The sequence below is a fragment of the Equus asinus genome, chromosome X (assembly GCF_041296235.1).
Source record: "Equus asinus isolate D_3611 breed Donkey chromosome X, EquAss-T2T_v2, whole genome shotgun sequence".
NCBI lineage: Eukaryota > Metazoa > Chordata > Mammalia > Perissodactyla > Equidae > Equus > Equus asinus.
Genome location: NC_091820.1, coordinates 58,602,777 through 58,674,865, shown reverse-complemented (window position 1 = coordinate 58,674,865; position 72,089 = coordinate 58,602,777).

Here is a 72,089-nt window from a genome sequence, read left to right as displayed (position 1 = left end):
TTATTTCTTTTTCAGATGGTTTGTTTTTAGTGTATAGAAGCACACCTGTGTTTTGTATGTTGATTTTGTATCCTGCAACTTTACTGAATTCAGTTACTTGTTCTAACAGTTTTTAGTGGCTTCTTTATGATTTTCTATAAATCAAATGTATTTTACATGTATCTGCATCTTTACAAAGATCATGTCATTTGCAAATAGACAATTTTACTTCCTCCTTTGTGATTTAGATGGCTTTTAATTCTTTTTCTTGCTTTATTATTCTGGCTCTGACTTCTCATACTCTCCAGAATAGGAGTGGTGAGAGCAGGCACCCTTATCTTGTTTATGACCTTAAAGGAAAAGCTTTCAACATTTCACCTTTGAGTATAATGTTAGTGGGCTTTTCATTTATGGCCTTTATTATGTTGAGGTAAGTTTCTTCTATATCCCATTTGTTGAGAGTTTTTATCATGACAGATGTTGTATTTTGTCAAATGCTTATCCTGTATCTGTGGAGATGCTAATATGATTTTTATCCTTCTTCTGTTTATGTGGTATATCATGCTTATTGATTTGTGTATGTCGAACCATCCTTTCATCCCAGGGATAAATCCCACTTGATCATGTTTATGATTTTTAAAATATACTGTTGAATTTTCTTTGTTACTATTTTGTTGAGAATTTTGCATCTACATTCATCAGGGATGATAGCCTGTAGCTTTCTTTTAGCGCTCTTATTTGGCTTTGGTATCAAGGTGATGCTGGCCTTATAAAATGAGTTAGGAAGTGTTCCCTCCTCTTGAATTTTTTGGAACAATTTGAGAAGGATGGGGTTAATTCTTCTTTAAATATTTGAAAGAATTCAGCAGTGAAACCATCTAGTTCTGGGCTTTTCTTTGTTGGGAGGTTTTTTTTTTTTTCCCACTGATTTGATCTTCTTACTCATTATTGGTCTAAGTTTTCTATTTCTTGGTAGCTGTATGTTTCTAGGAATTTATCCATTTCTTTTAGGTTGTCCAATCTTCTGGTGTATAATTGCTCATAGTATTCTCTTTTTTATCCTTTGTATTTCTGTCATTTCACTTGTGATGCCTCCTCTTTAATTTATTATTTTATTTGAGTCCTCTCCCTTTTTTCGTGATTAGTCCAGCTAATGGATTATCAATTTTGTTTTCTTTGAAGAACCAAATCTTAGTTTTGTTAATCTTTTTACTGTTTTCCTATTATTTATTTTAATTATTTCTGCTCCAATCTATTATTTCCTTCTTTCCACTAAGTTTGGGATTAATTCGTTCTTCTTTTTCTAGTTCCTTGAGATGTAAAGATGGGGAGTATATTTGTGATCTTTCTTCTTTCTTAATGTGGGTATTTGTTACTATAAACTTCCCTATTAGAGCTGCTTTTGATACATCTCATAAGTTTTAGTATGTTGTGATTCCATTTTTGTTTGTTTCAACATGTATTTTTGATTTCCCTTTTGATTTCTTCTTTAAACCATTGGTTGTACCATTGTATGTTGTTTAGTTTCCATGTATTTAAGAATTTTCCAATGTTATTTCTGTTATTTATTCCAGTTTTATATCATTGTTGTGGGAAAAGATACTGGTACAATTTTTATCTTTTTGAATTTGTTAAGACTTGTTTTGTCATCTAACATATGATCTATCCTGGAGAACATTCTGTGTGCATTTGAGAAGATTGTGTATTCTGCTGCTGTTGGATGGAATGATCTGTATATTCATCATTTTAATATATGCAAAAAGAGCACTTGATAAAATCCAACACTCTTTCATGATAAAAACATTCAAAAAATGGGAATAAAAGGACGCTATCTCAACATAAAAAATATATTAAAAAACCCACTGTGAACATTACGTTCAGTCGTGGAAGACTGAAAGCATTCCTCAAAGATTAGGAACAAGGCACAGATACTCGCTTTCACCATGTTTATTCAACTTAGTACTGGAGCCTGAGCAATTAGATAAGAAAAAGAAATAAAAGACATCCAAACTGGAGAAGAGGGAGTAAAATTATCTATCTTTGCAGATAACATGATATTATACATAGAAAACCCTACAGATTTTACAAAAATCTGTTAGAACTATAAATGAATTCAGAAAAATAGCAGGATACAAAGTCAATGCACATAAAATCAGTTGCATTTCTATACACAAAAAAATGAATGCTCTGAAAAGGAAATTACAAAAACAATTCCATTCTCAATAGCATCAAACAGAATAAAATATTTAGGAATTAACTTAACCAAGGAAGTGGAAGTCTTGCACAATTAAAACCACAAAACATTGCTGAAAGAAATTATAGAAGATTTAAATAAATGGAAAGACACCCCATGTTTATGGATTGGAAGACTTAATATTATTAAAATGTCTATACCACCTAAAGTGATCTGCAGATTTAATGCAGTCTCTATCAAAATCCTAATAAATTTTTTGCAGAAATAGAAAAACTCATCCTACAATTCATATAGACTCTCAAAGGACCCAGATAGCCAGAAGAATCTTGAAAAAAAGAGGAAAACTGGACTACTCACCTTTCTTTATTTCAAAACTTACTGTAAAGCTGCAGTAATAAAAAAAGTATGGTATTGGCAAAAGACAGACATATAGATGAATGGAATAGAATAGAGAACTCAGAAATAAAACCTCACATATCTGGTCAAATGATTTTTGACACGGCTGCCAAGACTGTTCAATGGGAAAAAGATGGTGTTTTAAACAAATGGTGCTAGGAAAACTAGATATCCACCAACAAAATAATTCAACTGGACCCTTTCCTAATACCATATACAAAAATTAACTCAAGATGGATCAAGGATCTAAGTGTAAGACTTAAGACAATAACACTCTTAGAACAAAATATGAGACAAAAGCTCCATGACATTGACTTTGGCAATGATTTCTTGCATAGGACACCAAAGGCACAGGTTACAAAAGAAAAAATAGACAAATTGAGCTTCATGAAAACTTAACAAAATAATGCATCGGAGTGACATCAGCATCATGGTGGAGTGAGCTCTCCCCTTGGACTCCCCCTTCTAAAGTACAACCAAAAGGACATTCATGCACCAACAGAGGACATTCACACAACACAAAAGATGTCTGAGAGACCCATGCAGCCATATGTCTGAAGGTTGTGGGTCTGGATACTATGGAGGAAGTGAAAGTTGGTAAGGGAGACTTTTCTCTTCCCAAAGGCAGTGGGTGACCTCGGGACAGCACCTGGCTCTGAAAGGAAAGTGGAGAGAAGCAGCCCTCCAGAGGAACACCATTGCTCTCCAAGTTCCCTCTAGCCTGAGGGAAAGCCCCACAAATAGAGGACACTCAGCTGTTGTGAGGGTGTCTCCGTCAAACTAGCACCCTGGGAGAGCAGTTGGTGAGGGCCCAGGGAAAATGCTGGGATCACGCAGAAGAAGGAGAGTGTCCTTCCCCCTGCCTGGCACTCTAGCCCTCCAATCACCCAGAGCACCAAGTGGAGAGAGAAGCAGCATATGGGAAAGGCACACAGGTCTCTGATCACCCAGAGTGCTGAGTGGAGAGAGAGGCAGGGGTTGGGAAAGGTGCGAAGGTCTCTGTGATCTCCCAGAGTGCTGATGGGAGAGAGAGGTGGGGGCTGGGATTGGCATACAGGGGAAAGAAGGTGCCCCTTACCCTGCATGGCCCTCCAGCTCCATGATTGCTCAGAACACAGAGGAGAGAGAGAGCCAGTGGCTGGGAAAGGTGTGCAGGTCTTTGGGATCACCCAGAGCACAGTGAGGAGACAGAGGCAGCAACTGGGAAAGGTGTGCAGGTCTCGGGGATCACCCTGAGTGCAGTGGGGAGAGAGAGGCAGGGACCTGGAAAGATGCACAGGTCTCTGGGATCATCCAGAGTGCCACAGAGAGAGAGAGGTGGGGGCTGGGAAAGGTGCACAGGTGTAAGAAGGTGCCCCTTCCCCTGCCTAGCACTTCAGCCCTGTGGTTGCCCAGAGCTCCACACAGAGAGAAAAACAGAGGGTGGGGAAAGTCCAAGTGAAAGAAAGCACCCCTCCCCCTGCCTGGCATCCCAGATAGGCCATCAGTCAGAGCGTCACACAGAGAGAAAAGAAGTCAGTGGCTGGAGCTGGGGAACCCCAGGTCATACTGGGCCCAGAGTACACAGTGCCTGATTCCCACCCAGTGGCTGCAGGTGGAAGCTGTGACCAGATAATAACTATGCAGAGGCAAAAATCCACACCATCATGCAGCATGAAAAAGTATATTAAATCTTCAGACCAGAAGGAAAATGACAAGTACCCAGAAACAAACACTGAAGACATAGAAATTCATAAAATAAATAACAAAGAATTCAAAATAGCTATCATAAAATAATGAGTTACAAGAAAACACAGAAAGACAAATCAACGAATTCAGGAGGTTATTCAGAAAGGAGATTGAAATTATAAAGAAGAACCAATCAGAATTGTTGGAGGGGAAAAGCACAATGGATGAGATTAAGAAAAATCTGGATTCCCTAAACAACAGAGCTGACAATATAGAAGATTAAATTAGCAATTTAGAAGATAGTAATATAGAAATGCTTCAGGTGGAGGGGAAAAGAGAATTAAGACTAAAAAGAAATGAAGAAACTCTCAGAGAATATCTGACTCAATTAGGAAATGCAACATAAGGATTCCAGGTATTCCAGAGGGGGAAGAGGAGGAGAATGGAGCAGAAAGCTTGTTCAAAGAAATAATAGCTGAGAACTTCCAAAACCTGGGGAAAGAGCTGGAAATACAAGTCAATGAAGCCAGCAGATCTCCTAATTTCAACAATGTAAAAAGACCTATTGCAAGGCATATAGTAGTAAAGCTGACAAAAGTCAATGAAAGAGAAAAAATACTAAGGGAAGCAAGGCAGAAGAAAATAGCTTACAAAGGAACCCCTATCAGGCTTTCAGCAGATTTCTCAGCAGAAACCTTACAAGCTAGGAGAGAGTGGAATGATATATTCAAAATTGTGAAAGACAAATTACTCTATCCAGCAAAAATATCCTTCATATATGACAGAAAAATAAAAACTTTCCAAGATAAACAACAGCTAAGGGAGTTCATCAACACAAGACACCCCCGTACAAGAAATCCTCAAGAAAGCCCTCGTACCTGAAAAAAAATTAGGAAAATGGCTACAAAGCCCTGAGCACAGAGATGAATAAGAAGGCAATAATCAGAAAATGACAGTTCTCTATCAGATCAGGTGAGTCAACACTCAACTTAACATTAAGGATAAAGAGAAGGAAAACAACAAAATACAAATAATCTCATCATTTTAACCACAAAATCACAACACAAGATGGAATAAGATATGACATAAATAACTTAGAAGGGGAATAGAAAAGTTATGGAATCAGCATAGTCTACAGAAATAAGAGTCTATCAGAAAGAGGACTATCTCATCTACAAGATTTTTTATACAAACCTAATGATAACCACAGAGACATATATGATGAACAAGGAGAAAATGAAGACAACCACCATAAAAAACTACCTAATCAAATTGGTAGTTTGAAACACATGGGATGAAAAACAAAGGGAAGGCAGAAGAACCAGAAAATGAGGAATAAGATGAAGGTATTAAGCCCTCATATATCAATAATCACTCTAAATGTAAATGGACTGAATTCTCCAATCAAAAGACACAGAGTGGCAGGATGGATTAAAGAATGAGATGCAAGAATATGTTCCCTCTAGGAAACACATCCCAGCTCCAAAGACAAACACATGCTTAGTGAAGGAATGGAAGATGATACTCCAAGCTAATGGCAAACAAAAGAAGGCAGGTGTTGCCATACTTAATCAGATAAAGTAGACTTCAAGACCAAACAAGTCAAGAGAGACAAAGAGGTGCAGTATACAATGATAAAAGGGACACTAAACCAAGAAGACATAACACTTTTAAACATGTCCACACCCAACACAGGAGCACCAAAGTACATAAAGCAAATATTAACAAACCCAAAAGGAGATATCAATGACAATACAATAATAGTAGGGGACCTCAATACCCCACTTACATCAATGGATAGATCATCCAAACAAAAAGTCAACAAGGAAATAATGGAATTAAATGAAAAACTAGACCATATGGACTTAATAGATACATACAGAACTTTCCATCCAAAAAGGGTAGAATACATATCCTTCTCAAGTGCACATGGAACATTCTCAAGGACAGGCTGTATATTAGGAAACAAGACAAATCTCAATAAATTTAAAAAGATTGAAATCATATCTAGTATCTTTTCTGACCATAATGCTATGAAACTAGAAATAAATAACAAGAAAAAAGGTAGGAAAGGGGCAAAGATGTGGAGATTAAACAACATGCTACTGAACAACCAATGGATCATCAAAGAAATAAAAGGAGAAATCAAAAAATGTCTGGAGACAAATGAGAATGAGAACACACCATACCAACTCATATGGGATGCAGCAAAAGTGGTCCTAAGAGGGAAATTTATAGCAATGCAGGTCCACATTAACAAACAAGTAAAAGCTCAAATAAGCAATCTTAAATTACACCTAACAGAGTTAGAAAAAAATAACAAACAAAACTCAAACTCAACAGAAGGAGGAAAATAATAAAAATTAGAGCAGAAATAAATGAAATTGAAACAAAAAAGACTATAGAAAGGATCAATGAAACAAGAAGCTGGTTCTTTGAGAAGGTAAGCAAAATTAATGAACCCTTAGCCAGACTCACTAAAAAAACGAAAGAGAAGGCTCAAATAAATAAAAGTACAAATGAAAGAGGAGAAATTGCAACAGATACCACAGAAATACAAAAGATTATAACAGAATATTATGAAAAACTATATGCCAAGAAACTGGACAATCTTGAAGCAATGGATAAATTCTTAGAAACATACAACTTTCCAAAACTGAATGAAGAAAAACTAGAGAATCTGAATAGACCAATCACAAGTAAAGAGATTAAAACAGTAATCAAAAACTTCCCCAAAAGTAAAAGTCCAGGACCACATGGCTTCTCTGGAGTATTTTACCCATCATTCAAAGAAGATTCAATATCTCTCCTTCTCAAACTATTCCAAAAAATTGACCAATATGGAGCACTTCCTAATACATTCTATGAGGCCAATGCCACCCTGATTCCAAAGCCAGACAAGGATAATACAAAGAAGGAAAATTATAGGCCAATATTGCCGATGAACATAGCTGCAAAAATCCTCAGCAAAATATTGGCAAATCGAATATAGTAATACATTCAAAAGAACATACACCGTGATCAAGTGGGATTCATACTAGGGACACAGAGATGGTTCAACACCTGCAAATCAATCAATGTGATACACCACATTAACCAAATGAGGAACAAAGACCACATGATCATCTCAATAGATGCAGAGAAAGCATTTGACAAGATCCAACATCCATTCAGGATAAAAACTCTCAATAAAATGGGTATAGAAGGAAAGTACCTCGACATAATAAAGGCCATATATGATAAACCCACAGCAAGCATCATACTCAATTGGGAAAAACTGAAAGCCATCCCTCTGAGAACAGGAACAAGACAAGTGTGGCCACTCCCACCACTCTTACGCAACATAGTACTAGAGGTTTTGGCTAGAGCAATTAGGCAAGAAACAGAAATGAATCCAAATAGGCAATGAAGAAGTGAAACGCTCCCTGTTTGCAGATGACATGATTTTATATATAGATAACTCTAAAGATTCCATCATAAAATTATTAGAAATAATCAACAACTATAGCAAAGTTTCAGGATACAAAGTCAACTTACAAAAATCAGTGGCATTTATATACTCCAATAATGAACTAACAGAACGAGAACTCAAGAATACAATCCCATTTACAATCACAACAAAAAGAATAAAATATCTAGGAATAAATCTAACCAAGGAAGTGAAAGACCTATACAAGGAAAACTATAAGACATTACTGAAAGTAATCGATAATGACATAAAGAAATGGAAAGATATTCCATGTACGTGGATTGGAAGAATAATCATAGTTAAAATGTCCATATAACCCAAAGCAATCTACAGATTTAATGCAATCCCAATCAGAATCCCAACAGCATTCTTCACAGAAATGGAACAAAGAATCCTAAAATTCATATGGGGCAACAAAAGGCCCCGAATAACCAAAGCAATCCTGAGAAAAAAGAACAAAGCTGGTGGCATTGTAATCCCAGACTTCAAAATATACTACAAAGCTACAGTAATCAAAACAGCATGGTACTGGTACAAAAACAGGTACACAGATCAATGGAACAGAATTGAAAGCCCAGAAATAAAACCACACATCTACAGACAGCTAATCTTCAACAAAGGATTTAAGAACATACAATGTGATAAAGGAAAGTCTCTTCAATAAATGGTGTTGGAAAACTGGACAGCCACAGGCAAAAGAATGATAGTAGACCATTATCTTTCTCCATACACAAAAATAGACTCAAAATGGACCTAAGACTTGAAGGTAAGTCCTGAAACCATAAACCTTCTGGAAAAAAATATAGGCAGTACACTCGTTGACATCAGCCTTGAAAGGATCTTTTCGAATGCCATGTCTACTTGGACAAGGGAAACAAAAGAAAAAATAAAGAAGTAGGACTTTGTCAGACTAAAGAGCTTCTGGAAGGCAAAGGAAACCAGGATCAAAATGAAAAAACAACCCACTAACTGGGAGAAAATATTTGAAAATCATATATCAGACAAGGGTTAATCTCCATAATATATAAAGAACTCATACAATTGAACTGCAAAAAAACAAACAACCCAATCAAAAAATGGACAGAGGATATGAACGGACATTTTTCCAAAGATGATATACGGATGGGCAATAGGCCCATGAAAAGATGCTCAACATCACTAATCATCAAAACTACACTTAGATCTCACTTTACATCTGTTAGAAGGGCTATAATCACCCGGATGAAAAATAACAAGTGTTGGAGAGGTTGTGGAGAAAAGGGGACCCTCATACACTGCCTGTGGGAATGCAAACTGGTGCAGTCACTATGGAAAACAGTATGGAGATTTCTCAAAAAATTAAAAATAGAAATACCATATGATCCAGCCATCCCACTACTGGGTATTTATCCAAAGAACTTGAAATCGACAATACAAAGAGGCTTTTGCACCCCTATTTTAATTGCAGTATTTTTCACAATAGCCAAGATGTGGAAGCAACCCAAGTGCCCATCAACCGATGATTGGATGAAGAAGATGTAGTATACATATACAATGGAATACTACTCAGCCATGAAAAAAGACAAAGTCAAGCCATTTGTAACCACATGGGTGGACCTTGGCGGTATTATGTTAAGTGAAATAAGCCAGACTGAGAAAGGCGAACACCGTATGATTTCACTTATTTGTGGAACATAAACAAATTTATGAGCAAAGAGAGCAGCTTAGTGGTTACCAGGGGGAAGAAGTGTTGGGGATAGGCACAAGAGGTGAAGGGGCACACTTATATGGTGTCTGACAAATAATAATGTACAACTGAAGTTTCACAATGTTACAAACTATTATGACCACAATAAGTAAATAAATTTTAAAAATAATGCATCAAAAGTTACCATCAACAGAGTAAAAAGATAACACATAGAATGGGAGAAAATATTTGCAAATCATATATCTGGTAAGGGACTAATATCCAGAATATATAGAGAACTCCTAAAACTCAACAAGGAAAAGCAAACAATCCAATTCAAAAATGGGGAAAAACCTTGAATTGACATTTCTTTATAGAAGATAGGTGAATGACCAATAAGCACAGAAAAGATGTTCAACATTGCTAATTGTTAGGTAAACGAAAATCAAAACTACAATGAGATGTCACCTCACACTCATTTGGATGGCTACTCTCAAAAAACCCAGAAAACTACAAGTGTTAGTATGGATGTGGAGAAATTGGAACCCTTGTGCACTGTTGGTCAGAATGTAAATGGTACAACTATTGTGAAAAACAGTATGACAGTTCCTTAAAAAAATTAAAAATAGAATTACCCTAAGATCCAGAAATATCAGGAATACCATGTATGTTATTCCAAAAGAATTGAAAGGTCTTGGAGAGATATTTTTACATTAATATTCATAGCAGCATTGTTCAAAGTAGCTAAAACATGGAAGCAACCCACATGTCCATTGAAGAATAAATGGATAAGCAAAATGTGCTATATACACACAGAGGAATATTGTTCAACCTTAAAATGAAGGAAATTCTGGAATATGCTACAACATGGGTGAACCTTGAGGACTTTAATTATGTTAAGTAAAATAGGTCAGTTACAAAAAGACAAGTACTGTATGATTTCATGTATATGAGGTACTTACAGTAGTCAAAATCATAAAGACAGAATGTATTATGGTGGTTGCCAGGGGCTTGGGGAAGGGGAAATTGGGAGTTATTGTTTAATGGCTATAGAGTTCCAGTTTTACAAGACAAAAAGAGTTATGGGGATGGATGTTGGTGATGGTTGCACATCAGTGTAAATGATATATTTAATACTACTGAATTGTGCACTTAAAATGGTTAAGATGGTAAATTTTATAAGTATATTTTACCAAAATAATTTTTTAATCAGTTGCATATCTATACACTAGCAACAAACTGTCTGAAAAGGAAATTAAGAAAACAATTCCATTTACAATAGCATCAGGATAAACAAAATAATTAGGAATAAACTTAACCTAAGAGGTAAAAGACTTGTACACGTAAAACTACAAAATATTGGTTAAGAATTTTGAAGACACAAGTAAATGTAAAGACAAGACATCCCATGTTTATGTATTGGAAGAATTAATATTGTTAAAATGTACATACTACTCAAAGTGATCTACAGATTCAAACCTATCCCTGTCAAAATTCCAAGGGCAATTTTTACAGAAATAGCAAAAAGAATGCTAAAATTCATATAGAACCACAAAAGATCCTGAATAGCCAAAGCAACTATGAGAAAGAAGAACAAATCTGGAGGCGTCACACATCTTGATATCAAACTATGTTACAAAGCTGTAGTAATTAAAAATTATGATACTGACATAAAAACAAACATATAGACAGATATTAAATAGAATAAAGAGCCCAGAAACAAATTCAAACATATATGGTCAAATGATTTTCAACAAGGGTGCCAAGAATGCACAATGAGGAAATGATGGTCTCTTTGACAAAAGGTATTGGAAAAACTGGATATCCACATGCAAAAAATGAAATTGAATGTTTATCTTATACCATGCCCAAAAATTACCTCAGCATGGTTTAAAGACAAATGTAAGATCTGAAACTGTAAAATTTAGAAGTAAACATAGTTGAAAAACTTCTTGACGTTGGTCTTGGCAATGAGTTCTTGGATATGACACCAAACACATCACATCAAAAGTAAAAATGGACAAGTGGGAGTACATCATACTAAAAACCTTCTGAAAAGCAAAGGAATCAGTCAACAGAATGAAAAGACAATCTATGAAATGGGAAAAAATATTTGCAAACCATATATCTGATAAGGAGTTAATATCCAAAATATATAAGAAAGCCTACAACTGAATAGCCAAAAAACAAGTAGCCTGATTTAAAAATGGGCAAAGAATTGAATAGACATTTCTCCAATAAGGACAGGCAAATGGCTAAAAGTTATAAAAAGCTGCTAAATATTGGTAAACATCAGAGAAATGCAAATCAAAATCACAATGAGGTATTAGTTCACACCTGTTAGAATAGCTATTATCAAAAAATCAAAATAAAACAAGTATTCATGAAGATATGAAGAAATTAGAACACTTGTACACTATTGGTAAGAATGTAAAATGTTGTAACCACTATGGCAAACATTATGGAAGTTTCTCAAAGAATTAAAAATAGAATTATTGTATGATCAAGCAATCTCACTTTTGGGTATTTGTCTAAAAAAATTGAAGTTAGGACCTCAAAGAGTTATCTGCACTACCATGTTCATTGAAACATTATTCACAATAGACAACATGTAGAAACAACTTAAATGTCCATCAACAGCACAGGTAAAGAAAATATGGCACATATATCCAACGGAATATTATTCATCCCTAAAAAAGGAATATATGTGAAAATATGGGTGAACCTGGAGGACATTATGCTAAGTGATTTAAATAAGTCACAGAAGGACAAATACCACATGATTCCACTTATCTGACATATCTAAAATAGTCAGAGTCAGAGAAGCAGAGTAGAATGGTGGTTTCTGAGGCCTGAGGGAAAGGGACATGGGGAGGTGCTATTCAATGGGTATAAACTTTCAGTTATGCAAGATGAATAAGTTCTAGACGTAGGTTGTACAACATCGTGTCTATAGTTAACAATTTCCTATTGTACACTTAAAAATTTGTTAAGAGGGTAGATCTTGTGTTATGTATTCTTACCACAAAAAAATAAAACAAAAACCAGGAGAATGAGGAAACTCTTAGAAGTGAAGGATGTATTTATTACATTGTTTTTAGTGATGGCTTCACGGGTGAGTGCGTATGTCCAAACTCATCAAATTGTGTACATTAAATATGTGCAGTGTTTTGTATAGCAATTATACCTCAGTAAAGCTGTTAAAAAAGAATAGGAAAAATAAAAATTTATCTTACCTTCTCTATTCCTTCTCTGATGCTCTTCCTTTTTTTGTGTGTGGATCCGAGTGTCTTATTTACATCATTTTCCTTCTCACTGAAGAACTTTAAACATTTCTTGCAAGGTAGATCTACTGCAACAATTTCCTTTGATTTTTGTTTGACCCAGTCTTTATTTCTTCTTTGCTTTTGAAAGATAATTGCACAGGGTACAGAATTCTAGGTTGGTAGTTTTTTCTCTCAATACTTTAAATATTTCACTCCACTTTTTTCTTGCTTGCATGGTTTCTAAAGATAGCTCGGATATGATTCTTATCCTTACTCCTCTATTGGTAAGGTGTTTTTCTTTTTTCTTGATTAAATTTGACATATAACATTGTGTAAACTTAAGGTGTACAACATGTTACTTTGATACATTTATATACTGTAATACAATTGTCAGTGATATTGCATTGCATAATTATAGTACAATATTGTCTATATTCATTATACTGTACATTACATCTCTATGCTTATTTATTACTCATCACAAGTTTGTACTCTTAAACAGCATTAATCTTATCCCCCCACTCCCTGTCCCTTGGTAACCACCATTTTACTCTGTTATGAGTTTGACTTTTTCAGATTCCACATATAAGTTACATCTTACAGTACTTCTTTTTCTCTGTCTGATTTATCTCACCTAGCATAACGTGCTAAAGTTTCATCCATGTTATCACAAATGGCAAGATATCCTCTTTTATCATGGCTGAATAATATTCCACTGTGTTCATATACCACATCTCTTTGTTTTTTTGGTGAGGAAGACTGACCCTGAGCTAACAACATCTGTTACCAATTTTCCTCTTTTTGCTCGAGGAACAGTGGCCCTGAGCTAACATCTGTGCCAATCTTCCTCTATTTCGTACGTGGAATTCTACCACAGCATGGCTTGATGAACAGTGTTCAGGTCCACACCTGGGATCTGAACCCATAAACTCTGGGCCACCAAAGTGGAGCATGCGAACTTAACCACTACGGCACTGGGCTGGCCCCTATATACTACATCTTTTTCATCTATTTATCTGCTGATGAGCATTTAGGTTGTTTTCATATCTTGCTATCTTGAATAATGCTGCAAGAAACATGGGAGTGCATATTTCTCTTTGAAATCCAGTTTCCGTTTCCTTTGAATATATAACCAGAAGTGGGATTGCTGGATCATATGGCAAATTTATTTTCAACTTTTTGAGAAATCTCCATATTATTTTCAATAGTGATTGGACCAATCTACATTCCCACCAACAGTATAAGGCTTCCCTTTTCACCACATCCTTGCCAGCACCTATTGTCTCTTATCTTATTGATGATAGCCATTCTAACAGATGTGAGATGATTTCTCATTGTGGTTTTGATTTGGATTTCTCTGATGATTAATGATTTTGAGCATCTTTTCATGTGCCTGTTGGCCATTTTGATGTCCTGTTTGGAAAAATGTCTATTTAGTTCTAAAATTTGTGTGGAACCACAAAAGACCTCGAATAACCAAAGTCATCCTGACAAAAAAGAACAAAGCTAGAAGTATCATACTTCCTGATTTCAAACTATACTGCAAGGCCATAGTAATAAAAACAGTATGTACTGGTAAGGTGTTTTTTCCTCTGGCTTTTTGCAAGATTTTTTCTTCATCTTTGATTTTTTTGCAGTTTGAATATGATATGCTTAGGTATAAGGTGTTTATTTATTTATTTATTTATCCTGCTTGGTGTTCTCTGAGCTTTCTGGATCTCTGGTTTTGTGTCTGACATTAATTTTGGGAAATTCTCGGTCATTATTACCTCAAATATTTCTTCTATTACTTCCTTTCTTCTCCTTCTGATATTTTTATTATGCATATGTTGCACCTTTTTTAATTGTCCACAGTTCTTGGATATTCTGTTCTGCTTTTTTTATATCTTTTTTCTCTTTGTTTTTCAGTTTTGGAAGTTTCTATTCTCATGTCCTTAAGCTCAGAGATTCTTTCCTCAGATGTGTCTAGTCTACTAATTAGCTACTTAAAGGCATTCTTATTTCTGTTGGTGTTTTTGATCTCTAGCATTTCTTTTTGACTGTCTCTTAGAATTTTCATCCCTTTGCTTACATTATCCATCTGTTCTCGCATGTTGTCTACTTTTCTGTTAAACACCTTAGTTTATTAATCATAGTTTTTTAAAAAAAATTCCTAGTGTGTTAATTCCAACATCTCTACCATATCTGAATCTAGTTCTGATGCTTGTTCAGTCTCTTCAAACCATGTTTTTTTGCCTTTTAGTATGTCTTGCATTTTTTGTTGACAAGTGAACACAATGTACTGAGTAAAAGAAAGTGTGGTAAATAGGCCTTTAGTGATGTGGTGGTAAGGTGTGGGGGGAGGGTGAGCATTCTATGGTCCTATGATTAGGTCTCAGTCTTAAAGATGCTGTGCCACTGGACTGTGAACTTCTTCAGTCTTTATCAACTCCCCTTAATAGGTGGAACAGGAGAGCTAGAGTGGGCTATAGTTGGGTATTTCTTTCCCCCAGGCCAGTTAGGCTCTGATAAAATGACAGCAGGTTAGGCTCTGATAAAATCATTTTTCCTGGGGGCAGGTGTTAAGAATAACAGAATGCTCTTGCATATTTCAAAATGGTTTCTTTTCTCCTCCCCCTGCTAGAAGAACAAGGAGATTTTTCTCTGACACTCACTTTGAGGACCTGGTAGAACTCCTGGTGGTAAAACTCACAAAAGTGTGGAACCACCTTGATGGGAGATGGAGGTACTGTGGACAATCAGACCAGAGAAGCTTCTGGGCAGATGTGACTCAGCATGTCCACTGCAGGCAATGCATGTGCCAACCATGTATGTAAACATCTTATGTAACCTGCATAATGTAAACATAGTTTGTTGGCTGACTTCCACTCTTGTCTAGTAGTCATATAAAGGAGCCACAAGGGGAGCTGTGTGGGAGCCCCCTCCCCCAGTGTCTCGGCCAGAGTTAATAAAGAGTATGACTGCTTTGCCATCGGTTGCTCATGCCTTCTTCCAGTTCCCAGAGCCCCGTGGTCTTGCCTTCGGCTGTTTCTCTCCTGCTTACACTTTGCATAGTTGGCCAGATTCCGAGGTGAGTGGACCTACGGCACCTGAGGCTGAGGGGATGGACATGTTGCCATCCACTAATATGTGGTTGCGGGTGGCGGAGGTCCTGCTGAATTGGTCCTCTGCGGAAGGGTGGGAGTCCGTGGATGGTACCCTGGTCAACATTGAGATGCCTTTGCATAGCCTAGGGGAACAGGTGTCTGAGAAGGCACGGTCCACTGTGGGGCGGGCAGGCTGGCTGTTTTTCTTTTTTTTTTTTTTTTGAGGAAGATTAGCCCTGAGCTAACTGCTGCCAACTCTCCTCTTTTTTTTGCTGAGGAAGACTAGCCCTGAGCTAACATCCATGCCCATCTTCCTCTACTTCATATGTGGGATACCTACCGCAGCACGGAGTGCCAAGCGGTGCCATGTCCGCACTGGGATCTGAACCGGCAGACCCGGGCCACCAGAGTGGAACGTGAGAACTTAACCGATGGCCACCATAGGGCCCCAGGCTGGCTACTTTTGATACCGGTAAGCCGCAACATGGATTCTGCCCTGCGGGATGCAACCCGCATCTGGGAACTTCAAGACAAGGAGGATGCCCTGGAAGTGTGGGGTGCGGCAGTTGGAACAGGAGCTGAAAATGACACCTGGCAGCGAGCTGGCGGACACCGATGATGAGGACGTGGAGGAGACACACCCTCTCCATGCTTGGCCAGTAATCCAGCAAAAGGTAAAGCATGAGCAGCCCTTGGGCCCAGGAGGTGTCGCCCAAGGAGCCCTGATCTTGACAGCACTGACGGCTTACACGCCAGTGGAACTGCGGGACTTGTGTAAACAATGCAGGCAGCGGCCAGGTGAGTCTCTACTGGCCTGGCTGCTGCAGCTGTGGGATGAGGGGGCGGACGGTATAATTTGTGCCCTTGACAACATGGAGAAGCTGGCCTCCATCACACTGCACCCCTCCCTTCGGCAGCGGCTGCAGAATAGCCACCGGCTGGGTCGAGGGCAGTGGAATCACTCCATGATGGAGTGGGTGACAGCTGTCCCCCGGATTGTGTGGAATAATGCTGGGGAGCTCCCAGAGACTGTAAGCCCATGGCAGACTTATGCAGAACTGGTGCAAGTTATCTGCGAGTTAGGAATGCGGCAGGCCATTTTTAACCTTCATACTCGGGGGTCCCGATGACGAGCGCTTTACGTCCGGGATGAAAGACTTGGTTCCTAACTCGGCCCTGTCTAATGCTTTTGGGTCCTTTGTGGCCACTTTGGCACCCTATGTGGGGTGCCGGATACATGAAGTGACCACTGCAATGGCCACTTTGGGGGACATAGAAAGCCCACGGAAGGAGAAAACCATGCGTGTTGCACAGTGGGTGGTGCCCAAGCTGAGAGCAGGCTCGGCAGAGAAGGGGCCCAAGTGAGTGACTCCCACGCAGGCAGATGTGGATTGACCTGCTGGAATTATTGAGGTGCAATACTGCATATTTATACCAGATAATGCAAGGAATATATCACAAGCCTTGTGCCAAGCCAAGCAGGAGATGTCGCAGATCCAGACAATGACAGGAGATCCCCTGCAGGAGTGGTGGTCTAAATTGTCCTCCTCGTGGTGGTGTACTCTCACCACATTGGGAGGTATAGCCCTGTCTCTTGGTGGTTGTGTGCTGTTCTCTGTATTGCTGTTGTGCCCATACCTCCCACAGGCTGCCCTGACTGCTGGGGTCTGATGGGGGAGGAGTGAAGGGAGATGGAGATAACTGTGGACAATCAGACCGGAGCAACTTCTGGGAAGATGTGACTCAGCATGTCCACTTCAGGCAGTGCATGTGCCAACCATGTATGTAAACATCTTATGTAACCTGTCTATGTAAACATCTTATGTAACCTGCATAATGTATACATAGTTTGTTGGCTGACTGCCACTTTTGTCTAGTAGTCATATAAAAGCGGCCACAAGGGGAGCTGTGTGGGTGCGCCCCACCCCCGCCCCCCTGCCACACACACTGTCTGTTGGCCAGAGTTAATAAAAAGTATGACTGCTTTGCCATTGGTTGCTCGTGCCTTCTTCCAGTTCCCGGAGCCATGTGGTCCTGCCCTCGGCTGTTTCTCTCCTGCTTACGATCCTTTATGACTGGTTCACCCTGAAGTTTTTAGCTCTTAGGTTTGTCCCTGCTGAGCTTCCAGCAATTTATTAGTTACAGTTCAAGTTTCCTTACCCTGGCACTGGCTTCTGCTCATGGGTTTCTACTCTGGAAAGTTGTGATTCTCTTTACATGCTGTATATATATATTCTCTCCAATTTTGGGGGCAGTAGTTTGCCCAGTGACCTTTCGTCTCTTATTGATCTAGGAAGAGTTGTTGATTTTTAAGTTTTTTCAGCTTTTTACTTATTGTTAGGATGAAGTGGCCACTTCTAAGCTCCTTACTTGCTGGACTGAAAACAAGTGGTATGATTTTTTATATATTTAATAATTGAAAAAATCAAAAGAAGAGTAACATCTTGTGATATGTGAATACTATGTAAAATTCAAATTTCAGTGTCCATAAATAACATTTTATTGGAATACCATGAAGCTTATTTGTTTATCTATTGTCCACGACTATGTTTGTGCTAGAATAGCAGAATTGAATAGTTGCAGCAGAGACTGTATGGCTCACAAATTCTAAAGTATTTGCTCTCTGGCCCTTTACAGAAAACGTTTGCTTATCTCTGTTCTAATTTATTATATACTGAAGTTGGCAGAGGGAAGAGGGGTTGAAATGAGCATGGCTTTTTAATTTGTGCGTAGGCTGAAAAAGTAGTTGAGTTAGTAAAGCTGTATGTGGGGAAGTGGAGGCAGAGACACGTTGATCTTTGGAAGAGAAGTGAGGGAAAGAATGCTGCCCAGAAATACCTCCCTGCCTTGTATGTTGATTCCTAAGATTGGCTGTTCACTTGGAGAAATGTCCATCCATAAATAGTAGGAGAGAAAGATCCATTACAAGCTTGCTGGAGCCAGGGGTTCCCCTTATGAGGGCCAAGATGGGAGTGGGAAATGGATAAAGAAGCAGGAAGGTTGAGAATGCTGAGTGGTTTAGGTGTGCTTAAAAGTAGGCATCGATACTTTTACAAACAAGGAAATGACCCTCTCTGAGTCTGTATGGGTCATCTTGGCTTCTTTCTCATTAGAGTTCCAGAATAGAAAAGCTTTCAGGAATGAACCTTAGAGCTGAGCTTCTTAAAATCCCTTATTTTATAAATGGGGAATCTGAGGCCCAAGAAGTTAAGAAACTTGCTTCAGATGATCTGACAGGGTAGCCAGAAAGTGGCTGAATTTGGACTACTGATCTGAAATGTGTCAGTGGCCTCCCTTTCCATTCTCTTTCCCAGGATTCATTTCTCCTAGCCAGGCTAGGAGTGTTGACTTAATTCCACCTATTTGTACTTCTACCTTTCTCCAGAACCCCAAAGGATTCTGGCCAGCTACAGCTTTTTATAACTGAGAATATATATCCAGTAATAAGCTAAATAAAAACTGCTAATATTTATTGGGCATTTACTATGGGCAAGGCACTATTCTAAGCATTTTATATATATAGTAATCCAGTTAATCTTCATGACAACTCTAGGATTGTTACTAGCAGAGTTTTATAGGCACAGAGAGGGAAATAACTTCTCAATGTGATTAAGTTAGTAAGTGGTAGATTCAAATCCAGGTAGTCTAGCTGCAGAATCTCTGTGCTTAAATGCTGCTAAAGCTGCCTTACTAAAGTGAAGGCCAAAGCACACTCACTTCTATCCTCACTCTCACTTCTCACACCATGCAAGTGTTTATTTCTGAGTTATGAGTGGGATATTCTTATTAAGATGTTAAGGCTTAAAATTTTGTCCTCCTAGGAAATTTGCCCTTAAAAAGAAAAGCCTAGAAATAGTGATGCTTTAAGGGTGGGATTTCAAGCACAGTTAAGGGAAATATTTTTTCATAAGAGGCTTTCTTTCATGTCATCCAAATTATGCTTTTGATGGGTAGCTTTCTACTATCCAGACCATGTTCTTTTCTCCTACCTTCCAAGTCAGAGCCTTGCTGAGGACTTGGAAAAAGGGGTCTGGGATCTGTGTCAACTAATTCAATATACTCAAGGATAACAAAGCAATTAGTGGATTGTACAGAGTAGATGCTTTTCACAGTACCTTGCACAGAATAGATGCTCAATGCACATTTGCTGATGCATGACTGAGTTGACAATTGCTCCTTTTCTGTTATTATTTTAGGCAAACATATCCTTTTCAAAGTTCTGTCTCATATGTTCTTTCTAAAATGTTTGTCATCGTGGCAAATGGGAAATTGACGTTTAGATTGTGTTGTGGTCAAAAGTCTGGAAGGCTTGTTGTGAAATCCTTTTCAGTCAATGCTCCAAAGCTATATTAACCCACTGCCCATTCCTGGAGTGGTAGAAGACTATTTAAATACATGACTTAAGTAATTACCTGGGAATAAGCTTGATAATAGTAGGATAAATGCTGAGGCGAAAGAGAAATCTGTGATAAGCTATCATTCATATGAGCAAGGCCATGGGCCTAAAGCAGTCACTTTTTCAAGTGTAGTTGGATATAAAGTGTGAACTCAGAAATACTCCTGGAGTCTTGAAAGGAGGAGTGAAACCAAGTAAAGGGGGATTTCCCAGAACTTAAAGAATCAGCACTAGCAGAATAACTTCCTTATTATTACCAGATGGAAAAACTGAGGCCCAAAAAGGAAATTGACTCACTCTATGCTAATGACTTGCAAATGTTGCAAAGTGAGCTAGTAGCAGAGTTGGCACTTGAACCCAAATTTCTTGATCCATACTTCAGTGCTGTTTCCAAGATGCTATGTAAAAGATCAAGCAAGAAAACGCTAATGTCACTTCCAGATTTAATAATGTATCATGCCAACCCTTGTGAGAGATTTGTTCAGTTTTGGGAACAGTATGGTTTCTATTTATCCTGCGGAAGGATTTGAGTCATGGTTGATGTATTGTACTTAGAGTTTTGGGAAATATTGTGGAATAAATTGACTTGGGGATCTGCATTGCAAGGGTAAGACCTAGACATCAATAAGTCACAGGACTTGTTGTCCCAGTTATGTGGACTTGTCATCAGTGAAAATTTTTCTTTTTCATTCTTTCTTCTCATTATTACATTTTCCATTAAATACAATTTAAAATAAATTCAATGATGATTTACCATATAAATCTACTTTATCACTCAGATAGATCTGTGTTCAAATTATGGTCTGTCTCTTAGTAGTTATATGACTTTGGACAGGTTGCTACTCATCTGAGTCCTACTTTCCTCAATTACAAATGGTGACAATGTCTGCTACACAGTGTATTGAAGATTAAGTGTGATGACGTATCAAAGTGCCTTATACTGTGCCTGAGATATAATAAATTGCAATTCTCCTTTATGCTTACACCGGAGGGGAATTGTATCTTGGAATAAAAGCCACAGGAAGAAGGCAATGCTTAACTCAAATGACCAAGTTTTTGATGGTAGAATTATAGGCATAATAATGGAAATAGTTTTGAGTAAGAAGACCTATTCAATTCCTTAACTTAAACCATGAAGGTACTCATTTGCTTCATCTACATGTAAGATCATTGCTGATTCACAGAGTGCTTCAATCAGGCTTAAGGATTGCTGATTAGGGGCCTCTCAGACAGGTAAAATGTCACTGGCATATTTTAGGAGATTCTTGAGTAATGTGACAGTCTCCATATGTATCAAGAGGCCAGGTTTTCAGCACAAAACTATAACCCTTAAAGTAGCCTTCAGTATGTTAAAACCCAAGCTTGTATTCCATTATGTGGTTTAAGCTACCGTGTTAGTATTAAGATACAGTATTTTAACAGTATTCAGGACTGGGCCAGTGCTTCCAGCAACACCAGGGTGACTCTCCTTCAAGTTTGGGCAGTTTCTTTCCCACTATACCCCATCCGTGAATCTAAAAATCCACAAGATGTTTTAGAGTTCATTTGGCCTATTTCCTACCTCCAGACAGGGTCTCACAGCAAGGCATAGGTAGCTTAATAGGAAGGAAGTCAGTATGAAGAGAAGGAATCTGGGAATCAGTGAGATAAAGATTCTGGTCTTATTCTGGCTACTAATTTATTACATGTCCTAAGGCAAATCAATCCCTCTTTTTGGCATTTGTTTTTCTTTCTAGGGTGTTGGACAACATGAACTTAATTTTTTTCAGTTATGACATTCTAGGATACATGGATGTTAGTGGCTTTCTAGCTCCACATCTATTCTCTCCTTTCTACAATCTTTTCCCCCTGGCAGACTCTCTCTTCGAGTACCCAATGTCCTCTTTCTCTTTCCACCACACCACATCCCCTCTAAATTAGGGTTTCTGAACAGTGACACTGCTATGGACTGAATGTTTGTGTCCCCTCAAAATTTATATATTGAACTCCTAACCCCCAAAGTGATGGTATTAGGAGGTGGGGCATTTGGGAATTGAGTAGATCATGAAGGTGAAGACCTCATAAATGGGGTTAGCACATTATAAATGAGACCCAGAGAGCTCCTTTACTTTTTCCTCCATATGAAGACACAGTGAAAAGACAACCATCTGTGACCCAGGAAGTGGGCTCTCAACAAACACTGACTCTGTTGGCACCTTGATCTTGGGCTTCCCAGCTTTCAAAACTGTGAGAAATAAATTTCTGTTGTTTATAAGCAACCCGGTCTGTGGTATTTTGTTATAGCAGCCTGAATGGTTCAATGGTCTAAGCTAGACACTATTGATATTTTGGACTGGGTAGTTTTTTGTTGTGGGGGGGCTGTCCTTTGCACTGTATGGTGTTTAGCAGAATTCCGGGACTCTACCTAGTAGACATCAGCAACACCACACACACACAGAAACACAGAATTGTGGCAACCAAAAATGTCTCCAGACATTGCCAAATGTACCCTGGGATGCAAAATCTCCCCAGTTGAAAACCACTGTCCTAAACACACACATCAAAATGAAGTCACCATGAAAGAATGTGAAAACCTCATCCAAACTGAAATGGCAGTTAAACCATCAAGTTTTGGAAAAAGGAAGAGGCTACTCTAAAGGTGGTGAATTTCCAATCACTGGAGTTAAACACAAGCTGCATAAAAATTTGATGAAAATGTCTTCTTGTTCTCACTTTTGCTCCTCCATTGCATTCTCCTCACAGCCACCAGTATGAATTTCTTAAAATATAAATCCTATCATATTACTTCCTGCTTAAAACCTTCCATGACTCTCTAGCACACTTGGAACAAAACCCAAACTCATAACCAAAGACTATGAAGCCCTGTAAAAAGTAGTCATTGGCTCCCTTTCCAACTTCATCTTGTATTATTTTCTCCCTTACTCATTATGTGCCAACCTTGCCAAAACAAACCAAGCTCCTACTATGTCTTCATACTTATTCTTCACTCTGCCCAGAATGCTCTTCCCCTAGATCTTTATATAGCTGATTCCTTCTCATCCTTTAGATTGTGCCTCCTTGGAGAAGACTTTCTCTAACCACTCTATTGTAAATATCCATCCCCACCACAATCCATTATTCTATTTACCACAACCTCCAAGCTCATAAGTCTTATGAGACCAGGTGACGTATCACCCTTAGTACAGTGCCTGGCACATAGTACGTAGTAAATAAATATTTGTTGAGTGATTACCAATGTAGAGAGAATTCATTCATGTGTGGTAGAAAGTTGAGTCTTTGACCTATAAAGATCTGTTTAACTCCACAGTTCCATGATGCTGTGATTCATTTAATCATTACTTAAATAATTGAGAGGCTATTCTGTGTAGAGCATCATGCCAAAGGAGATAATATGTGTCCAAAAATAATCTCAGTTTAAGGCAGTATGTGGTCCAAGCACTACAGGAGTTCTGAGATAGGAGAAATCACTTCTGCATCAGTAATTAGCAAAGCTTTGTGGAAAGATTACATTTGATCTAGACCTTAAGGAAAGGGCTGTATTTTCAATGCTTCTAGCATTATTATAGAAATATTTACAGGAGGAAATACAGACGTTCTCGTGTTGAAGGTTTACACCTTTGCACACTCCTGTTTCTTCTGGAATGGAAACTGAGAGCATTCCTGGTGGCCAAAAAAACCTTCCATAACTAGCAGATCTTCCATGGAACCTGCTTTCTGAGGCCCTTTCGGGACTAATGGACTAAACATAGTAGGCTAAGTGGAAATTGAATTACTCTTTTAACTTGTTTCCCTTTTTACAGAGAGAAGCTGTACTGACTAGAATTGTTTGTATTTTTGAAAAGAATGAGCTGGATTTCTACCTGCAATTGGATTTATGAGCTGTGGCTATTGTCTAGGCATGTTTACACTTCTTCAGGGGGCAGGCAGAATCTTGTTTCTTTAAAAGGTGAATGTTCTCTCATTGGGGAATTACTGAAGTTTACAAAGAGAAGTTCAGTTTTAAGGTAGGAAAAAATCTGTCTTAACATTTAGCTATACCTTCCATTAACTCAACTGAACTTACTTCTGTGTACTTATCATCCATTCATCAGAAAACCAGGAGAATCTAGGGTGTATGTAGAAAGCTGTTAGTAGACTGGAACAGATCCAAAGGAGATCTTAAAATAAGACCCTTTATTTTCTCTCAAAAGTTTCTTCAGCTTCTCAGTTGCTTTCACAAAATGGTGCGAAATTACTTTTTTTAGTCTCACCTGCCACGTGGAACTTATGAATCAGTCCCTAAACCTAGCTCCCCAAATATTTCATGCGTGTTTAAAACTCCTATTACTTAAATTCTATGATTTATATCTGTAGTATCTTTTCCCCCTTTGTTGAAATCTCATGCATTCATTAAACATACCTGACACATAATAGCTACCTAGTGATTATCGAATGAATAAAGTGTTCTTATCAGGTCACAAGGATCAAAATGTCGTGATCTGTTTCTTAATCTTCTATACAACCCATTTAGTCATTATAATTGTTTAGACCTATGGTTTTATTTTATGAAGACATGTGCTCACTGTCAAAGTAAAGTAAATATTTGCCAAATATTAAGAAGATTTTAAAAGGTTCTGCTCTAATATATTGAATAAGTGAGAGTGCAGTCAGACTTTTCTAATGGATGCTTCAAGCTGAAAGAGGTAAAACTTTTCTAGATTGATATTGCCGGTATTTGCTTGCAAATGTGGTTTGGATTTTTATGTTGAAAATGTCATTGTCTTATTTGGATGTAACATAAATATTCTCTGAAATTCAGTAGGTAGCTACTAAAGGTGACACTCTACTTTGGCTGTTAGATATTCATCATTTTTTCCCTTCAAGCTAGAATAATCTTTATCATCCCTAGTACATAGGTCCTCCTGCTCTTCGGAGACTTGGCTGACATATTAATTGTTTAAAATGAAGATAAACAAGTTTGTATAGAACAAAAGTACAAATTAACAGAAAACTCTGTTTATGTTCTGCCAAATTAATTTTGCCTACCCATATATTTATTTATATAATTGCAATTAGTATCTTTTTAAGAACTTAGTCTTACATGAAAACTTCATTTACCAAATATTTACTGAGTGCCTACTCTTTGCCAGATACTTTATTAGAGTCTAGAGATATAAGGACACACAGTCCTTGCTTTCAAAGAGCCACAATCTAATGTGGAAGACAAGCATTGTGAACAAATATTTACAAGTCAATGTCAGAAAGGGTCTAGTGGAGGTATATAAGGTGCTATGGAAGCAACAGGGAGGAAATAAGTAACTCTGGCTGTAACATCCATTGGCCGATGTATCTATTTTTATGCCAATACTGTACTGTTGTGATTACTATAGCTTTGTAATACAGCTTGCAATCAGGAACTGTAGCTTTATTCTTTTTTCTCAGGATTGCTTTGGCTATATGGGTTTTTTTGTGGTTCCATATAGATTTTAGATATGTTTTTTCCATTTCTTTGAAAAATGCCATTGGAATTTTGATAGGGATTCCATTGAAGTTTTAGATGGCTTTAGGTAGTATAGACATTTGAGTGATATTAATTTTTCCAACCCATGAGCATGGGATATCTTTCCATTTACTTGTTTCTTCTTCGATTTCTTTCATCAGTCTTGTAGTTTCGGTGTACAAGTCTTTCACTTCCTTGATTAAATTTATTCCAAAATATTTTTTTGATGCAATTGTAAATGAGATTTTTTTCTTAATTTCTCTTTCAGATAGTGTTGTTGTGAATTTTCTGGTTATCTTTCTGTTATTGATTTCTAGTTTCATACCGTTGTGTTTGAAAAAGATACTTAATATTACTTCAATCTTGCTAAGACTTGTTTTGTGACCTATCATATGATCTATCCTGAAGAATGTTCTTTCTGTGCCTGAGAAGAATGTGTATTCTGCTACTGGTGGATGGAATATTCTGTGTATGTCTGTTAGCCCTATTTGCTCTAAAGTATACTTCAAGTTCAACTGTTCCTTGTTGATTTTCTGTTTTGATGATCTATCCATTGTTGAAAGTGAGTTTTGAATTCCCCTACTATTGTTGTATTGTTGTCTATTTCTCCTTTCAAATCTATTAGTATTTTCTTAATACATTTATTTAGATGCTTCAATGTAGGGTATATATATATTTACAATTGTTATATCCTCTTGATGAGTTGACCCCTTTATCATTATAGAGTGAATTTCTTTGTCTTTTTTTACTCTTTTTGGTTTAATGTTTATTTTGTTTGATGTAAGTATAGCTACCCATGCTGTCTTTTGTTTTCCACTTGCATGGAATATCTTTTTCTGTCTCTTCACTTTGAGCCTATGAGTGTCCTTCAAGCTAAAGTGTGGTTCTTGTAGGCAGCATATAGTTGGGTCTTGCTTTTTTTTTTTTTTTTTTTTAATCCATCCAGCTTCTCTTTGCCTTTTGATTAGAGAATTTAATACATTAACATTTAGAGTAATTACTGACATTTAAAGACATACTGACACTGTCTCTTCTTGTTAATTGTTTTCTGGATATTTTGTAGTTCCCTTGTACCTTTTTTTCTTTCTTGCTGTCTTCCTTTGTGAATTGATTTTCTATAGTGATATGCTTTGAGTCCCTTCTCTTTATCTTTTGTGTACCTGTTGTAGGTTTTTGCTTTTTGGTTACCATGAGTCTTACATAAAATCTCTTACAGATATAATGTTCTATTTAATGCTGATAACAACTTAACTTTGATTACACACAAAAATTCTAATATTTTGCTCTCCCATGATATGTTATATTTTTGATGTTGCAATTTACATCTTTTTGTATTGTGTATCCATTAACAAATTATTATAGCTACAGTTATTTTTAATATTTTTATCTTTTAACCTTTATACTAATGGTAAGTGATTTATATACCATCATTACAATATTCTGAATTTGACTACTTATTTTTACTATTGTGTTTTTACTTTCATATGTTTTCATGTTACTAATTGGTGTCCTTTTGTTTCAGCTGGAAGAACTCCTTTCAGCATTTCTTGTGCAGCATGTCTAGTTGTAAGGAACTCCCTCAGCTTTTGTTTATCTGGGAAAGTCTTTAGCTCTCCTTCAGTTCTGAAGGATAACTTTGTGGGTAAAGTATTCTTGGCTGGCAATTTTTTTCTTTTAGCACTTTCAATATATTATCCCACTCTCTCCTGGTCTGCAATACTTTTGTTGATAAATCCACTTATAGCCATAAGGGATTTTCCTTGTAAGTGATAATTTTTTTCTCTTCATTTTTTTCAAAATTTTCTCTTTCTCTTTGATTTTAGACAGTTTTATTATAATTTCTCTAGGAGAAAATCTCTTTTGGTGAATCTTTTTGGGGACTTAAGAGCTTCATGTATTTTGATGTCCATATATCTCCTCAGATTTGGGAAATATTCAGCCATTATTTCTTTAAATAATCTTTCTGCCCCTTTCTCCTTCTCTTCTCCTTTGGAACTCTCATAATGTGTAAATTGTCTTTCTCGATGGTATCCCATAGTTCATGTAGGCTTTCTTCACTCTTTCTTTCATTTTTCCTTGTTATCCTCTGTATGGATAATTTCAAATGAACTGTCTTGTACTTCACAGATAGGTTCTTTCTTCTGCTAGATCCATTCTGCTATTGTTGCTCTTAAGTTCATTTTTCATTGTATTTTCCAGCTCCAGAATTTCTGTTTGATTCTTTTTTATGATTAATCCCTCTGTCAAACTTCTCATTTGTTCATGTATTGTTTTCCTGATTTCCTTGAATTGTCTTTCTGTCTTTTCTTGTAGCCCATTGAATCTCCTGAAGACAATTATTTTGAATTTTCTGTCAGGCAAGTTAGAAGACCTCCAGTTTTGGGGGGTCACTTACTGGAGAATTATTGTGCTCCATTGGCGGTGTCATGTTTCCTTGATTTTTTTGTGTTCCTCAAAATATTGCATTACTGTCTTTGCATTTGAAACAGCAATTGCCTCCTCTAGTCTTCACTGACTATCTTTGTGAGAGAAGTAGCTTCACCTGTCAGCTGTGCTAGGGATTCTGAAGCTTTCTCAGACATTTTCTGTGGATTTTCCTGCTCCATACTTTTGTTCCTTCTTGTGGGTGAATCGTTAACATTGTATGTCTTTTCTTAATCCCTCAAAGTCAGGCTGGGTGCTGACAGTCTCCTGTTTGCTTTCTGTAAGGCTGTGGTAAATTCCCAAGTTTGTATGCTTTCTTCCAATTCTGCAGAGTTGAGCTGGCTTTCTGAATGTGCACATACTCACACCATCTACAAAGGCTCACAGTCACTGCTCATGGGGGTGCACATAAAGAGCCAGCCACAGGGGCATGGTGTTTGGTTAAGGTGTATGCACTATTAGGAGTGCCTGTGGGCCAGTTGTGGGGTACCTCAAAGTGAGGCATCCTCAGTGGCTCATGGACATGCTTCCTGATGGAATGTGTGAATCAGTAAGATCTGTATTTCTTTTCTTTTTTTTTTTTTAAAGATTTTATTTTTCCTTTTTCTCCCCAAAGCCCCCTGGTACATAGTTGTATGTATGTTTTTTTAGTTGTGGGTCCTTCTAGTTGTGGTACGTGGGATGCTGCCTCAGCACGGCTTGATGTGCAGTGCCATGTCCGCACCTAGGATCCGAACTGGTGAAACCCTGGGCCGCCAAAGCAGAGCACGTGACCTTAACCACTCTGCCATGGGGCTGGCCCCCAAGATCTGTATTTCTCTGATGAATTCCAAGGCCTGGATGCTGTTCTCCCAGTTTTCCCCCACCCCAAAGAGATTCAGATCACCTCAGTATTCTGGATGGGGTGAGAAAGAAGTGGCTTCTTTGGCAGTATCCTGTACAACTGGGGAAACTGTTTACTCACTATGCTCTCACTTTCCCCCATGGGAGAAATCACAGGCTGAGGGGCTTTCATTTGGCACTGAGCTTTGCTACTTTAGGTAAGGGGATATGTGGATAAAGTGAACCTGATACCCTTACCCTCTTCATTGTGTTCAATCTCAGATTTTTTGCTCCAATAGTGTGCTAGAACTTCTTCCCTGGACTCCTGGGCTCCTATAAAGGTACTCTTGTCCATGAGTGATTGTCAAAATCTATGTTCTTTGGTGGGAAGATGGTAGAGAACTCCTATTCTGCCATCTTGCTGACATCGCTCTCCAATCTATTTCTTCTTGAATCAGTTTTGGTGGTTTGTATCTCTCAAAAATTGATCAGGGAATGATGTCATCAACATGGCAGAGTGAGCAGTTTTCTTTGTCTCTTCCCTTTCAAACTACAACTAAATGGACATTCATTGATCAACAGAGGATACTCACACAGCACCTCAGGATACCTGAGAGACTTGCACTGCTATACATGGGAAGGTGGATGGACTACCCCCGGGGAGGAGGTGGAGATAGGTGAGAACTCTCTGGTTCCCAGACAGCCCAGTACCCATCAGCAACTCTTTCCTGGCTGAAGCACTCATAGCATTGCTGTGGCCCTGAGGGTGGGTGTGCACATTGGCACAACTGTGGAAACAGATGACTACAGCCCTAAGCTCCCTGTGACTGTTCTTTGGACCAGTGGGAAAATCCACAGTCCCATTGCAGCTCCAGGGGGTGACTTGGGCTCAGACTTGGTAGGAAGGCCCTGCCCATCAAGCACAAATGCTGGGCAACCTAGGAGCAGACACAGCTTGGCTGAGCAAGCAAACTGCCAGCTGTGTTAAATGCCTACAGCTCTGCTGCAGCTCTGAGGGGGCAAATGAGATCCAGCAGGCCAGTGGGAGCAGGCAGTGACAATCTGGAGCCCCAGCGTGATTGCTCCTTGGTGTAGTGGGAAAATCCATGGTCCCACAGTGGCCCCAGGGAGAGTCTTGGCTTGGCCCTAGTGGAGAGGCCCCACACCCTAAGCACAAAGGTTTGGAGAGCTAGGAACAGATACAGCATGGCTGAGTGAGCAAACCACCAGCTGTGTTAAATACCCATTGCTCTGCTCCAGCCCTGAGGGGGCAAGTGAGATCCAGTGAGACTGTGTGAGTGGGCAGTGACAATCCAGAGCCCCAGTGTGATCACTCCTTGGTCCGGTGGGAAAATCCACAGTCCTACGGTGGCCTCAGGGAGAGACTCAGCTTGGCTCTAGGGGAGAAGCCCCGCCCACCAATCACAAAGGCTGGTGCAACCTAGGAGCAGACACAGCATGGCTGGGTGAGCAAACCTTTGACTGCATTAAATGCCCATAGCTCTGCTGTGGCCCTGAAGGGACAAGTGAGATCCAGTGGGACCAGATGGTGGTGGAGCTCTGAGTCTGGGCGAACAAGCTTCTGGATGCCTCAAAAGCCCATAACACCACTGCAGTCCCTAAGGAGCAAGTGTGTCTAGGTGGGTCTGTGGGAGCAGGTAGCAGCAACCTGAAGCCTCCATGTGTTTGTTCCTACAGTTGATGGGAGACTCCATAGGGCCACTGCAACCCCAAGGAGTGGCCCAGGCTCAGTCAGGAACAGCTGACAGGGATCCTGGTGGGCACAGATTACACAGCTCCTGCACCCTCCCCCCAGTGGCAGAAAGTGGAAGCAGTAACCAAACTATATCTCTATGGAGAGACACAAATCCACACCATCAAGCAGGATGAAAAACTATTAAATCTCCAGAACAGAAGGAAAATGACAAGTACCCAGAACACAATCCCAAAGACACAGAAATCTATAACCAAAATGACAAAGAATTCAAAGTAGCTATCATTAAAAATTCAATGAGATAAAAGAGAATACAAGTAGACAACCTAACGAGTTCAGGAGCTACGTCACAAAAGAGCTTGAAACTATAAAGAAAAAACAATCAGAAATGTTGGAGGTGAAAAACACAATAGATGAGATTAAGAAAAATCTGGACTCCCTGAACAGTAGGTCTCATAACATGGAGGACAGAATTAGCAGTCTGGATGATGGGAATATAGAAATGCTTCAGATAGAGGAGTAGACAGAACTAAGGCTAAAAAGAAATGAAGAAACTATCTGAGAAATATCTGACTTGATTAGGAAATACAACATAAGGATTATAGGTACCCAAGAGGGAGAAGAGAAGGAGAATGGAGCAGAAAGCTTGTTCAAAGAAATAATAGCTGAGAACCTGCCAAACCTGGGGAGGGAGCTGAAAATCCATGTGACAGAAGCCAGCAGATCTCCAAATTTTATCAAGGTAGAAAGACCAACTCCAAGGCATATAGTAGTAAAGCTGGCAAAAGTCAATGAGAGATAAAAAATATTAAGGGCAGCAAGGCAGAAGAAAATAACCTACAAAGGAACCCCCATAAGGCTGTCAGCAGATTTCTCAGCAGATACCTTACAGGCTAGAAGAGAGTGGAATGATACATTCAAAATTCTGAAAGACAAAAACTTTCAGCCAAGAATACTCTATCCAGTCAAAATATCCTTCAAATATGATGGAGAAATAAAAACTTTCCCAGATAAACAAAAATCAAGGGAGTTCCTAACCACAAAACCCCTTCTATAAGAAATCCTCAGGAATGCCCTCATACCTGAAAAAAAAGGAAAGGGGTTACAAAACCCTGAGCAAGGAGATAAGTAGAATGACAAAATCAGAAAATTACAGCTCTCCATCAGAACAGGTTAGCAAATGCTTAAGTATAACATTAAAGATAGAGGGAAGGAAAACAGAAAGAATAACTATTATTTTGTCATTTTAACCACAAACTCACAACACAAGAAGAGAAGAGATGTGACAATAACAACTTAGAAGGGGAAGAGGAAAGGGATGGAACTGACTTAGCCTAAGGAAATAAAAGGCCATCAGAAAATGGACTATCTCATCTATGAGATGTTTTATACAAACCACATGGTAACCACTAAACAACTAATTAGAACAGAGACATAAATTACAAATAAGGAGAAAACTAAGAAAGCCAGCATAGAAAACTACATAATTGAATTGGTAGTCCAAAATACATGGGACAAGAAGCAAAGGAAATGTAGGAGAACTGAAAATGAGTGATCAAATGGCAGCATTAGGCCCTGACATTTCAACAATCACTCTAAATGTAAATGGATTGAATTCTCCAATCAAAAGACACAGAGTGGCAGCATGGATTAAAAAACAAAACTTGAAAATATGCTGCCTCCAGGAAACACACTTCAGCCCCAAAGACAAACACAGACTTGGAGTGAAGTGATGGAAGATGATACTCCAAACTAATAGTGAACAAAAGAAAGCAGGTGTCACCATACTTACATCAGAGAAAGTAGAACTCAAGACAAAACAGGTAAAGAGACAAAGAAGGGCAGTATATAATGATAAAAAGGAACACTCTACCAAGAAGATATAGCACTTATAGATATAGATACACCCAACACAGGAGCACCAAAGTATATAAAGCAGCTATTAAAAAAACTAAAAGGAGATATCAACAACAATACAATAATAGTAGACGACCTCAACACTCCACTAACACCAATGGGTAGATCATCCAGACAGAAAGTCAACAAGGAAATTGTAGAATGAAATGAAAACTAGACCTGATGGACTTAATAAATATATAATAGAGCACTCTATCCAAAAACAACAGGTTACACATTCTTCTCAAGTGTGCATGGAACATTCTCAAGGGAAGACTGTATGTTGGGAAACAAAGCAAGCCTCAATAAATTTAAGAGGACTGAAATAATATCAAGCATCTTTTCTGACCATAATGCTAAGAAACTAGAAATCAATTACAACAAAAAAGCTGGGAAAGGGGTAAAGATGCGGAGATTAAACAACATGCTACTGAACAACCAATGGATCATTGAAAAAAATCAAAGCAGAAATTAAATATTATCTGGAGACAAATGAAAATGAAAACACACCATACCACCTCATTTGGGATGCAGCAAAAGCGATTCTAAGAGGTAAATTCATTCCAATACAGGCTCACCTCAACAAACAGCAAAAATCTCAAATAAGCAATCTCAAACCACACCTAACAGTTAGCAAAAGAAGAACAAACAAAGCCCAAAGTCCGTAGAAGGAAGTAAGTCATAAAAATTAGAGCAGAAATAAATGAAATTGAAACAAAAGTCACAGTAGAAAGGATCAATGAAACAAAGAGCTGGTTTTTTGAGAAAATAAACAAAATTGACAAACCTTTAGCCAGGCTCACTAAGACAAAAAGAGAGAAGACTCAAATAAATAAAATTAGAAGTGAAAGAGGAGAAATTACAACAGATACCACAGAAATACAATAGATTGTAAAAGAATCCTATGAAAAACTATATGCCAACAAATTGGACAATATAGAAGAAATGGATAAATTCTTAGACTCCTACAACTTCCCAAAACTGAATCAAGAAGAAATAGAGAATCTGAATAGACCAATCACAAGTAAAGAGATTGAAACAGTAATCAAAAACCTCCCCCAAAATAAAAGTCCAGGACCAGACAGCTTCTCTGGAGAATTCTACCAAACATTCAAAGAAGATTTAATACCTATCCTTCTCAAACTATTCCAGGAATTTGAGGAAGATGGAGCACTTCCTAATACATTCTATGAGGCCAACATCACTCTGATTCCCAAAGCCAGACAAGGACAACACCAATAAGGAAAATTACAAACCCATATCATTGATGAACATAGATGCAAAAATCCTCAACAAAATATTGGCAAACCAAATACAGCAATACATTAAAAAGATCATACACCATAATCAAATGTGATTTATAACAGGGACACAGGGATGGCTCAACATCCACAAGTCAATCAATGTGATACACCACATTAACAAAATGAGGAACAAAAAACACACGGTCATCTCCATAGATGCAGAGAAAGCATTTGAGAAGATCCAACATACATGTATGATAAAAACTCTCAGTAAAATAGGTATAGAAGGAAAGTACCTCAACATAATAAAGGCCATATATGACAAACCCACAGCCAACATCATACTCAATGGGGAAAACTGAAAGTCATCCCGCTGAGAGCAGGAACAAGACAAGGGTGTTCATTCTCACCACTCTTATTCAACATAGTATTGGAGGTTTTGGCCAGAGAAATTAGGCAAGAAAATGAAATAAAAGGAGTCCAAATAGGCAATGAAGAAGTGAAACTCTTGCTGTTTGCAGATAACAGGATTTTATATATAAAAAAATCCCAAAATTCCATAGAGAAGCTACTAGAAATAATCAACAATTACAGCAAAGTTGCAGGGCATAAAATCAACATACATAAATCAGTTGCATTTCTATACTCTAATAACGAACTAACAGAAAGAGAACTCAAGAACACAATCTCATTCACAACTTCAACAAAAAGAATAAAATATCTTGGAATAAATTTAACCAAGAAAGTGAAAGACCTATGCAATGAAAACTACAAGACTTTCCTGAAAGAAACTGATGATGATGTAAAGAGATGCAAAGACATTCTATGAACATGGATTGGAAGAATAAACATAGTTAAAATGTCCATACTACCTAAAGCAATCTACATATTCAATGCAATCCCAATGAGAATCCTAATGATATTCTTCACAGACATAGAACAAAGAATCCTACAATTCATATAGGGCAACAAAAGACCCCGAATTGCTAAAGCAATCCTGAGAAAAAAGAACAAAGCTGGAGGCATGACAATCTCTGACTTCAAAATATACTACAAAGCTATCATAATCAAAACAGCATGGTACTGGTACAGAAACAGGCACACAGATCAATGGAACAGAATTGAAAGCCCAGAAATAAAACCACGCATCTACAGACAGCTAACGTCCGAGAAAGGAGCCAAGAACATACAATGGAGAAAGGAAAATGTCTTCAACAAATGGTGTTGGGAAAACTGGAGAGCCACATGTAAAAGAACGAAAGTAGAGCATTCTCTTATGCATTCGGAAGAATAAACTCAAAGTAGATCAAAGGCTTAAAGGTAAGACCTGAAACCATAAGTCTTCTAGAAGAAAATATAGGCAGTACACTCTGACATCAATCTTAAAAGGATCTTTTCAGACACCATGTCTTCTCAGACAAGGGAAACGATAGGAAGAATAAACAAGTGGGACTTAATCAGACTAAAGAGCTTCTTCAAGGCAAGGAAAAACAGAATTGAAACTAAAAGACAACCCACTAACTGGGAAAAAAATTTGCAAACCATATATCCGACAAAGGGTTAATCTCCATAATATGTAAAGAACTCATGCAACTCAACAGCAAAAAATCAAACAACCCGATCAAAAAATGGGCAGGGGACATGAACAGACATTTCTCCAAAGAAGGGATATGGATGGCCAATAGGCACATGAAAAGATGCTCATCATCACTGATCATCAGGGAAATGCAAGTCAAAACTACACTAAGATATCACCTTACACCCGTTAGAACAGCTATAATAACCAAGACAAAAAAAATAACAAATGTTGGAGAGGTTGTGGAGAAAAAGGAACCCTCATACACTGCTGGTGGGAATGCAAACTGGTGCGGCCACTATGGAAAACAGTATGGAGATTTCTCAAAAAATTAAAAATAGAAATACCATATGACTCGGCCATTCCACTACTGGGTATCTATCCAAAGAACTTGAAATCAGCAATTCAAAGGGACTTATGCACCCCTATGTTCACTGCAGCATTATTCACAATAGCAAAGACATAGAAGCACCCTAAGTGCCCATCGACTGACTGATGACTGGATAAAGAAGATATGGTATTAACACACAATGGAGTACTACTCAGCCATAAAACGACATGATCATCCCATTCACAACAACGTGGATGGAGCTTGAGGGTATTACGTTAAGCGAAATAAGCCAGATAGAGAAAGACAAACTCTGTATAATTCCACTCATATGTGGAAGATAAACAAACACATGGACAAAGAGAGCAGATTAGTGGTTACCAGGGGGAAGAGGAGTGGGGGTGGGCACAAAGGGTGAAGGGGCACATCTATAAGATGATCAGGACTGGATGTTATATTTTGTCTAATGCTATTTCTGTATTTATTGAGATGAAGGTATTTGGATGAGTGTGCAATTTTCTCTGTTAGATGGTTATTAATTAAAATTTCAAATTCCTTAATAGATACAGGATGATTCACGTTATCAATTTCTTTTCTGGCAATATGAGTCTTTCAAGGAATTTATCAATTTCATGAGTTGTTGAATTTATTGGCATAAAATTTTCATAATATTGTCTAATTATCCTTTTAATATCTGCAGGATCTTTCATGACATGTCATTCCTGATGTTTGTTATTTGTATCTCCATTCTTTTTTTGTGATAAGTCTGATTAGAGGTTTATCAATTTTATTGTCATTCTTAAAGGACCAACTTTTGTTTATTTCTGTTGCTTTTCTGTTTCTATTTCAATTATTTCTAATTTGAACCTTATTATTTTCATTTTTCTTCTTACTTTGAGTTTAATTTCATCTTCTTTTTCTAGTTTATTTTTAAAAATGTATTCTCAATTCTGTTAAAATACACCTAATGTAAAATTTACCATCGTGACTATTTTTAAGTGTACAGCTCAGTAGTGTTAAGTACATTCATATTGTGAAACCAATCTCCAGAATGCTTTTAATCTTGCAAAACAAACTCTATATTCATTAAACAATAATTCCCCATTTTCCCTAGCTCTTGACAATTACAATTCTAATTTCTGCTTCTATAAATTTGTCTATTCTGGGTACCTCATATAAGTGGATCATACAACATTTGTCTTTTTGTGACTGGCTTATTTCATGTAATAACCTCGAGTTACTTACATCCTTGTTGTAGCATGTGTTGGAATTTCTTTTTTTTTTTAAAGACAATGATATTCTTTTATTATTATTACATTTCATTTGGAGAAATGTCTATTCAAGACATTTGTCCATTTTTTATTTGGGTCGTTAGGTTTAGTTGTTGTTGAGTTATAGGAGTTCTTTACATGTTCTGGATATTAGCCCCTTATCAGATATAAAATTTGCCAATATTTTCTCAAGCTTCCATGAGTTTCTTTTTCACTCTGTGAATTGTATCCTTTGATTCACAGAAGTTTTTAATTTTGAAATATTCCAATTTACCTAGTTTTCCTTTTGTTGTCTCTATTTTCGGTAGAGACAAGAAACAATTGCCAAATTCAATGTCATGAAGCTTTTTCCTTTTGTTTACTTCTAAGAGTCTCATAGTTTTAACTCTTATGTTTAGGTCTTTAAACAATTTTAAGTTAATTTTTATATATGCTGTAAGGTAAGCGTCAAATCCCATTATTTTGAATATGGATATCCAGTTTTCACAGCACCACTTGTTAAAAAGACTGTCATTTCCCCATTGAATGGTCTTGGCATCCTTGTCAAAAATTACTTTACAATATGTATAAGGGTTAATTTCTTGGATCTCTATTCTATTCCATTGGTCTATTACGTTTGTCTTTATGCCAGAACCACACTGTTTTGACTACTGTGGCTTTGTAATAAGTTTTGTAATTAGGAATGTGAGATCTCTAATTTTGATTTTCTTTTTCAAGATTGTATTGGCTATTCAGAGTCTCTTGAGATTCCACATAGATATTAGGATGAATTATTCTATTTCTCTAAAAAATGCTGTTGAGATTTTGATAGGATTACATTAAATTTGTAGATCAGTGTGGGAAGTACTGACATTTGTGATGGTCAATTTTATGTGTCAGCTAGACTGGTCTAATGAATGTTGAGATAGCTGGCAAAACAATATTTCTGGGTATGTCTAAGGATGATTGTGGAAAAGATTAGCATTTGAATTGGTAGACTGAGTAAAGGAGTAGTCCTTACCAATGCAGGTGGGCACCAACCAATCAGTTTAGGGAATGAATAGAACAAAAAGGCAGAGGAAGGATGAATTTGATCTTTGCTTGAGCTGGGACAACTATTTTCTCCTGCCCTCAGACATCAATGCTCCTGGTACTCAGGCCTTTGGACTTTGACTGAATTACACCTCTGGCTTTTCTGATTCTTCAGCTTGAATATGGCAGATTGTAACAGGACTTCTCAGCCTCCATAATTACGTGAGCCAATTCCTGTAATAACTCTACTAATATATGTATACATATATGTTCTATTGGTTCTGTTTCTCTGTAAAACCCTGACTTATACAGAATATTAACAATATTAAGTTGTCCAATGTATGAACAATGGATTTTTTCCATTTATCTATGTTTTTAAAAATTTATTTCAGTAACTTTTTGTAGTTTTCCATGTAAAAGTCTTTTGTATCCTTGGTTATATTTTATTTCTAAGTTTTAATTATTTTTACTGCTATTGCAAATGGTATTGATTTCTTAATTTCCTCTTCAAAAAGTTTATTGTTAGTGTATAGAAACTGAACCAATTTGTGTGTTGAGTTATTATCTTGCAACTTTGCTGAATCCACTTATTAGTTCTCACAGATTTGGGGAGAATCTTTAGGGTTTCCCACATATAAGACCATGTCATCTGCAAACAGAGAGAATTTTACTTCTTCCTTTTCTCTTTGGATGATTTTTATTTCTTTTTCTTGCCTAATTGCTCTGACTAGGACTTTCAGTACTATGTTGAATAGAAGTGGTGAGAGTGGGCATCCTTGTCTTGTCCTGATCTTGGAGAAGAAGGTCTAGCTTTTCACGACTGAGTATACTAGCTATCCGTTTAATGTATATTGTGTGTACTATGTTGTGGTGTATTCCTTCTCTACCTAATTTTTTGAGTTTTTATCATCAATAGATGTTGAATTTTGTCAAATACTTTTTCCACATTTATAGAGATGATCATATGATTTTTTATCCTTCATTTTATTAATGTGATGTATCACATTTGTTGATTTGTGTATGTTCAAACATCATTGTGTCCTGGGATAAATTCCACTTGATCATGGTGTATGATCTTTTCAATGTGCTTTTGGATTTATTTTGATAATATTTTGTTGAGGATTTTTGCATCTATGTTCATAAGGGTTATTGACCTGTAGTTTTCTTTTCTGGTGGTGGCATTGGCCTTGGTATCAACATAATGTTGACGTTATCAAATGAGTTAGGAAATGTTCCCTCATCTTATTTTTTTGAGAAGAATTGGCAATAATTCTTCTTTAAATGTTTTATAGAATGCACCTGTGAAGCCATCTGGTCCTGGGCTTTTCTATGTTGGGAGGATTTTGATTACTGATTCAATCTTCATACTAGGTGTAATTTTCTTCATACTTTCTATTTCTCATGATGCAGTCTTGGTAAGTTGTATGTTTCTAGGAATTTAACCATTCCTTCTTGGTTACTGAGTTTGTTGGCATAAAATTGTTCATAATATTTTCTTACGATCCTTTTTATTTCTGTGATATCAGTTGTAATGTCTCATTTCACATATGATTTTATTTATTTGAGTGTTCTCTTTCTTCTTTATCTAGCTAAGGATTTATCAATTTTTTAAAATCTTTTAAAAAAGCCAACTCAGTTTTGTTGACTTTTCTGCTTCTTTTCTATTTTGTATTTCATTTGTTTCTACTCTAATCTTTGCTATTTAATTCCTTATGCTAATTTTGGGCTTAGTTTGTTCTTCTTTTCCTAACTGCTTCAGGTATAATGTTAGGATGTTTTTGAGCTCTTTCTTCTTCTTTTTTTTTTTTTTTGAGGAAGATTAGCCCTGAGCTAACATCTGCCACCAATCCTCCTCTTTTTGCTGAGGAAGACTGGCCCTGAGCTAACATCTGTGCCCACCTTCCTCTACTTTATATGTGGGACACCTGCCACAGCATGGCTTGACAAGTGGTGCATAGATCCGCACCCGGGACCTGAACTGGTGAACCCCGGGCCGCCAAAGTGGAATGTGTAAACTTAACCGCTGCACCACTGGGCTGGCCCCTCTTTCTTCTTTTTCAGCATAGGCATTTATTGCTACTAGAATTGACTCTACTGTATCACATAATTTTTGTGATGTTGTGTTCTCATTTTCATTTGTCTTAAGATATTTTCCAACTTCTCTTTTCATTTCTTCCGTGACTCAGTTGCTCAGGATTGTGATATTTAATTTCCACATAATTGTGAAATTTCCTATTTTCCTCCTTTATTAATTTCTAGTTTTATGCCATTGTGGTTATAAAAACTAACTGAGGGCCGGCCCGGTGCTGCAGTGGTTAAGCGCGCACATTCTGCTTCAGCGGCCCAGGGTTCAGCGGTTTGGATCCCAGGTGCGGACATGACACCACTTGGCAAGCCATGCTGTAGTAGGCATCCCACACATAAAGTAGAGGAATATGGGCAAGGATGTTAGCTTAGGGCCAGTCTTCCTCACCAAAAAGAGGAGGATTGGCAGAAGTTAACTCAGGGCTAATCTTTCTGAAAAAAAAAAAAAGAAATAAAAGTTTGAGTTCTCCTAAAAAAAATAGCTGGTATGATTTTAATATTTTAAAATTTGTTAAGACTTGTTTTTGGCTTAATATATGACCCATCTTGGAAAATGTTACATGCATGCTTGAGAAGAATATATATTCTCCTGCCATTGGATGGAATGTCTTATGTATGTCTGTTAGATTCATTTAGCCTATGTAGTTATTCAAGTTGGCTGTTTCTTATTGGGTTTCTGTCTGGGTGATCTATACATCATTGAAAGTGGGGTATTGAAGTCTCCTAATGTTGTTGTATTACTGTTTATTTCTCCTTCCAGTTCTTCTAATATTTGCTTAATACACTGTGATGTTGGGTGCATATATTTTTACAATTGTTATGTTCTCTTGATTAATTGATCCTTTTACCACTCTATAATGACCTTCTTTGTCCCTTGTGACCATTTTTTTTTTTTTTGCTGATCAAGATTCACCCTAAGCTAACATCTGTTGCCAATCTTCCTCTTTTTGCTTTAGGAAGATTCGTCCTGAGCTGACATCTGCACCAATCTTCCTCCATTTTGTGTGTGGGATGCATTCACAGCATGGCCACCAACGAGTGGTGTAGGTCTGCACCTGGGAACCAAATCCAGGCTACTGAAGCAGAGCGTGCTGAACTTAACCACTAGACCACAGGGCCGGCCACCCTTGTGACCATTTTTGACTGACAGTCTCTTTTGTCTGATATAGGTATAGCCATCCTGCTCTCTTTTGGTTTCTGTTTTCATGGAATATCTTTTTCCATTGCTTCACTTTCAGCCTATCTGTGTTCTGAAAGCTAAACTGAATCTCTTCTAGGCAGCATTTTGTTGGATCTTGTTATATTATGCATTCAGCCACTGAACGTTTTTGATTAGATAATTTAATCCATTAATGTTTAAAGTTAAGTATTTATTGGTAAGTGCTTTCTATCGCCACTTTCTTAATTATTTTCTGATTGTTTCATAGTAACTTTATTCCTTTCTTCCTCTCTTGCCTTCTTCCTTAGTGATTTGATGATTTTTTGTAGGAGTATTCTTTGATTCTTTTCTTTTTATCTTTTGTGTATCTACTGGAGGTTTTATCTTTGTGGTTATCATGAGACTTACATAAAACATCAATTAGTTATAAGACTCTATTTTAAGCTGATAACAACTTAACTGCAATTGCACACAAAAGCCCTACATTTTTACTACTCCACACATTTTATGTTATTGATATCAAAATGCACATATTTTTATGTTATGTCTCCATTAACAAAATGTTTTAGCTATAGTTATTTTTTAATAGTTTTGTCTTTTAACTTTTATACTAGAGTTAAAAGTGATTTATATACCACCACTACAATACTGAGTATCCTGAACTTGACCATATCCTTACCTTTACCAGTGAGTTTTATAATTTCATATGTTTTCATGTTACTATGTCATCCTTTTATTTCAAATTGAATAATTCCCTTTAGGATTTCACTAAGGCAGGTCTGGTGTTGATGAACTCCCTCACTTTTTCTTTTCTTGGGATAGTCTTTATCTCTCATTTCTGACAGACAGCTTTGCTAGGTATAGTATTCATGGTTGACAATTTTTTATTTCAGTAGTTTAAATATATCATCCTTGGCCTGCAAGGTTTCTGCTGAGAAATGTGCTGATAGCCACATGAGGCTTCCCTTGTATGTAACAAGTTGCTTTTCTCTTGCTGCTTACAAAATTCTCTCTTTGTCTTTGTCTTTTGGAAATTTGATTATGATGTGTCTCAGTATAATCTTTTTTGGATTGATTCTGGTTAGAGATCTCTGGGTGTCATGGATCTGAATGTACACATCTTTTCTAAGATTTGGGAAACTTTCAGGCATTATTTTCTTTAAAGAACCTTTCTCCAGCTTTCTCTCTCTCCTCCCCTTCAGGGACTCTCATAATGTGTATATTGGTTTTTTGATAATTTCCCATAAATACCATAGACTTTCTTCACAGTTTTTCTATTCTTTTTAATCCTCTGAGTAGATAATAACTCTCCCCAAGGTTTATGATATATAATTGAAATAAAATATTGTGTAAGTGTAAAGTATACAATGTGATGATTTGATAAACATAGATATTAGCAAAAAGATTACCAAAACAAGGCTAATTAACACATCCACGACATCACATAATTATAATATTTTGCAGTGAGAACATTTAAGATCTACTCCCTTAGCAATATTCAAGTATACAGTAGAGTATTGTTGACTATACTCACCATGCTGATAGTAGATTTCCAGAATGTATTTATCTTATAGCTGGATTTTTGTACCCTTGTACTAACATATGCCCATTTATCCCTATCCCACATCTGCTGGCAACTGCTGATCTACTCCCTGTTTCTATAAGTTTGGCTTCTTCTGAATTTGACATATAAGTGAGATCATACAGTATTTATCTTTCTGTGTGTGATTTATTTCACATAGCGTAATGCCTTCAAGTTCCATCAAGGTTGTCACAAGTGGCAGGATTTCTTTCTTTTTTATGGTTGGATAATATCCCATTATATGTATGTATGTGTATACACACACACACACACACACACACACACACACACACCACATTTTTAAATTCCATTCGTCCATCAATGGATACTTGGATTGTTTCCATATCTTTGGTATTGTGAATAATATTGCAAAGAACATGGGATTGCTGATATCTATTTGAGGTACTGATTTCACTTTCTTCAAATATATTCCAGAAGTGGTATTGCTGGATCAAATGGTAATTCTATTTTTAATTTTTTGAAGAGCCTCCATATTACTTTCCATAGTGACTGTGCCAATTTACATTCCCACTGATAGTAAACAGGGGCTCCCTTTTCTCCATATCCTCACCAACCCTAATCTCCTGACTTCTTGGTAACACCCATTCTAACAAGTGTAAGATGATATCTCATTGTGGTTTTGATTTACATTTCCCTGATGGTTAGTGATGTTGAGAACCTTCTCACGTACCTGTTGGCCATTTGTATGCCTTCCTTGGAAAAATGTCTATTCAGGTCCTCTGCCAATCTTTGAATTGGGTTGTTCATTTTCTTGCTACTGAGTTGTATGAGTTACTTATATATTTTAGATATTAACCCCTCATCAAAGATGGTTTGTAAATATTTCCTCCCATTCTGTGTGTTACCCCTTCATTTTCTTGACAGTTTCTTTTCTTTTGCAGAAATCTTTTAGTTTCATGTAGTCCTGCTTATTTATTTTTTATTTTGCTGCTTGTGATTTGGGTGTTATATCAAAAAATTAACAGCAGGGGCAATGTCAAGGAACTTCTTTATGTTTTCTTCTAGGAGTTTTATGGTTTCAAGTCTTGCATTTGTCTTAATCCATTTTGAGGTAATTTTTATTAGTGGTACAAAATAGAAGTCCAGTGTCATCCTTTTGCATGTGAATATCCAGTTTTCCCAGCACCATTCATTGAAAATACTATCTTTTCCCTATTCTGTATTTTTGGTGCCCTTGCAAAAGATTATTTGACCATATACATGTGGGTTTACTTAGGAGCTCTCTATTCTGGTCCCTTGGACTATGTGTCTGTCTTTATGCCAGTAGCATATTGTTTTGATTACTATAAGTTTGAAGTATAGTCTAAAATCAGAAAGTGGGATGCCTCCAGCTTTGTTCTTCTTTCTCAGGATTGTTTTGGGTAATGAGGTCTTTTGTGATTCCATATGAAATTTAGGATTTTTTTCCTATTTCTGTGAAAAATTTCATTGGAATTTTAATAGGGATTGCATTGAATCTATAGATGACTTTATGTATTATGGACATTTTAACAATGTTAATTCTTCTGATCCATGAACATGGTATATATTTCATATGTCTGTGTCTTCTTTAATTTTTTTTATCAAAGTCTTATAATTTTTAGTGTACACATCTTTCACTTCCTTGGTTACATTTATTCCTAAGTGTCATGTTTTTTGATGCTATTGTGAGTGGTGATGTTTTCTTTATTTCTCTTTCAGGTATTTTACTGTTAGTGTGTAGAAATGCAACTGATTTTTACATTCATTTTGTAATCTGCATATTTACTGAATTTGTTTATTAGTTCTGTTTTTTGGTGGAGTCTTTAAGTGTTTCTATATATACAATCATGTCATCTACGAATAACAATTTTACTTCTTCCTTTCTGATTTGGATGCACTTTATTTCTTTTTCTTTCCTAATTGCTCTGGCTAGGACTTCCAGTGCTATGTTGAGTAGGAGTGGTGAAAGATGACACCCTTGTCTTTTTCCTTTCAACATTTCATCATTGAATATGATGTTAGTTGTGTGTTTGTCTTATATGGCATTTATTATGTTGAGGTGCATTTTTTATAAACTCAATTTGTTGAGAGCTTTTATCATGAAAGGTTGTTCAATTTTGTCAAGTACTTTTTCTCCATCTATTGAGATGATCAGAAGATTTTTATCTTCCTTTCTATTGATGTGGTATATCACATTTATAGATCTGCATTTGTTGACCCATCCTTGTATACCAGGCATAAATCCCACTTGATCATGGTATATGATTCTTTTAATGTATTGTTGAATTTGTTTTGCTAGTATTTTATTAAGAAATTTTGCATCTGTATTCATAATAGATGTTGGCCTGTAGTTTTGTTTTCTTGTAATGTCCTTATCTGGCTTTTGTAACAGGATTTTCTGGCCTCCTACAATGTGTTTGAGAGTTTTCTGACTCTTAAATATTGTGGAAGAGATTTAGAAAGATAGGTATTAGTTCCTTTTTAAAGTTCTCATAGAATTCACCCCCTTAAATCATCTGGTTCTGGGTTTTACTTTGTTGGAAGTTTTTAAGTTACTGTTTCAATATCCTTAGTCATCACTGCTCTGTTCAAATGTTCTTTCTTCATGATTCAGTATGCGTAGGTTTTATGTTTCTATAAATGTGTCCACTTCTTCCAGGATATCCAGTTTGTGTGTAATTTTTCAAAATAGTTTCTTATGATCCTTTGTATTTTTGTGGTGTCAGTTGTAATGTCACTTCTTTCACTTATGACTTGAGTCCTCTCTCTCTGTTTTCCAAGTTGGTCTAACTAAAGTTTTGTCAATTGTGTTTATCCTTTCAAAAAACCAACCCTTATTTTCATTGATTTATTCTATTGTCTTTTTAGTCTCTATTTTATTTATTTCTGATTTAATCTTTCATCCTTTATTCTGCTAACTTTGGGATTAATGTTGCTTACTTTTTGTAATTCTTGAGGTGTAAAGTTAGGCTGTTTATTTATGATCTTTCTTTTTTTCTAAACGTATGCGTTTATTGCTATAAACTTCCCTTTTAGAATTGATTTTGTTGCATCCCATGAGTTTTGTTATGTTTTTCTTTCTTTTCATTTGGTCTGAGATACTTTCTTATTTCCCTGTTGACCCATTAGCTGTTCAGGAGAGTGTTGTTTAATTTCTGCAAAGTTTTCTTTTTTCTATCTAGTTCCTCCTGACTTTTAGTTTCATACCATTGTGTTCAGAGAATATAGTAGATATGATTTCAATCTTCTTCTTCTTCTTCTTTTTTTTGTTGAGGAAGATTCACCCTGAGCTAACATTGGTTGCCAATCTTCCTCTATTTTGTATGTGGGTCCCTGCCACAGCATAGCTGCCAACAAGTGGTGTAGGTCCACACCTGGGAACCAAATGTGGGCCACTGAGGTGGAGCGCACCAAACTTAACCACCAGGCAACAGGGCCAGCCCATGATTTCAATCTTCTTAAATTTGCTAAGAGTTATTTTGTGACCCAACATATGATCTATCTTGGACAATATTCTATGTGTACTTGGGAATAATGTTTATCCTGCTGATGTTGGATGGAATGTTGAGTGTATGTTTATTAGGTCCATTTGACCTTCAGTATATTTCAAGTGCTATATTTTCTTAATGATTCTCTGTCTGGATTATCTATCTATTTTTGAAAGTGGGATATTGAAGTCCCTACTATTATTCTATTGCTGTCTTTTACCCACTTCAGTTCTGTTAGTATTTGCTCTAAATATTTAGGTGCTCCAATGTTTGGTGCATATATTTACAATTGTTACATCCTCTTGATGAATTGATCCCATTATCACTATATAGTGACCTTATTTGTCACTTGTGACTGATTTTGACTGAAAATCTATGTGCTATAAGAGAAGCCAGTTCTGCTCTTTTTTGGTTAACATTTGCATAAATATCTTTTTCCATCTGTTAACTTTCAGCCTACATGTTCTTAAAGCTAAAGTGAGCCTCTAATAGGTAGCATATTGTTGGATCTTGTGTTTTTTATCCATTCACTTACTGTCTTTTGATTGGAGAATTTTTCTATTCCATTTTAAATAGTTATTGATAGGTAAGGACTTACTATTGCCATTTTTAATTGTTTTTTGTGTTTTTACTTCCTTTATTCCTTTCTTCTTTTCTTGCTGTCTTTGTGATTTATTATTTGTAGTGCTATGCTTTAATTTCCTCCTCTTTATCTTTGTATATCTTCTATAGATTTTCCTTTGTGGTTACCATGAGGCTTACATAAAATATCTTATAGATACAGCAGTCTATTTCAAATTGATAATGGTTTACTTTCAATTGCATAAACAAACTTTATACTTTTATTTCTCTTCCCTCCACTTTTTATATTACCAATGTCATACTTTACATCTTTTTATGTTTTGCATTCATAACAAATTATTGTAGCTAGAATTATTTTTTAAATTATTGTTCTTTAACTTTTATACCAGATATAAAAATCATTTACACACCACTGTTACATTATTAGGGTATTCTAAATTTGACTATATATATATCTTTACCAGTAAGTTTTTACCTTGATAAGTTTTCATGTTATTACTTAGCATCCTCTCATTTCAACTTGAAGAACGTTCTTTAGGATTTCCTTTAAGGCAGGTTTAGTTGTGATGAACTCCTTTAACTTTTGTTTGTCTAAGAGTGTCTTTATCTCTTCTTATTCCTGAAGGACAGTTTTGCTTGGAATAGCGTTCTTTGTTGGCTCTTTTTCTTTCAGCACTTTAAACATATAATCTCACTCCCTACTGGCTTGCAATATTTCTGGAGAGAAAACAGCTGATAGCTTTGTGGGAGTTCCTTTTTATGTGATGAATTGTTTTTATTTTGATGCTTTCAAAATTCTCTCATCTTTGATTTTCAACATTTTGATTTTAATGTGTCTTGGTATAATCCTCTATGGATTGATCTTGCTTAAGGTCCTTTATGCTTCTTGTACCCAGAGGTCCATATCTCTCCCAAGATTTACGAAGTTTTCAGCTATTATTATTATTTTTTTAAATCAGCTTTCTGCCCCTTTCTCTCTCTCTTCTACTTCTGGGACTTCCATTATGTGAATGTTTCTTCATATGATGTAGTCCCATAATTCAAGTAGGCTTTCTCCACTCTTTTTCATTCTTTTTCGTTTGTTCATTTCTCTCTTTATTTCAATTGATGTGTCTTAAAGTTTGCTAATTCTTTCTTTTGAATGATCAAGTCTGTTGCTGAAGCTCTCCATTGAGTTTTTCAGGTCTGCCATTGTATTCTTCAGCTCTATGATTTCTATTTGCTTCTTTTTTTATGGTTTCTATTTCTTTATTAAACTTCTCATTTTGTTCATGCATTGTTTCCCTGATTCTGTTTAGTTGTTTATCTGTGTTCTCTTACATTTCATTGAGTTTATTTTAGATGATTATTTTGAAATTTTTGTCATTCAGTTTGTAGATCTCCATTTTGTTTCCTTTGGTGGTGTCATATTTGTTTAATTTTTTGTTAAGAATTTGTTTAATTCTTTTAGCTTTGTGTTGATGTCTGTGGTTTTGAAGAAGGAACTCCTCTTCCAGTCTTTACAGATTGATTTTGGTAGTTAAAGACCTTCTCCTGTCAGTTCCCTGAGATGATCCCTGAGGAATTAGCTCCAGAATCACAGTCATGCTTGGTTGGAACCAGTTATGAGGGTGTTGCTAGTTCTGTAGTGAGGTCCATGACTGATAGGGTTGTTACCAGGCGCTTGGACCCTGTCTGGTCCCACGTTGGATGGGACTACCTCCAGTGCCTTATTCAGTAGGGTGCCACTAGGACAAGGGTCCACTTTAGGGTCCACAGTTGGGTCTTCAGACAGTGGGCTTATTGCCATGGGCACACATATGTGTGGCTCTTGCCAAGTCCATGGGAGGGCTCCTCACTTATCACTGGATGAGTTCCTGTGTGGGTAGGACTAGACCTGGACTGTGGCTCAGAGGGGCTGGAACTGGGACCCAGGGATGTTTCAGGTTCCGCAGTCAAGATTGAGGTTTGAAGACCTGGCTCTGGAGGCACGAATGAGCTTGCCTCCTGCCAGGTCCCTGGGTGCGCTGGACTGCTACCTGACCACAGCTGGAGGTGTTGGAGATGAATATAGGGCCCTTTCAGCATCTCCAGGGGTGAAAATGAGAGTGTCTCCCACCGGTTCCCTGGACCAGTAGTACTGCTTGTGTACTGTGGCTGCATGGGGACAGTACTGAGTATAGGGCTCTTTGAGGATCTACAGGGGCAGAGAGGGGAATATCTATTCTGGGTCCCTGTGCAGGTAGGACTACTTGCAGACTGCTGTTGTGAGGAAGTGGGGCCAAGTATAGTGCACTTTCAGGGTCTCCAGAGTTGCAGACAGGACTGTCTCTCACTGGTTCCCTGGACCTGCAGGACTGCTTGTAGACTGAAGTTGAGATGGGGCTGGAGATGAGTATAGGGACCCTTTAGGATTTCCAGGGTTTCATATGGGAGTTTATCCTACTGGGCCACTGGGCCCACAGGACTGCTTGCAGACTGAAGCTGTGAAGGGGCTGGAGCTGTGTATAGGGCCTGTTCAGGATCTCCAGGGGTAAAGACAGGATCACCTCCTGCTGGGATGCTGGATCCTCAACTACTGGCAGACTCTGGCTGTGAGGGGGCTGGAGCCACGTCGGGACCTTTGAGGATCTTTAGGGGTACAGACAGAACTGTCTTCTGCTGGGTCCCTGTGTCAGCAGGTCTGCTCACAGAATGCAGTTGAGAGGGGGCTGGAGCAGAGTATGAGGCCTTTATAGGATCGATGGTGTCTCAGACGGCAGTATCTCCTCCAAAGTCCCTATGCCAGCAGGTCTGCTCATGAAATGAGGTTAAGATGGAGCTGGAGCCGAGTATAGGACCCTTAAAGGATCTCCTAGGCAGACAGGAGTGTCTCCTGGCAGGTTCCTGTGCCAGCAGGACTGTTTGTAGACTACAGCTGGGATGTGCTGGTGCCCAGTTACAGGACCCTTTCAGAATCTACAGTCTGACTGTGTTTGGCAGGCTTATCTCCAGGAGCTCATGGACTGTGGCTGAGAGGGGCTGAAGCTAGTGCACAGGCCATTTTGAGGTGCACAGCTAGGACCAAAGTCTGTATATCTGTTACCTGACACATGGGTGATGTGACTCCTCCTGGATCCCTTGGTGTATGGTGCTGGTGACAGAACCAAACCTAAACAGGGCTGTAACCAAGTCTTCAAGGGGTACAAAGCTATTTTCAATTCTGTAGCTGGGACTACTCTCAGTGAGTCAGCTATCTGGTTGTGGGCCTGCCTTCTCAAAACAGCTCTCCTCAGTCTTAGACTGCACAGGGGTTTCACAATATCCTACATGGATCCCAAAGGTCCCACAAAGGCACTTTTGTTCATGGATGTATACCAAATTATTGTTGTTGGGGGGGATATGATGAAGGATGTCCTTTTTGTCCGTCTTGCTGCTATCATTCTGATTGTTTTTTTGGTGAGGAAGATTAGCCCTGAGCCAATATCTGTTGCCAGTCTTTCTCTACTTCATATGTAGATTGCCACCACAGCATGGCTGATGAGTGGTGTAGGTCCGCACCCAGGATCCAAACCCACACACCTGGGCCACTGAAGTGGAGCATGCTGAATTTAACCACTAGGCGATGGGGTCAGGCCTCTCACTCTGATAATTTTAAAGGACTTGTCTTTGCATTAAAGATTTTTTTCTGCCTGATTGAGTCTTTTGCTGAAGCTGTCTACTGCATTTTTCATTTTCTTCAATATATTCTTCAGCTCCAGAATTTCCATTTGGTTCTTTGTTTTTTTTTTTTTTTTTTTGATTTTTATCTCTTTATTGAACTTCTCATTCCATCATGTATTATTATTTTTTTATTTCATTGAGTTGTCTATCTCTGTTCTTTTGTAGCTCACTAAACTTCCTTAAAACAATTATTTCGTAGTTTTTGTCAGGCAATTTATAGATCTCCATTTCTTTGGAATTGGTTACTGGAAAATTATTATATGGTTTTGTGGTGCCATGTTTCCTTGATTTTTCATATTCCTTGAAGTCTTGTATTGCTTTCTTTGCATTTGAAGAAGAAATCTCCTCCTCCAGTTTTTAATAATTGGTTTTGGGAGAGAAAGATCTCCATCAGTCAGCCTGGTTAGGAGTTGTTGTAGTCTCTCAAACATTTTCAATGAATGCACTCACCCTACTCTTCTTATTTCCTCTTAGAGGAGGTAGTCTTAGGATTTTATGCCTTCTCTTGATCCCACAAAGTCAGGCCAGGTGCTATAAGCATCCTGTTTATTTTCCCTAGGGCGGTGCCCTGAAGCATTCAAGGTTATGCGCCAATCCAGTAGAATTAAGCTGACTGTATGCATGATCTGCATAGGCTTGCATGTGCCATCTGTGGGGATACACATGTGGCACCAACTAAGAAGTTAGGGGAATATGGAGTGCTGGGACATGTGTATGTTAGTTGAGATGGTCTGATGGGCTAGGTTATGTATCCTATGAAGTTTATGAGCAAGCCTCTTGGAGTCAGTGAGGCAATTAGTAGAAACTGTGGCCTTTTGATGATTTTCACACATGGTTGCTATGAGCTCCTGCCCCTTTTCCCTTCTCCTAGCTATCCCCAGACTATTCAGCAGTGCAGATCACCTCAGTGTTCTGGGTGGGGTGAGAAATAAGTGTGCCTCTCAGATAGCATCCTGCATGGTTGTAGAAGCTGGGCACTTACTATGCTCTCACTTTCCTCTGTGGGAGAAATCATGGGCCAAGGTGGTCTCCAGGCACAGACCTGTGCCACTTTGAGAAAGTGTTGACTTGGGTAAAGTAAAACCATTCTTCTTACCTTCTTCAGTGCATCTATCCTTGGAGATTTTGCACCAACAAAGTGTTGGGGCCTCTCTACTGGACTCCTGAGCTCCCACAACTCATCTGTGGGTGTTGTTAAAATCAATGTTTCTGTGGGAGGATGAGCACTGAAACTTCCTCTCTTGCTGACATCCACCCAAACTCTACAAAACCTATCTGGTATTTTTCATTGAAGTTTTTATTTCCAGACGTATTCTTATTATAATGGGTCTTGATATATTTTCCATGTTTCTATGTAACTTTCGGATTGTACAAATTACAGTTGTAATAACTGTTCAATATTCTTTTCCACTAATTATAACATCTGTGTCACTTGTGGATTGAGATCGATGGGTTATCCTCCTTATTATGGATTTTGTTTACCTTCCTCTTTGTATGACTGATAATTTTTTCCAGCTTTATGGAGATGTAATTGACATAAAACATTGTGTAAGTTTAAGGTGTACAAAATGTTGCATGACTGATAATTTTTGGCATTGTGAATTTTACCGTTTTGGTGATGGATATTTTTGTAGACATAAATATTCTTAATTTTTTTTATTGAGGTCACATTGGTTTATAACATTATATAAATTTCAGGTGTACATCGTTATATTTTGACTTCTGTGTAGAATGCATTGTGCTCACCACCAAAAGTCTAGTTGCCATACATCACCATACACATACACGTTTACCCCTTTTCCCTTCCCCTATGGTAACCACCAATCTGTTTTCTGTATCTATGATTTTTGTTTATCTCCACGTGCGAGTGAAGTCCTATGGTAATTTTGTTTCTCCGTCTGACTTATTTTGCTTAGTATAATACTCTCAAAGTCCATTCATGTTGTCATAAATGGCACAATTTCATCTTTTTCTTGTGGCTGAGTAGTATTCCTTTGTATATATATACACCACATTTTCCATCCCTTGACTCTGAGCCTATGTTTGCCTTTAGAGCTGAGATGGGTATCCTAGAAGCAGCATATTGTTGGGTCTTGTTTTCTAATCCATACAGCCATTCTGTGTCTTTTGATTGGGGAATTAGATTCAACTAGGATGATTATTGACATATGAGGGCTAATGCTGCCATTTTGTCTTTTGTTTTCTGGTTGATCTACATTTGCATCGTTTCTTTTTCCTTGTATTTCTATCCACCATTTCAGATTGGTGGTTTTCTGTAATGTGTTTCTCAGTTTCCTTTTTTTTATGTTTTCTGACTCTTCCCTGATTTTTTGTTTTGTGGTTACAATGAGGTTTGTAAAATAGATCTCATAGATGAGACAGTCCATTTTCTGCTGATAGCATCTTATCTCCGTTAGCCTATACAGGTTCCATCCTTTTCCTCTTCCTTTTCTATGTTTTTATTGTCACAAATTATGCCTTTTTGTATGGTGAGTTTGTTACTAAATTGAAGTGGTTATAGTTATTTTTGATGCTTTCTTTCCCTTTAGCCTTTATGTTATAATTGTTAAGTAACATATTGCGATATAGAGCAGATTTTTTGGTTCTATTTATCACCTTGCTAAAGGCTTTGTATACCTTTGCCTTTTTGTTTCAGGTAGGAGTGATTCTTTCATCATTTCTTGTAAGGCAAGTCTAGTGGCAATGAACTCCTTCAGCTTTTGTTTGTCTGGAAAAGCCTTTATTTCTCCTTCATATTTGAAGGATAACTTTACCAGATAGAGTTCTCTTGGCTGCTAATTTTCCTCTTTCAATGTTTTGAATCTATCTGTCCACTCTCTCCTGGCCTGTAGAGTTTCTGCTGAGAAGTCCACTGATAGTCTAATGCAGGTTCCTTTGTAAGTTATTTTGTTCCCTCTGGCTGCCTTTAATATTCTTTCTTTGTCATTAACTTTTGACAGTTTTAATATAATGTGCCTTCAAGAACGTCTTTTTGCATTGAGATAATTAGGTATTCTATTAGTTTCATGTACTTGTATATCCGGTTCTTTCCCCAGGTTTGGGAAGTTCTAAGCTGTTATTTCTTTAACTAAGCTCTCTGCTCCTTTCTCCCTCTCTTGTCTTTTTGAGATACCCTTATCTTTACGTTTCTTTTCCTGAGTTGGATATTTCTTGTAGAATTTCTCAATTTTTTTGAAATCTTAGTTCTCTTTCCTCTTCCACCTGAATCATTTCTAGATTTCTGTCTTTGAGCTCACTATTTCTCTCTTCCATATGGTCTGCTCTATTTCCAATAGTTTCTCCTTTATTTTTCATCTCATTAATCATATTCTTCAGCTCCAGACTTTCTGCTAGGTTTTATTTTCAGAGTTTTAGTTGCTTTTGTTTGTACACCTTTTCTTCATTAATTTTATTCCTGAGCTCATAGAACTGTCTTTCTTAATTTTTTTATAACTTGCTGAGTTTCTTCATGATAGCTATTTTGAATTCTCTGTTGGTTAAATCACAATATTCTATGATTTCACATTTGATTTCTGAAGGGTTGTCATTTTCTTTCTTACTGTGTTACTGTAGTTCTTCATGGTGCTTGATGAGTTGTTCCTCTGCCGGCACATTTGAGGTACTAAACACCTTTCTTGTTTAGGTAAGGCTTTGGTTACTTTGACTCTGAGCTGCTTCTGGTTGTATTTGAGAGCCTGTGCTTTTAAACCTCCACTGCCTCTACCAGAGGTGTCATCAGTGTCCTCATTGTGTATCTGAGATTGCTGGTGACTTGCTGCTTACAATGTCACTGCAATCATAGGTGTTGCTACTGAGGTCCCTAGGCTATGAGCACCTCTGCTGCTTCTGGGGTCACCTGGGTCTCATGTTCCCCCATTGTCTCTTTGCAGGCTTTCCACAGGGCCCAGTGCTGTTGCCACATATATCAACTATGCTGCTGTTCCTGGGTTATCTGGGGGTGCTGGTTTCACAAGTGTCATCGTTGGTACATACAAGCCCCACTGCTGGTAGGGCCAATGTTGGGGTGCTGCCACTGGGGGCTGGGTCACAGGTACTGCCACAGGTGAAGCCTCAGGTCACAAGTGCCACCTGCCACTGTTGGAGCTAATAGTAGGGGCTAATCTGCAAGTGCCACTGCATTTCTGGAAGTCTCAGCTTGTGGGTGCCATCTGCCGCTGCTGGGGAAGGGGTAGAGGCTGACCCATGAGCACACTGCTGCTCCTGCAGCCTCTTGTCTCCAGCTCCAATGTGCTTTTTGAAACCTCAGGTCACAGGCACCACCACCACTGCCGGGGTATCTGTGTTTTTGACGCAGCCCCTGCTGCTGGCAGGGCCAGTGTGAGAGTCACTGCTGCTGGGGTAGGGGTAGGGGCTGGGTCGCTGGCACTGCTGTGTTTCCTGAATCTTCAGGTTGCAGGCACCACCCGCCACTGCTGGGGGAGTTGTAGGGACTGAGCTGCAATTGCTGTTGCTGGTCCTGCAGCCTCTGGTCTCCAGTGCTGATGCACTTTTTGAAACCTAAGATCATGGATACCACCCCCACTGTCTGGGATATCCACCTTTTAGATGCAGCCCCTGCTACTGAAAAGACTGATGTTGGAGGCTCTGCCTCTTGGGGAGAGGGAAGGGGCTGGGTCACATGTATTTCACAGTTTCTGTAGTCTCCGGTCATGGGCCCACAGTGATTCCTGGTGCCTCCAAGAATGTGGGCTTCCCGGATTCCTGGGGTCTCTGTTCATAGGTATTGCCTCAGTTACTGGAGCCTCTGTTCACAGATGTAGCCACAGATCCCAGAACCTCCACTCTTGGGAGCTGCCAACACTGCTTCTCTAGTTCCACTCCCTCCAGGTGGTCCAGTCCACCCACCTTCAGTTGTATAGATGCATGGATCTCTTAGGTGTTCTGGGGTGCTGTGCAGAGATTCCTTTTTCAGTCAATGGATGTCCTACTGGTTGTAACTTAGAGGGGAGAGACAAGGAGAAGAACTCACTCCACCATGATGCTGACATGACTCCCTCGACTTATAGATATTCTTGAGTTTTATTTTGGGATGTGGTTAAGTTACTTGGAAACAATTTGATCTTGTTGGGTCTTACCTATACAATTTTTTTTTACGTGGGTCTAGAGCAATTCTGAGTCTAGAGTTAATATTTATCGCTATCAAGGCAAGATCTTCCTAAGTATTCTACCCAGACCTCTGTGATTTATAAGTTTTTCCAGTCTGTCTTGTGGGAACAGATACTGCTTCCAGCTCTGTATGGACATTGGACACCATTCTCTCTAAACGCTTTTTATAGTTCTTACTGTGTCTTGGTTAGTTTAATCACACAAATGAACTTCTCGTGTTTCTCTGTTACTCTTCTGAATACTCAAGGGGGACCCTCATCAGTTCTGCAATTTTCTCTCTCTACACAGCTCTGACTTTTATGATACTTTGTCCTATAAGCACCAGATGTATTTTTCTTGCTGAATTCTCAGTTCCATCTCCTCAATTTGGAGGGCCTGCTGGACTTTGCCTTGGATTCCCTTCCTTGCACTGTGGTTTTTAAATTCTCTAAATGCAACAAGCTGGGGCAATCACATGGCACACATTGTTTCTTTCTTATTTCTCAGAAATTACTGTTATCTGTTCCCTAATATTGCTGGTTTTGAAACCCATTGTTGCATACATTTTGTCGTCTTTGTTTTGGTTCTTTACAAGTGGATAATAAATCCAGTCCTTCTTACGCCATCTTGGCTAGAAGGGGAAATTTGCACTAATTTTTATTATTTCTCCTATTCTGCTTATTCAGGGTTTTATTTGCTCTTTTGTCTCTTCTTAAGGTAGAAGCACAGGTTGCTAATATTAGATCTTTCTTCCTTTCTAGTATAAGAATTTGATGCTATAAATTTCCCTTTGAACACTTCTTCAGTTGTACCCCACTAATTTTCATATATGGTGTTTTCATTTTCATTTAGTTCAAAATATTTATTTTTAAATTTCCCTTGAGACTTCCTCTTTGACCCATGGAATGTTTATTAATTAAGAGTGTGTTTTTTAATTTCCAGAAATTTGTGTGTTGAGGGGCTTCCAGCTATCTTTATGTTGTTGATTTCAATTTGATCCTATTTTTACCTGAGAACATATATTGTCAGACTTTTATTCTTTCAAATATGTTGAGGTTTGTTTGTGGCACCGAATATCGTGAATCTTGGTGAATGCTCCTGCGCACTTGAGAATATGTACTGTACTATTTTGGGTGGAGTGCAGTATAATTGTAAATTAGGTCATATTCTTTGATAGTTTATCAGGTCATCTATATTCTTACTGATAATATGAACTTGTTTTATCAATTACTGAGAGCAGAATTTTCAAGTCTTAGACTGTAATCATGAATTTGTCTATTTCTTTTTGAAATTCTATTAGGTTTTCTACCTCATGTATTTTGAAGCTTAATTTTTAGATTCATTCATGCTTTGTATTTTTACGTCTTCACTGAGATTTAACCACTTTGGCATTATAAATATCCCTCTTTATTTATGCTAATATTGCGTGTTCTATGGTCTACCTTGTCTGAAATTTTTGTAGATACTCCAGATTTCTATTGGTTAGCATTTCCATGGTTTATATTTCTCCATTCTTTCACTCTATCTACATCTAAAGATTTAAATGGGGTGTTTTTAGTGGACAATGTATATTTTATATAATCCAAACTGACAAACTCTGTCTTTTTAAATTTTGCGTTTAGGCCAATCACATTTAAAGTGTTTAGTAATATGATTGGACTGAAATAACCCATCATTTTAGCTGTTTATTGTTTGTTTTTTAGGGATATCTTTCCTTTCTCTTTGGTTTCTTCCTTCTTTGGGTTTAACTGAGCATTTTTTTGCATCTTTTTTATCTACTGACATTATTTATGCTACTTAAAAATTTTTTATTGATTATTCTGTATTTACAACATAGTTTTTCAAATTTAGTGAGATGTAATTGATGTATAACATCATGTAAGTTTAAGGTATGCAATGTGTATACACGTTTTACAATGTGATGACTACTGTAACATGTACTAACACCTTTATCACATCACATAAATACTATTTCTTTTTTTGTGGTGAGAACATTTAAGATCTAGTCTCTTAGCAATTTTCAAATATACAATACTGTTAACTATAATCACAAGGATGTATGTTAGATACACAGAACTAATCTTCTAACTGGAAGTTTGCACCAGTTCACCAACATCTCTTGAATTCCCCCACCCTTCAGCCCTTGGTAAACACCATTCAAATATCTATTTATATGCATTTGACTTTTTAAGATTCCACATATAAGTGATATCATACAGCATCTTTCTATATCTGACTTATTTCACTTAGCATAATACTTTTAAGGTCTATCCACATTTCAAATGGCAGTATTTCTTTCTTCTCATGGCTAAATAATATTGCATCTTGTATATGCAACATATCTTCTTTATCCAGTCATCCACTGAAATATCTGGGTTATTGTGAATAGTGCTTCAATAAACATGGGAGTGCAGATGTTTTGATATCCTGTTTTCATTTCCTTTAGATATATACCCAGAAGTGGGACTGCTGGATCATCTTGTAGTTTTTAAAATATTCTGAGGAACCTCCATATTGTTTTCCATAGTAGCTGTACTAATTTGCATTCCCACCAACAGTGCACCAGGGTTCCCTATTCTCCACATCATTGCCAACACTTGTAATCCCATGTCTTTTTGATGATAGCCATTCTAACAGGTGTCCAGTGATATCTGACTGTGGTTTTCATTTGCATTTCCCTGATGATTAGTGATGTTGAAAATCTTTTCAAGTACCTGTTGGCCACTTTGATGTCTTCTTTGGGAAAATGTCTATATAGTTCCTCTGCCCATTTTTAAATTGAATTGTTTTTTCTTTTCTTATTGAGTAGTATGAGTTCATTATATATTTTGGATATTAACCCCTTATCAGATATATCATTAGCTAAGGTTTTCTTTCATTCTTTAAGTTGCCTTTTCATTTTGTTGATATTTTCCTTTGCTGTGCAGAAGCTTTTTAGTTTGATATAGTCCCACTTATTTATTTTTGTTTTTGTTGCTTGTACTTTCAATATCATATCCAAAAAATTGTTACCAAGGTCAATGTCAGAGTTTTTCCCTATGTTTTCATCTAGGATTTTTATTGTTCAGGTCTTATGTTTAAATCTTTAATCCATTTTAAGTTAATTTTTGTGAGAGGTGTAAAATAGGGGTCCAATTTAGTTTTTCTGCATGCAGCTCTCCAGTTTTCCCAACACTATTTATTGAAGCGATTATCCTTTCCCCATTGTATATTCTTGATTCCTTTGTTGTAAATTAATTGACCCTATGTGCATGGAATGATTTCTGGGGTCTCTATGCTCTTTCATTGGTCTATGTGTCTATTTTTATGCCAGTACCACACTGATTTGATTACTATAGCTTCACAGTATAGTTTTAAATCAGAAAGCGTGATGTCCAGCTTTGTTCTTCTTTCTCCAGATTGCTTTGTCTATTTGATGTCTTTTATTGTTCCATACAAATTTTAGGATTGTTTTCTGTTTTTGTGAAAAATGCCATTGGAATTTTGATAAAGATTGTGTTAAATCTTTAGATGCCTTTGGGTGATATGGACAACTTAACAATATTCATTCTTCTGATCCAGGAACACAGGATATATTTCCATTTTTTTATGTCTTCAATTTATTTCATCAAAGTCTAGTAGTTTTTATTGTACATATCTTTCATGTCCTTGGTTAAATTTATTCCAAAACACTTTATTGCTTTTGATGCTGATATGAATAGGATTGTTTACTTTGTTTCTTTTCAAATGTTTCATTGTCAGTGTACAGAAATGCCACTGATTTCTGTATCTTGATTTTATATCCTGCAAGTTTATTGAATTCATTTATTAGTTCTAACTTTATTTTGGTTGAGTCATTCGAATTTTCTCTATATAAGATCATATGATTTGCAAATAAAGACAATTTTACTTCTATCTTTCTAATTTAGATGCCTTTTGCTTCTTTATCTTGCCTGATTGCTCTAGGTGAGACTTCCAGTACTATGTTGGATAAGAGTTGTGAGAGTGGACACCCTTGTCTTCTTCTTGACCTTAGAGAATAAACTTTCAAAATTTCACCACTGGGAGTTGCCCCTATAGACATTGTCCAACATACATTTCCATACTGTCTTGGCATAGATTGGGTAAGCCCCAGCAGGTTTCAAAACCCCTGAGACAGAACTATATAGAGAAGTGGCAGGCAATTGAGGTAGGCTATTGGCAGTGTGAGGTGCTTGTCTACCAGAACAGCATCTAAAATCCAGAGGGGACCAAGAGACATTGTATGTGGCACAGAAACGCTCTGTTAAATTCATTCATAAAACTGACCCAATGGCTAAGGATCTTGAGATATTTAGGGAATTGTTATAGAATACAAAAGTATTTCACCACTGAGTATGATGTTAGCTGTTGGTTTGTCATATATGGCCTTTATTATGTTGAGGTACATTCTTTATATACCCAACTTGTTGAGCATTTTTACCATAAAAAGATATTGTATTTTGTCAAATGCTTTTTCTGCATGTATTGAGATGATCATATGATTTTTATTTTTCTTTCTATTAATGTGGTGTATCACATTTATTTATTTGCATATGTTAACCCATTCTTGTATCCAGGCATAAGTCTTGTAGGATCATGGTGCATGATTCTTTTATTCTGCTACTGAATTTGTTTTGCAGTATTTTATTCAGAAATTTTGCATCTATATTCATCATAGATATTGGCCTGCAGGTTTGTTTTCTTGTAGTGTCATTATCTAGCTTTGGTATCAGGGAATGCTGGCCTCATAGAATGAGTAGGAGTGATCCCTCTTCTTCAGTATTTTGGAAGAGTTAGAGAAGGATTGGCATTCATTCTCCTTTAACTGTTTGGTAGAATTCACCAGTAAAATCGTCTGCTTCTGGAATTTTCTTTGTTGGGAGATTTTTGATTACTTTTTCAATCTCACTCATTACCACTTCACTCAATCTTCTTACTTGTTATTGGTTGGTCTGTTAAGATTTTCTATTTCTCCACGGTTAAGTCTTGATAAGTTGTATATTTCTAGGAAGTTGTCTGTTACTTGTAGGTTATATAAGTTCTTTTTACATAGTTGTTCACAGTAGTCTCTTATGATTCTTTGCATTTCTGTGGTATTAGTTGTAATGTCTCATCATTCATTTCTGATTTTATTTGAAGCTTCTCTCTTCTATTCTTAGTCCTACTAAAAGGTTTGTCAATTTTCTTTTTCTTTTGGAAAACCAGCTTTTAGTTGTGTTGATCTTTTTTTTGTTTTTCTAATCTCCATTTCATTTATTTCAGCTCCAATGTTTGTTATTGCCTCCTAAAGCTAACTTTGAGCTTAGTTTGTTTTTTTTCTAGTTCCTTGAAGAAGCAAAGTTAGTTTATTTGAGTTTTTTGTTAATATATGCATTTATGGGTATAAGCTTTCCTCTTATAACTGCTTTTGCTGAATCCCATGGGTTTTGGCATGTTGTGTTTCCATTTTCACTTATTTAGAGATATTTTAAATTTACTTTTTAACTACTTGGACCCATTGGATGTTCAGGAGTATGTTTAATTTTTCACATATTTGTGAATTTTCCAGCTTTCCTCTCATTGTTGACTTCTATTTTCAAACCATTTTGGTTGATATTATTTCAATCTTGGTATGATTTCAATCTTCTTAAATGTGCTAAGACTTATGTCTATCATATGACCTATTTTGGAGAATGTTCCATGCCCACTTGATTTGAATATATATTCTTATGCTATTGGATGGGATTTTCTCAATACTTTAGTTAGATCCATTTGGTCTAAAGTGTGGCTCAAGTTCAATATATCCTTGTTTATTTTCTGTCTGGATGATCTATCCATTCCTGAAAGTGAGGTATTGAAATCCCCTACTATTATTGTGTTGTTGTCTATTTCTTCCTTCAGATCTATTAGTATTTGTTTGAACATCTTTTTGATCCCTTTACATTGAGCCTACACATGCCTTTAAGCTGAAGTGAATCTCTTGTAGGCAGTATTTAGTTGGTCTTGCTTTTTTATCCATTCACTCTATGCTTTGATTAGAAAATTCAATCCATTTACATTTAGAGTAATTATTGATGTGTAAACACTTCCTAATGCCATCTTATTCACTGCCTTTTGGCTGTTTTCTAGTTCCCTTCCTTGTTTAGTCTCTCTTGCTGTCTTCCTTTGTCAATTGGTTATTTTCTGTGGTGATATGCTCTGATTTCCTCCTGTTTATCATTTGTGAATCTATCATAAGTTTTTCCTTTGTGGTTACTATAAGGGGTACAAGAAATATTTTAGAGATATAAGTGTATTTTATAGCAACTTAACTTTGTTCACATACAAAAACTCCACCCTTTACTCTCCTTCTGTTATGTATTTAATGTCACAGTTTATCTCTTTTTATATTATGTGTTTGTTAATAAATTAGAGTAGCTATAGTTATTTTTAATACTCTTGTCCTTTAGGGGGATGTCATCATCATGGTGGAGTGAGAGGATCCCTTTCTCTCCTTCAATCTACAGTAAGGAAAACATCTGTAAGTCAACAAAGGCTACATTGCCCAACACACCAGGATGCCAGAGAGATTCACAGAGTGGTACATATGAAGGTGGGTGTATTGGAGCATATAAAGGTGATAAACTAGGGGAACAGTAGAGATAGTGCCCAGGATCCTGACCCCTCAGGCTCAGCAGCAGAGCCAGCTACCTCCAGCCCCAGAAAGCCTTGTGGTCAGCAGTGGAGGTGCATGCACAACTCTGGCCTTCTGGTTGTGGCACAGCCTGTGGCTATGAGTAGCAAAGCAACAGCAGAGGTGGAGCCCTATGATCCTGGGTCCCCAGCCATAGCTTAGAGGCTGGTAGCAACAGCAGAGTTTCACACACAGCTCCAACCTCCCAACTCCAGTGGCACCTGTAGCCACAAGGAAACAGGCCACAACTGAGGTTGAACCCTCTGATCCTGGGCCCCTGGCTGTGGCAAACAATTTGGTAGCAATAGCAGAGGCACACACATGACACTGGCCCGTCAACTGTAGCAATGCCTGTGGCCACAAGGAAATTGGTTACAGTGGAGGCATTGCCCCATGAACCTGGCTCCTCCATCACCATTCTCCTCCCAGTATGGTGGCAGAGCTTCCAACCCAGATGATCCCAGATGTGACAAAAGTATCAGCTATCCCTGTATCCCAAGTGGTGAAGCCAGTGCCCACAGATACACTGCCAATGTCAAAGCATCAGTCACCCTTGGAAGCACAAAAAATGGCAATGAGAGTACTAGTGACATCCCAAATAGAGATGATGGATGATGGAACATACCAATCCTCAAATATAGCCAGAGGCAACTCATGTAAGAGAAATAAAAATCTAGTGCTACAGTACCACCTACTGAAAAACAAAAGAAAGGCCTCTAATCTCCAACCAATTTAATAGGTGTAATCAAAAGAAACAAAGCTATATCTAAATATGAAAAGCGTTTGCTATGATAAGTATGCTAGCAGAGTAATAACTTATGAAGCACAATGGATAACCATGGGAACATGGCATCACAAAAAGAAAATAACAGTTATCCAGAAACCAAACATAAAGTCATGGAAAATTGTGATCTAACTGATAAAGAATTCAAAATAGCTGTCATGAAGGAGCTCAATGAGCTGCAAAAAAGCTCAGAAAGACAATCCAATGAGCTAAGGGATAAAATTAATGAACAGAAGGAATACTTTAACAAAGAGATTGAAATTATATATAAAAAAAGAACCAAACAAATTCTGGAGCTGTAGAACTCAAATCAGATGAAGAATGCATTAGAAAACATTGGAAATATAACAGATCATGTGGAAGAGAGAATTAGCAAGCTCAAAGATAAAACCTAGAAATGATGCAGGTAAAAGAGGAGAGAGGACCAAGATTTCAAAAAAGACATAGAAATTCTATGAGGACTATCCAACTCCATTAAAATTGCAAAATAAGTATAATGGGTATCCTAGAAGGAGAAGAGAGAAAGAAGAGAGCAGAGAGCTTATGCAAAGAAATAATAGCTGATAATGTCCCAAACCTGGGGAAGGAACTTGATATACAAATCCATGAAGCTAATGGAATACACAATTATCTCAACACAAAAAGAACTTCTCCAAGACACATTATAATAAAACTGTCAAAAGTAAATGACTAGCAAGGAATATTAAAAGCAACCAGGGGAGAAACAAAAAATAACCTACAAGGGGACCCTCATTAGGCCATCAGCAGACTTCTCAGCAGAAACTTTACAGGCCAGAAGAGAGTGCAATGATAGATTCAAAATATTGAAAGATAAAAACTGTCAGCCAAGAAGATTCAATCCAACAAAGTTAACATTTAGATATGAAGGAGAAATAAAGGCTTTCCCAGACAAACAAAGCTGAGGGATTTCATTGCCAACAGACTTGTCTTACATGAAATGTTGAAAGGAGCTCTCTTACTTGAAACAAAATGGCAAAGGTATACAAAACTTTTAGCAAGATCATAAATAGAATCAGAAAATTGCAATGGTATATCAGAAGAGGCTAGTAAACAATTAAAGGTTAAGTTATTAAATAATTAAAGGTTAAAGGAAAAATTAGCATTAAAAATAGCTATAACTGCTTCAATTTGGTAATAAAATCACAACATAAAAAGGGATAATTTATAGAAACAAAAACATAGAAGGGGAAGAGGAAAAGGACAGAACTTGCATAGGCAAATGAAGATAAGATGCTACCAGCAGAAAAAGGACTATCTTATCCATGAGACTTTTTATACAAACCTCATGGTAACTACAAAACAAAGATTCAGAGTAGTGACACAAAACATAAACAAAGAGAAAACTGAGAAAAACATCAAAGAAAACCCAAAGGCTGAAATGGTAGACATAAACACAAGGAAAACAATGAAAATATAGCGTAAGCAATAAAAAACCCATAAAATAGCAGTACTAATTTCTCATATATTAACAATCACACTAAATAGAAATGGATTGAATTCACCAATCAAAAGAAATAGAGTTGCTGGGTGGATTAAAAAACAAGACCCCAAAATATGTGCCTCCAAGATATCAATCTCAGCTCTAAATACAAACATAGGCTCAAAGTGAAGGGATGGAAGACGAAACTCCAAGCAAATGGTAACTGAAAGAAAGCCAGTGTGACATTATTATGTCAGAAATAGACTTCAAGCCAAAAAAGATAATAAGACAAAAATAAACATTATATAATGAAAAAGGGGACAATCTATCAAGAAGACATAAGATTTATTAATATATATGAATCTTACATAAGAGCACTAAAGTATATAAAGCAATTATTAACAGACCTAAAGGGAGAAATTAAGATCAACACAATAACATTAGGGGCCTTTAATATGCCACTTACATCAATGGAAAACTTATCCAGATGGAAAGTCAACAAGGAAACACCAGGCTTAAATGAAACATTAGACCAAATGGACTTGGTACATATATAGAGAACATTCCTTCCAAAAACAGCAGAATACACCTTCTTCTTGACTACATATGGAACATACTTAAAGATAATCATATGTTGGGAAACAAGTCTCAAAAAATTTAACAAGATTGAAATCATATCAAGCATGTTTTCTGACCACAATGGTATGAAAGTAGAAATCAACTATAAGAAGAAAATTGGAAACATCACAAATATGTGGAGACTAAACAACATGCTACTGAACTATTGAATCAAAGAAGAAATCAAAGGAGACGTAAAAAAATACCTAGAGACAAATGAAAATGAAAACATAACATACCGAAATCTAAGGATACAGCAAAAGCAGTACTAAGAGGGAAGTTCATGGCAATACAGGTCTACCTCAAGAAAAAGAAAAATCCCAAAAAAGCAATCTAACATTACAAGTAAAGGAACTAGACAAAGAAAACTAAACAAAGTCCAAATTTGGTAATATTTCCTTTGGTAATTATTTCCTTAAGGAAATAATTTAAAATCAGAGTGGAATTAAATGAAATAGAGACTAGAAAGAGAAGAGAAAAGATCAATAAAACTAAGAGCTGTTTCTTTGAAAAGGTAAACAAAATTGATAGATCTTTAGATAGACTCACTAAGAAAAAAGAGAAGCCTCAAATAAATAAATTCAGAAGTGAATAAAGAGAAATTACAACAGACAGCACCAAAATACAAAGGATTATAAGACAATACTATGAAAAGCTATATGCCGATATATTGGATAACATAGAAGAAATGGATATTCTTACATTATATAACCTTCCAGAACTGAATCAAGAAGAAATAGAGCATCTGAATAGATTAATCACCAGTAAGGAAATTGAAATGATAATCAAATACTTCCCCAAAAACAAAACTTCAGGGCCATATGGGTTCTCTGGTAAATTCTACCAAACATTTAAAGAAGATTTAATATCTATCCTTCTCAAACTCTTCTAAAAATTAAAGAGGATGCAATGCTTCCTAACTCATTTTATGAAGCCAATATTACCCTGATACCAAAACCAAACAAGGGTAACACAAGACAAGAAAATTGCAGTTAATATCACTAACGAATGTAGATGCAGAAATCTTCAACAAAACGTTAGCAAACCGAATACAATAATACATTAAAAGAATCATACACCATGCTTAAGTGGGATTTAGTCCAGGGATGCAAAGATGGTTCAATACCTGCAAATCAATCAAAGTTATATACCACATTAACAAAACGAAGAATAAAAATCACATGATCATCTCAATAGATGCAGAGAAAGCATTTTACCAGATGAAACATCTACTTATGATAAAAACTCAATGAACTGGATATAGAAGGAAAATACCTCAGCATAATAAAAGTCATAAATGACAAACCCACAGCTAACATCATACTCAATGGGGAAAAACTGAAAGCTATCCCTTTAAGAATAGGAAGAAGACAAAGATTCCCACCCTCATCACCCTTACTCAACATAGTATTGGAAATCCTAGCCAGAGCAATTAGGCAAGAAAAAGAAATAAAAGGAATCCAGATTGGAAAAAAGAAGTAAAACTGTCACTATTTGTGGATGATAAAATTTCGTTTATGGAAAACCCTAAAGAATCCTCCAAAAAGCTATTAGAAATAATAAATGAATATAATACAGTTGCAGGATACAAAATCAACGTGCAAAAACCTTTTGTGTTTCTATGCACTAACAATGAACTACCAGAAAGGGAAATCAAGAAAACAAATACATTTTCAATCACAACAAAAAGAATAAAATACCTAGGAATAAATTTAAGCAAGGAGGGGAACGACCTGTACAGTGAAAACTATAAGACATTGTTGAAAAAAATCAACGAAGACACTCAAAAAAATGGAAAGATATTCGAAGCTCCTGGATTGGAAGAATTAACATAGTTAAAATGTCCATATTATCTAAAGCAATCTACAGGTTCAATGCAATCACTATCAAAATACCAATGAAAATTATTGAAGAAATTAAAGAAGAAATCAAATATTATCTGGAGACAAATGAAAATGAAAACACGCCATACCAACTCATTTGGGACACAGCAAAAGCAGTCCTAAGAGGGAAATTCATTGCAATACAGGCTCACCTCAATAAGCAAGAAAAATCTCACATAAACAACCTCAAATGATACCTAACAGAATTAGAAAAAGAAGAACAAACACAGCCCCAAGTCAGTAGAAGGAGGGAAATAATAAAAATTAGAGCAGAAATAAACGATATTGAAACAAAAAAGACAATAGAAAGGATCAATGAAACAAAGAGTTGGTTCTTCAAAAAAATTAACAAAATCGATAAACCCTTAGCCATACTCACTAAGAAAAAAAGAGAGAAGACTCAAATAAATAAAATTAGAAATGAGAGAGGAGAAATCACAACACATACCGAAGAAATACAAAGAATCATAAGAGAATACTATGAAAAACTATGCCAACAAATTGAACAACCTAGAAGAAATGGAGAAATTCCTAGACTCTTGCAACCTCCCCAAACTGAATCAGGAAGAAATAGAGAATCTGAATAGACCAATCACAAGTAAAGAAATAGAAACAGTAATCAAAAACATCCCCAAAAATAAGAGTCCAGGACCAGACAGCTTCTCTGGAGAATTCTACCAAACATTCAAAGAAGATTTAATACCTATCCTTTTCAAAGTATTCCAGAAAATTGAGGAAGATGGAGCACTCCCTAACACATTCTATGAAGCCATTATCACCCTGATCCCAAAACCTGAGAAGGACAACACAAAGGAGGAAAACTACAGGCCAATATCACTGATGAACATAGATGCAAAAATCCTCAACAAAATTTTGGCAAACCGAATACAGCAATACATCAAAAAGATTATACACCATGATCAAGTGGGATTTATACTAGAGACACAGGGATGGTTCAACATCCATAAGTCAATCAACGTCATTCACTACATTAAAAAAATGAGAAACACAAAAGAAGATATGAATATGGCCAATAGACACATGAAAAGATGTTCATTATCGCTATTCATCAGGGAAATGCAAATCAAAACTACACTAAGATATCACCTTACACCCGTTAGATTGGCAAAAACATGCAAAACCAAGAGCGACAAATGTTGGAGAGGTTGTGGAGAAAAAGGAACCCTCATACACTGTTGGTGGGAATGCAAACTGGTACAGCCACTATGGAAAACAGTATGGAGATTTCTCAAAAAGTTAAAAATAGAAATACCCTATGACCCAGCCATCCCATTACTGGGTATCTATCCTAAGAACCTGAAATCAGAAATCCCAAGAGTCCCTTGCACCCCTATGTTCATTGCAGCATTATTTACAATTGCCAAGATGTGGAACCAACCTACATGCCCAGAAACTGATGATTGGATAAACAAGATATGGTATATATACACAATGGAATACTACTCAGCCATAAAAAAAGACAAAGTTGGCCCATTCGCAGCAACGTGGATGGACCTCGAGGGTATTATGTTAAGCGAAATAAGCCAGTCAGAGAAAGACGAACTCTATATGACTCCACTCATAGGTGGAAGTTAATATATTGACAAGGAGATCTGATCGGTGGTTACCAGGGAAAAGGGGGGGTGGTGGGAGGGCACAAAGGGGGAAGTGGTGTACCCACAACGTGACTAACAAAAATGTACAACTGAAATCTCACAAGGTTGTAATCTATCATAGCATTAATAAAAAAAAGAAAAAATGAGAAACAAAAACCACATGATCATCTCAATAGATGCAGAGAAAGCATTCAACAAGATCCAACATCCATTTATGATAAAACTCTCAATAAAATGGGTATACAAGAAAAGTACCTCAATATAATAAAGGCCAAATATGACAAACCCACAGCCAACATCATACTCAACAGACAAAAACTGAAAGCCATCCCTCTGAGAACAGGAACAAGACAAGGGTGCCCACTTTCACCACTCTTATTCAACATAGTACTGGAGGTGTTGGCCAGAGCAATTAGACAGGAAAAAGAAATAAAAGGAATCCAAATAGGCAACGAAGAAGTAAAACTCTCGCTGTTTGCAGATGAGATGATCTTATATATAGAAAACCCCAAAGAATCCATTGGAAAACTATTAGAAATAATCAACAGCTACAGCAAAGTTGCAGGGTATAAAATCAACATACATAAATCAGTAGCATTTCTATATGCTGACAATGAACTAACAGAAAAAGAACTCAAGAACTCAATCCCCTTCACAATCGCAACAAAAAGAATAAAATACCTTGGGATAAATTTAACCAAGGAAGTGAAAGACCTATACAACGAAAACTACAAGACTTTCTTGAAAGAAATTGATGACGACATAAAGAGATGGAAAGACATTCCATGCACATGGACTGGAAGAATAAACATTGTTAAAATGTCCATGCTACCTAAAGCAATCTACAGATTCAATGCTATCCCAATCAGAATCCCAATGACATTCTTTACAGAAATTGAACAAAGAATCCTAAAATTCATATGGGGCAACAAAAGACCCCGAATTGCTAAAGCAATCCTGAGAAAGAAGAACAAAGCTGGAGGCATCACAATCCCTGACTTGAAAGCATACTAAAAAGCTACAGTAATCAAAACAGCATGGTACTGGTACAAAAACAGGTGCACAGATCAATGGAACAGAATTGAAAGTCCAGAAATAAAACCACACATCTATGGACAGCTAATCTTTGACAAAGGAGCTGAGGGCCTACAATGGATAAAAGAAAGTCTCTTCAGCAAATGGTGCTGGGAAAACTGGACAGCCATATGTAAAAGAATGGAAATGGACCATTCTTTTTCACCATTCACAAAAATAAACTCAAAATGGATCAAAGACCTAAAGATTAGGCCTGAAACAATAAGTCTTCTAGAAGAGAATATAGGCAGTACACTCTTTGACATCAGTTTCAAAAGAATGTTTTTGGACAGCATAACCCCTCAGACAAGGGAAATAATAGAAAGAATAAACAAATGGGACTTCCTCAGACTAAAGAGCTTCTTCAAGGCAAGGGAAAACAGGATTGAAACAAAAAAACAGCCCACTAATTGGGAAAAAATATTTACAAGTTATTTATCTGACAAAGGGTTAATCTCCATAATATATAAAGTGACACAGCTCAACAACAAAAAATCAAACAACACAATCAAAAAATAGGCAGGGGACATGAACAGACATTTCTCCAAGAAGATATATGGACGGCCAATAGACACATGAAAAGATGCTCATCATCACTAATCATCAGGGAAATGCAAATCAAACCTACACTAAGATATTACCTTACACCTGTTAGAATGGCAAAAATATTCAAAACCAATAGTGACAAATGTTGGAGAGGCTGTGGAGAAAAAGGAACCCTCATACACTGTTGGTGGGAATGCAAACTGGTGCAGCCACTATGGAAAACAGTATGGAGATTCCTCAAAAAGTTAAAAATAGAAACACCTTATGACCCAGCCATCCTACTACTGGGTATCTATCCTAAGAACCTGAAATCAGAAATTCCAAATGTCCCATGCACCCCTATGTTCATCACAGCATTATTCACAATAGCCAAGATGTGGAACCAACCTAAGTGCCCAGCAACTGATGATTGGATAAAGAAGATATGGTATATATATACAATGGAATACTACTCAGCCATAAAAAAGGACAAAGTCGTCCCATTTACAATAACATGGATGGACCTTGAGGGTATTATGTTGAGTGAAATAAGCCAGACAGAGAAAGATGAACTCTGTATGACTCCACTCATAGGTGGAAGTTAACATATAGACAAAGAGAACTGATCGGTGGTTACCAGGGGAAAGGGGGGAGTGGGAGGAGGGCACAAAGGGTGAAGTGGTGTACCTACAACATGACTAACAATAATGTACAACTGAAATTTCAGAAGGTTGTTAAATATCATAATCTTAATATAAAAAATCAATGAGATTTTTCACAAAAATCGAGCAAAGAATACCAAAATTTATATGGAACAAGAAAAGACCTCAAATAACCAAAGGAATCCTGAGAAAAAAGATCACAGTTAGATGTATCACACTCCCTGATTTCAAAGTATATTACACAGCTATAGTAATCAAAACAGCATGGTATTGGCAGAATAACAGACACACAGGTCAATCAAACAGAATTGAGGTCCCACAAATAAACCCACACATATATGGAGAGCTAATTTTTGACAAAAGAGCCAAGAACATACAATGAAGAAAGCAGTCTTTTCAATAAACGATGTTGTGAAAACTGGATAACCACATGCAAAACAATGAAAGCAGACCACTATCTTACACCATACATAGAAATTAACTCAAAATGGATTAAAGACTTGAATGTGAGACCTCAAACTAAAACTTCTAGAAGAAAACATAGGAAGTATGCTCTTTTAAATTGTTCTTAGTCATATGTTTCTGAATGTGTCTCCTCAGGCAAGGGAAACAGAAGCAAAAATAATCAGATGGGACTATATCAAACTGAAAAGCTTCTACACAGCAAAGGAAGCCATAAACAAAATAACAAAACAACCTACTGATTGGCAGAAGGTACTTGCAAATCATATACCTTTAATTGTTTAATATCCAAGATATATAAAGAACTCATACAACTCAACAACAAAAACCAAACAACATAATTAAAAAATGGGCAGAGAATCTGAAAAGATGTTTTTCCAAAGATATACGGATGACGAACTGGTGCATGAAAAGATGTTCAACATTACTAATTGTTAGGGAAGTACCAATCAAAACCACATTGAGTGATCACCTCATCCTCATCAGAATGGCTATTAACAAAAAGACAAGAAACAAGTGTTGGAGAGGCTGGGTAGAAAAGGTAACCTTCATACACTGATGTTGACAATGTAAATTGGTGCAGCCACTATAGAAAACAGTATGGGGATTCCTCAAAAACTTAAAAGCCGAACTACCATGTGATCCAACTATTTCAATTCTGACTATTTATCCAAATACGAAAACACTAATTCAAAAAGATATACGCACCTCTACATTCATTGCAGTATTATTATATTTTTTTTGAGGAAGATTAGCCCTGAGCTAACATCTGCCACCAATCCTTCTCTTTTTGCTGAGGAAGACTGGCCCTGAGCTAACATC